At 50.9% G+C, this 72,089-nt stretch overlaps 1 long non-coding RNA gene across 1 annotated transcript; it reads right to left on the reverse strand.

Annotated features, from left to right (window-relative positions):
• Positions 1 to 43,388: 43,388 nt before the first annotated feature.
• Positions 43,389 to 48,217, reverse strand: LOC137839901 (uncharacterized). The gene is made up of 2 exons (XR_011086304.1): positions 47,590 to 48,217; positions 43,389 to 44,527 (listed from the first exon to the last, which is right to left on the reverse strand). It is a non-coding gene; the product is annotated as an uncharacterized lncRNA (long non-coding RNA).
• Between the last annotated feature and the right edge of the window lie 23,872 nt (positions 48,218 to 72,089).

Genomic DNA, 72,089 nt, shown 5'->3' on the forward strand with positions numbered 1-72,089 from the left:
GGGCGACAGCAAGGGCGGTAGCGGCGTCAGATCGTCGATCGATGGCGAGTGGGCGACGTCTATGAGCCCGTCGATCGGCAGCGAGTAGTTGGGAGAATGGCCCGGGGTCATGGGCACCGTGGATATAGGAGGGGACATTGGCACAGGGGATAATGGCGAGGACTCGAGAGACATTGGTCTGGGAGAGCCGCGTGGCGTCAGGGGTGGGGGCACGGGGGATGCGGGCACACAGTCCTGATTTTGCCCCACACTGCCGTGGGCCAGTAGCACTCGCCAGTCTGCACCACAACGCTTATCGTAAGTGTACAGCACATCGTTTATGTATTTCTTGTAGTGTTCGACATGCATGATGCAGGGCACCTGCACACCGTTCTGCGTGTATGGGGCGTAGTACCTATCAGAGAGCTTGAGCTTGGGTGTCACGCTTCTGTAATAGTCCAGCTGCTCGGGGCTCATGGGCTCGTACACAGACAAGAGCTGTTCCTCTTGAGTCGTGGGGGGCCTGATCACATCGTGGACTGCGTCCAAGGCATACTGCTTAACACAGGCACACACGGGCACATAGGGTGTGTATGTCTTCTGAACGTTATCCTCGTTAACACACTGCAGGGGCATATCCTCGATGCTGGTGTAAGCGATGACATTGTCAAAGCCGCCCGGCAAGATGTCCACTGGTAGATTCAGCGGTCTCACCAGGGCCCCGTACAACGGGCGCGCTGTCGTATTCTCGGGCTGCGGGCGGATCTCCTGGCACAGCTCTGGGTACGGGATGGCGCAACTCACTACCGTGTTGTAAGGTCCCACTACGGGTGTGTTGTCACGTAGTGTAGAAAAGATGGGAGATGTGTTGATCATGGGCTGGGGCACTGGTCGTTCCCAAGGGGGAGTCGCGCAGGGCTCCCCCCCGGCGCACAGAGTGTTCGTTGAAGCTATCGATGTTGCACCGGCTCCGCTGCTCGTCGCAAGAGTCGTATAGGGCGCGCCGCTCGGCGCTCGTACAGCACATCACGGGCAATCTCCTGGAGGGGCCGGGATCCACCATCATAGTTGTAGACGAGCGGCAGCTTGTAAACACGCGCCCGCATCTTAATGGTCACGGGGCTCTCGGAGGACATCAACCGTTCTATCTCATCCATGCTGGGCCAAAGCCACGCATCACCCAGGTGTTTAACGTACAAGTCGTTGAGCTTGTCGGCAGAACGATACTCCATGTTACAGTCCCGCAAGGAAATATGTGCGGCTGCGCGCATTCTCTTCAGGTCCTCCAGAGTCTCGGTGCCGTACAGGGGTTCCTCAAATGACCTCTGTGAGACGCGTAGCTCCTCGGCTACCTGTTCGAGCAGCTCGTCACGCAGTTGTGCGACGCTATGGCGCTGCCCCGTCCTGGGATCATTGACCGGCACACCGCCTTCCAAACAACGGTTCAGCAACTCGCGCTCCGACATGATGGCGACCATATCGGTCCACTCCCGGAGGCTGCGTAGAGGAACAGGCGTGTGTGTGGGTTCGAACCGCACACGCTTCGCCAGAGGTGAAGCTTCGTTATCAAGGGGTCGCTTGGTAGACACCGGACTAGTAACGATGGAACATGACGGACCGGTGCCTATGGAGTAGGGACTGCTAGACGGGCTGTTATCTTAGTCCACCAATGGCCTAACGGGCCTCGTTGGACTTTCAGTCAGGGGCCGCTGCACCGGAGAGCCCGCAACGGGGCTGTTAGACCGGGGCCGTGTACTGTAGCTGTAGTCCGCCAGCGGACTGTCAGATGTCATCAGAGTCTCGGTCAGGGGCCTCGTCGGGCTTTGCCTGGCTCGCACCAGAGGGCTGTCTGGGCCGTCGGGTATCATCAGAGTCCTGGTCGGGGATCTCGACGGGCTTTGCCTGGCTCGCACCATAGGACTGTCTGGGCTGACGGGCGTCATTGGACCTTTGGTCAGTGGCCGTCGCACCGGGGAGCTGCCGTCCGTGTTGGGGCTTGCCATTAGAGGGCTGTCTTCATCCAGTGGCCCTCTCGAGCTGCCGTCCATGCTGGGGCTCGCCACCGGAGGGCTGTCGTCATTTAGTGGTCTTCTCGGACTTTCACACAGGGGCTGTTGCACCGGGGCGCTGTTGTCCGTGTTGGATCGTCTTTGGATCTCCATCTCAGCGCTCTCCTCAATCGCCAAGAGACTTTCCTCCAAGGGCCGCTGAGGCGACGGGCTACGCTGTGTGGGACTATGTACAGCCCTCACCAACAGCTGACACAATCTGTTCTTGTTACGCTTCATGCCCGTGGTAGGCGACATGGGGGATATTTCCAATTCATCACACTTGTTGCGAATGTCCTCTATGGGGATCTTCATGCACTTTGTAACGGTTTCGGGTGCCGTGATGGTGGGAGAACTGCCCGTTAGCTTCTTGCACAGCTCTGCGTGGGTGTACGGGCGCCCGGTATCTTCATTTCTCACATCGATGTTACGTTCTTTGCACATGGCGACCACTTGTCTCATAGACACTCACGCATACTTGGAATACTTTGGACGCTGCTGCTGCTGCTGCTGCTGCTGCTGCTGCTGCTTGCTGCTGCTGCTGCTGCTGCTGCTGCTGCTGCTGCTGCTGCTGCTGCTGCTGGCCACCGCGGGCCGATGCGAGGCTGATGTAACGGTACTGGTCTGCGGTGAGCCCGACCCAACCGGTTTGACACCGGACTGTACAAATGCACAATCACACTGATGAACAACCAGACGTACTCAGCCCAGCTGGCTATCCGTATCATAGACAGGGACATTAAGTACATGCTCACTAACGAGTAACGTCTATGTGCACCTCAACAGTACCCAGCTTGTACGTTGCCACGAACTTGATTAGGTCACCTACGTACATTCGCACACCCTCTTGGCCAATTTTAGGATGCGGTCGGAGGATACCTCAGCGTGGTACTCGGGGCGCTTGTGGCCGTACCAAAGCGGTACGTCTTTGTCTTGAAGCCCTCAATACACATGGACATGCTAACCTGCTTCTCCAGCACAGCGTCAATAGTCATAGTGCCCGGCTTGAAACCCCGGCACATGGCGGAAAAGTCGGCAGTGGGTAGAATGAAGCAGCCGTGGTACCGAACGTCACGAGGGCGCTCAAACTCCGGGCATACGTCTCCACGGCCGTGATAAAGGTGACACTGCTACCACCCTGCGCGCCCACCTGCACCTCAAATTGCATGGGCTCCGCTCCATGAAGCTTGAAACAAACGTGTGAACCCTTACGCACTGTCTTAAAGTCACGTGCTGTGTGCTGCCCCAGGCCCACGTAGAGCGCGTCAGTGGGCGCGTCGTACTTGTACGTATCGAAGCCCTCGGCGTGTAGATTGGCCGAGATGTCAAAGTCAAAGTCAAAGTCAGCTTTATTGTCAATTTCTCCACATGCCAAAGACACACAAAGAAACCGAAATTTCGTTCCCCCCTATCCCACGGTGACAAGACATGGCTCACAACAGACAAACAAGTAAACAAGTATAACAAAAGTGTGCTGAATAAATAATGAATAAATAACACAACAATAAATAAATAAATAAATAAGAGGAGCAGAAAAAAAGGAGCAAGTGCGCGTACAGCAGACATTCCCGAAAATAGCGCAACAGTGCCGCACGCTACGCAGAAGGGGGTAGCGAGTGGGGGGGGAGTGGACTTCAGCGGGCAAGTGCTGTTCTGGGCGTCGAAGCGAGCAAAGAAGCGGTTCAGATCGTTCAGCAGACGGACGTCGCCCTCACAGCTCCTCGGCGCGGGCTTGTAGTCCGTGATGGTCTGAATGCCCCGCCAAAGGCTACGTGTGTCCTTGCTGTCCTTGAAGTGGGTGGAGACCTTGCACGAGAACGCCTTCTTCGCTTCTTTGATGCCTCGGGACAGGTCGGCCCTCGCTGTCCTCAAGCCAGCCTCATCCCCCGCGCTGAAAGCCTTGTCCCTGGCCCTCAACAGTCTGAGGACAGCCCCCGTCAGCCACGGCTTCCAGTTCGCACGAGTGACGACGGATTTCGAGCAAGTCACATCATCGATGCACTTCGTGATGTAAGAGGTAACAGAGTCAGTATACTCCTCTATGTCCGTCCAATCGTTGTAGGTGGCTGCCTGCTTAAACAAGTCCCAGTCAGTGGTGTCGAAGCAGTCACGAAGTGCATCGGAGGCACCCTCTGGCCACACTCGAACCTGCCTCCGAATCGGCCTGGATGCCTTTACCAGTTGTCTGTATGCGGGCAAAAGCAAAACGGTGAGATATTCAGAAAGCCCCAGATGGGGAAGGGGGGTGGCTTTGAAAGCTCCCTTTTGCGGCGAGTAGACTAGGTCCAGGAAGCTGTCTCCACGTGTCGGAAAGGGAACATGCTGGTGAAGCCTCGGGAAAACAGACTTCAGGTTGGCATGATTGAAGTCTCCAGCGAAGATGGTGAAACCGTCAGGGTGCGCTGTTTGCTGTTCACTGACAGCCTGGTACAGTTCACCAAGCGCCGCGATCCTGTCTCCTTCGATGTTGGAAGGCGGGATGTATACCGCGACTAGCAGAATCGCGGTAAATTCCCTCGGCAGATAAAAAGGACGGCACTTAATGATCACAAACTCCACAAGCGGCGAGCAGTGCTTACATACCACCACAGAGTCCCGGCACCATTCTTCTCGGATGTAGACGCATATTCCACCTCCACGCAACTTTCCCCCTCGTACAATGGCACGGTCCGCCCGATAGCACGCTAGCCGCTCCAGATGGACTGCAGAGTCCGGAATGTTGTCACTCAACCAGGTCTCGGTGAACACGAGCACACAGCAGTTCCGCACCGTCCGGTTCGTAGACCTCAGCAGGCGAACGTAATCCATTTTGTTGTCCAGCGATCGAACATTCGCCAGAAGAATGGAGGGCACCGCCGGTCGCGCTGGGTTGGCCGCCAGCCTGGCCCGGACGTCGTTCATGACGTGCACAAACCGCATACCCGTTTCCGAGATACGAAAGTACACTGTGTCGGCGTTGGCGTACAACAGTTCGATCAGGGATTTGATTCTGTTGGGGTGAGTGCTCTCTGCATAAAACAGCATTTTTTAAAGGCATGGAGTTGTGCGTTATACCCAAGGCAAGGCACATGTGTGCCAAGTGCCGCAACGTACTCCAGCGGCCCATACAACTGGGATGCGGACATCGCGTGTGTGAAGAGTGCATGGACGAGGCCATGTGTCCTACGTGCGGTTGTGCAGTGGAGGAGCAGTTTCCCAACATAGCTATGGGCATGGAGGTCACAGCCATGCCGGCTAAATGCAAGCACAGCGGGTGTGACTGGGTCGGCACAGTGGACGACTACCACCGGGACCATGAGAACCGGTGCAATCACGAACTCATATCGTGCTCGCACTGCAACGCCGCCGCGGTCAAGAGAGCGCACTGGTGCGTTAACCGGGAGTCTATGGTGGAGGCTCAGAGGCTGACAGGCCTGTTGTTGCCCTTCCTGTCCGAAGAAGTGCAGAAGCTAAAGGGCCTGCTCGAAGACCAGATGGCCGTTAACAGATCCCTGGCCACACACCTGTGCGAACTTCAGGCCACTGTGTACTCAGGCACCATGGTGTGGATCGTGGAAGACCTTGACACGCGCAGGAGGCTGGGGCCTGAGCACATAACGTTGCACCCGTTCTACTCCAGTCGCATGGGCTACAAGATGTGCCTGCGCTTGTACCCGAACGGCGAAGGGCCTGGCAACGGCACGCACATATCCCTCTTTCTCGTCATGCTCCAGGGGCCCTATGACACGCTGCTGATATGGCCATGCCGATTGAGGGTCTGGTTTGAAGTACTGGGCAACGGAGGGGTGCTTCTCGGAGCGACCTCATTTACACCCAGCCCCAATGACCAGGCGGTCCAGAGGCCCACGGGCCACTCCAACACACCCATCGGATGCGCACGTATGTGCCCCCTTAATTCCCGGTACCTCGTCGGAGGCCGCCTGTACATCAGGGTGACCACCGAATAACGTTTGATTCCTAATAAAAGGCACCTGTTTGGTTGGTTATGTGTCATCAAACAATGTCTTTGAGTGTGTTTCTGGCTCCCGATAGACAGCAGTTTGGTGACTCCGGGGGCAGTACCCATGTACTCCTCACCGGTGGGGCATACATAATAGATGACCACAAGGTCTCGGAGCTGTGGCACTTTCTAGAGCGCACTAGCGAACCCATACACTGGGCAGAATGCAGGCCCCACGATACAATGCTCACTATAGATGTGGACCTCAGAGCGTCCGAAACAGAAGAACACCTATACACGCTAGACTCCCATGTTATGCCTGTGCATAGAGAGGTTGTGCACTTGCTCGGGCAATGCGTGATGGGGGGCATCAGGTCCGAGGACTGCTCGTTTGTGCTGCTGGAGAAACTGGACCACGCCGGGGAGGTGGCCCGACCGATCCGGTGTGACTCACAGGGCAACGTGAAGCAGGGGTTCCACATGCAGTACACAAAGATATTTGCCGACACACACGCTCTAACCGAATACATAATAAAGCCCCTGGCTACAAAGTTTCCTGACGTAGACACCCTCAGCTGTAGCAATGCTTGGTTGCTGTACGGTGCGTGCAAGCCCAACGGCACGGCGTACACCGTTACAGGCCAGTATGAGGCCAACGGGCGACCCGTCGAGGGAGCGCCATGGGATGGCTACCGCTTCCCGAGCTCGGGCAACCTGGCCGTCGGCCCTGACGAGGCGCCCGTTACGCTGTTGGGCAAGATGCTGTCGGTCGTGCCGTACGGTCGCTTCAGGTACAAGCGTAGGCTCGTGTGCACCGTGTCCCAAGCCCCGCAGCAGCAACAGCGGCTCTTGCAGCAGCCCATGGAAATAGAGACGCCCGCCCCTCAGGACAGAACGAGGTTTACGGACATCGAGCGTTTGGTGAATATGCTGCCCGAGCGCGCGGCTGAAGACCGTAACGTGTGGCTCAAGGTAGGCTTCTGCCTCCACCAGCTCACTGAGGGCAGCCAGGACGGCCTGCGGCTGTGGATGTCCTTCAGCGCTAGATGTGCTCGAAAGTTTGATGCGGGTACGTGCCATGACATGTGGGAGCGTCAGATGAGGCCCAATATGTACACAATAGGCACACTGCGGTACCTGGCCAAGCAGTACAGTTCCCAGGAGTACGACGAGTGGACGCACCAGAGATGGATGGCCACCGACAGGCTCAAGCTGACACACGTGGGGCTGGCAAATATCATGTACAGTGCTCTGGCCACACACTATGTGTGTGCCAACATCAAAACCGAAGTGTGGTACAAGTTCCAGGGCTCTGTGTGGAACGAAAAGGGTATGAACGTGGTGCGTAGCCTAATATCGTCTGAGACAGGCCCCATACACACGGTGCTTAACAAGTACCTGTCCATGGTGGCGGCTGAGTTGGTGCCGCAGCCCGACGAGGGGTACCTCAAAGCGCTTCACCGCACCACTGCACAGCTGGGTTCGTCACCGTTCAAGTCGAGCGTGATGCGCGAGTGCGCTGAACTGTTTTACGTCGAAGCGCCTCAACACAAATCCCAACATCATAGCCTTCTGTAACGGCGTGTTTGACTTCAAGAACAGGGTGTTCAGGCAGGGTGAACCCGAGGACATGCTGTCGCACACCCTGCCCGTGCCTTACACTCAAGTGGGATACGGTCGGTACGTGGACGAGATCCTGGCCGCGGCCACCCTGGACCCCACCACCAACACGTACAACGTGTGCGAGCTACTGGATGCTATAGTCGATGTGGCCAATACCATGACAGTTAATGTTAGGTTCAAAATCAGCAAAAGGATCAGCAGACAAAACCAGTGAGGCAGAATATTGAGTCTTTTCTCGCGGGGAGTGCATTCAGACTTACAGCAATCCGACTACACTAAAAATCTGTTTTACACTCCTCGCTCTTTTTATTTGGAATGCCCTACCCACAGTGTGAGACGATTAGCCCTTAAGGGGGGGCTTCGTCTCGTAAGAAAAGAAACAAAAAGTAACGCACAAATTGTTGCGTGCAGATATGGCTATATCAGCAAAACAGTTTAAGCGATATTCCGAGAGATAAAAAGAGAAAGTGACATTCTTTAAGGAAGATCAGAAGGTTCATGACGCATTGTTTGACGTGTTGTTTTCACGATCTGTTCTGGTGGACGCTGAGCTGTCAGCAGCATCTTGTTTGACACAACCGTCATCTCGCCCCTGACCCAGCCGTAATCCTTCTGTTCTGTTGTACAAGATAAGAATAAGAAAGGCAAAGCAGCAAGCATACTGAACAGTAATATTGTGAATAAGTACTCATTAGAGAACGCATGATAACATATATATATATACAATTTTTCTAACAATTCCCCCCTGTTTATCATAAGTTCTCGGGGACTAACTTATCACCCATATGGCCACTTCAAAAGATTTTCAGCCAAGAGATCACATTTCGCAAGAACTAACTTACACTTGGGAGGAAATTGAGTCTTAATCATCAAAGCCAGAGTCACGAAACAAATCGGACAGGTTTACCACAATGGATTCGCTGACAGAGTCGTCACTAGAGAAAGAACTCCCGTCGATCGAAAGGTCATCCCTTTGGAGTAACGGAAAAGTCTCAGCTGGTGGAGAGATAGCAGTTGTAATTAGCTTAATAATTAAGGATCGGAGACAAGGAATGCAGCAACATCCACACAGGGTCAAAATGGCAGAGAAAACGGCAATGGAGACCAGGACCGAGGAAACCAGGGTGCGGTACTTTCCGAACACATTCAACCAGTCGGTCCAAACCTCTGTGTTCACCCCACTGTGTTCCTTCATCCTCCCATTCAAGGTCCTCAGACCCTCAAAGGCCCGGGACAGGCTTCCGTCGGCTGCAGTATTATTTGGAATAAATGTGCAACATTGCTCACCAAACATGGCGCAGACACCGCCCTCTTTTGAGAGTAGCATGTCAAGGGCCATTCGATTCTGGAAAGCCATGAGGGAAGTAGCGGCCAGTTGGGAGTGGACCGCCTTGAAACTCGCCTCGGTCCAGTTTCCAAGCCTCTGCACGTTGTAGTGGATGTAGTTAATCCTGTCAACATTTTTGTTAAGAGTACACCACCAACACAGGGCGGATTCAAAACCAGCTGCTATCTGATTCACCAGCTTATACTCATCCGGTACTCCTCTAGGAACACCAATGGCGTCTATGTAAGTTGGATTAACTGCGCCCTGCCATTCGGCGTTTCGCTTCGTTCTCGGCCAGTATTCGGGCACTACAGACTTAGCAAAAGATGTTAGATCATAAGACATTGGTATCAAATGAACAGGAAACAATAGGCCTACCAAAGCGCAAATTCCAGAGCTGTTTAAAGGCAACCTATCATAAAGTTTTTTACTATTACACCAAAACCAAATATCACTACGAGCAATGGGCAAAAAGGGGCAGTGACATTGGTCATGGACCCACACCATGGAGTAGGTAGGGCGCCGAGCTTCTCACCGGTACCAGGTAATCTAATGCATGTAAAATTACCCTTATCTACATCGGACGAAAAAAGGGGTTTATATTTTGTCATAGAGGCAACAGGGTAAACCTTATCCCATTTAAAACAATCATGAGTGGGTGAAATGGATGAGTTTAACATTAAAACAACAGCACACTTAGGAACTATATTTGCAAGTATTTTCAAAAGAGGTCTTGGACCCATACATGCAATGCAACTGGTGTTAGCCATTTTTGCGGCTTGCTCAGCCATAAGAAGCCAGTTGTTGATTTGACCGCTTATTCCTGTGGAAGCTACAAAATAGCCTTTTCATAGGTAAAATAATAGAAGAAGATGTATTAGGAGCCACAGTAAACATTAATGAGTTATTGTAAGTCCAAGACAAAAGCCATGGTGCGCAAGTTGGAACGCGGACGGTTTCTGGTGTACAAACAACATGATCAAAAGGGGATTTTGTGTTGCCCTTATGTCTAGCAATTTTTCCCCATGAGCCATATTGATTAGAATCAGCGTTGGTAGTTGCCCGAGAGAAGAATGTTCGAGGCTCATGGTACTCCATCCCTCCAAATAAAATAACCCCCGAAAAAAAATACAATGGTAACACAAACCAGCAAAAGCAACCAAAAACACATGGCAGACTTTGCACAGGCCACAGCCGGATTAAAGTACTCACCAAATGGCTCTCTAATGCTCATGTTTTTGGATCTCCTCAGAGTCAACACCCTGAGCTTCGGGTTGGTGTCTTGGAAATTGGCTTCTGCTAGCTTTCGTGTCAACCCTGGATCTTGGCACCAGGATCAGGCACTATTACCAGACTTTGCTCACCTTCCGTACTTAGGTTGGGTCTGCGGAGATCACCTTTTTACAATAAGATAAATGCAGAAAACAAATAAATGCAGAAAAAAAACAATATTTTTCCCTTCACATTTATGTAATTGGATATAAACAATATGTATTGTCTGAAGCAGATACAATGCAGTCGGGAACTTTCCTCTCTGAGGTCTTAAATTGCCTCGTGAAAAAGCTGCAAAACCGTATGTCGTATAAATAGCTTCAACTTGTTTCACCATACCCCCCGTCGAGACATGGGTGACCCCATGACTCGAAATAGCAGCCCATTTGATACGAGGCAAGACAGGTTTGCCCAAAGGTCACACAAAAAGACCATCAGTGTTTTTAGTTGCACCCCGTTTTTTCCAAGAGAGTCGTTCCTGGGAGGGGCTCTGAGACTGCATGTCAAGCAACACATCAGGGGAGATGTGTGACATCGAATCATGATCAGTGAGAGACGAGAGGACATGGAGCAGGCCTTCTGCAGCGGCCTTAGCGGATTTGTCAGCAAAAGCATTACCAAGAGAAACAGGATCAGATCTTGCAGTGTGAGCAGCACATTTGCAAACCGCCACCTTTAAAGGTAGCTGGACAGCGTCCAAAAGTTGAGTTAGTAATGTGGAATGGGTGACGGGCTTCCCTGTAGAAGTTATCATGCCACGGTTGCTCCACTGCTGAGCAAAAACGTGCACTGTAGCAAAACCATACTGACTATCAGTCCAGATAGTGACGGACTTGTTTGCAAACAATTTGCAGGCCCCAGTCAAAGCAATGAGCTCAGCGGCCTGTGCTGACATATAGGATGGCAGTTTAGCAGCCTCCAAGACTTCGTCGGCAGTAACAATGGCATACCCAGTAAGGGTCACACCAGATTCATTTGCTTAGAAGACCCATCAACAAAACCCACATGACCATCTGGCAGAGGCGTATCTTCCAAATCAGGCCGAGCCTTTGCAATCTGTTGGGCAGCATCGACACAATCATGGAATCCGCCGTCGTCAGGAAGGGGAATGAGAGTGGCAGGATTGAGAGCAGCTGAGGCAGCAACGTAGCCATGCAAGAAAGATGACATGCAGGCGACAGAAAAGTCACTCACTCACTCACTCACTCACTCACTCACTCACTCACTCACTCACTCACTCACTCACTCACTCACTCACTCACTCACTCACTCACTCACTCACTCACTCACTCACTCACTCACTCACTCACTCACTCACTCACTCACTCACTCACTCACTCACTCAATCTGACAATCAATTAATCAATCAATCAATCACACAGGTGTTAACTAATTTGTAATTATATTGCAAGCAATTCCTAATCCTACTTTACCTTTGTATAAGGCACAGGTGTCAAATTGTGCTTCATATTCATGTCATTACTCAAATTGCAAATTATCTTCCCTCTTAATAATGTTGTAAGTTTAAATATTAGACCAGTTTGTATTTGTCTGATTTGAAAGCGAGTTAATCGTCAGCTTGTTTTGCAACTCCCACAATATGAGGCGCTCACACATCTACTCGGGTATGACAGTCATACCGGCCCTCCAAAAGAAGCCATGACTACACCGCGGCCCTTGAACAAATGAGTTTGACACCCCTGGCACAAGGGATAGCCTTCTCATTGATCAATCGCGTATCTTAAATCATGCTTTTCCTCCTTTGAAGCGACTATGTACTTCAAACCCAAACGGCACCATTTTATAGGGAAAAATTTGTCGAATTTATTCGTTGTCGACATAATACTGGTCGCAAATTTTCATGTACTTCAAACCCAAACGGCACCATTTTATAGGGAAAAATTTGTCGAATTTATTCGTTGTCGACATAATACTGGTCGCAAATTTGCATGTAGAGCATTTTTCAGTTGTTGATCATAGACATCAGTTGAACACTCTTTCTGGTCTGTGTCTAAAGTCTTCAAACAACTTATCTTGTTTTTGTTTAGTTCGGCCAATGTCTGTGTAATTTGCTCTACGTTGGAATTTTATTTTTATCCTGCCCAATAGTTGGTCAATTTGTATTTGTAATGGCACCCTGTTATATTCCAATGGACGGCCCTGGAGATCAAAAGGACTCCAGGCGCCTTTAACGCTTGCCCAATGTTTGGTTAAGGATACCATGAAAACCTGTTGTACTTCATCACCTCTCAAATTATAGGAAGCAATGAGTTGTTTAATTTGGAGTACAAAGACGGAAAGGATGGTTCGCTTTGCCGTGCCACAACATCTGTCTTTGTAATTTGATAATTTTTCTCATCTTCATTCATCACATTCTTAGCTGCGATTCTTAAGCGAGCTCACGCTGACACTGTGTCATCATCTTCCTGTCTGTGCAACAGCAAGTTCTTTTTTATCTTTTCTTCGTCTTCCTTATCTTTCAATTTTCCTCTCATCTGGGAAAATGAGAATGTAATTTTGCTTTTTAATTTTTAATTTTAAGTCTTGCAAAATTGCTATATCCTTACTGCACCGAGATAAACTATTAAACATATCTTTAAACAAAAACAATCTACGCTCCTGCAGAGACTCTTCAAAATGGGACCCAAATGTCAGATTACAAATCAAACCTCCTCCTTCACTCTCACATTTTTTGATAGAACAGTCTAATTAGCTAGACACTGTCATATCGTACTAAATAATGGCCTGCAAATTAAATATAATGTTGTTGCTGTGGTCCCTCAAAACATGTGACTAGAATTTGGACAATTACTAACCCCCATCAATTGATAAATTATCTCCTCACTAAAGTCCTAGCCTGTTAACCTATCTGCATCAAGAAGACATTTGCAATGTAGGGGATTAGAGAATAATAATAACACCATTGATTTCTAATCATTAATCTAATTTTATCCAGTTCTACAATGTATGTTTTCTCTTACTCTCACATTTTTATAAGGGTTGGGCACTCTCCTCGTCGGATGAGTTTCTGCCCACAACCGTCATATTATTCTATAATTTCTAATTTTTACATTTAACAATGCAAATCTGATAAACCATTGTCTAGCACACCGTTTTCGTGCACCAATTTAGCGCAATTCCAACCTTTATAACGAACTGATACACAAAGACAAACATACACAGAAACAAACACACGGGCCCACAACATAGACATGACAATCTTCCCAGCTGATAACAAGGGTGGGGGGAGCAACTGAAGTGCGGAGAGCCTCGCCACCGCCACGTCGCATAATGCAACCACCTCTGTCCAAAATATGCATTTGTCAAGATATTTTATATTTTCGGTGTCGACCCCTTGCATTTTAATTCATGTCGGGGTAGCGGCTTTTGTTTGCTCGTTGATTTTCCCATGGTTTATTTCTCTAAATTTCGGAGTTGGCAATTCGAATGGCACCTACAGTGTCCGAAAGCCAATTTAATTCACAGGACAGTGGTAAAATATTCAGTGGTAAGTCTCCTTTCCTCTGCTTCCACACAAAGCCACTGTCTACAATCCTGTTTTATATAAAGGAGAGCTCAAATGAGATCACTCTCAGTCAAACCATACACACACACACACAATGCACACTCTTATCGTCTCACAGGCAAGCAGGGGAGTCCGCCCTCCCGTGGATTTTAACAAACTCTTTAACCTTCCTATTGTGTAATAAAAAACTTATTTTTGCCTTATTCTTAAAGTAGATATAAAACCTATCTGTCATGGATAAAGAAGCCAAACCAGCTAAACAAGAGTTAAGAAAAACACCACAGATGGCAGCAGAAAGCTAACACATTAGGAAGGTTAAGTTAGGAGGCCCCACGACACCTCAGCGGAATTTAACTGCTCCAAATTACCTGTACTTCTTCAGAAAACAGATGGGTCCGCTCTCCCATGGAATTTAACTGATTTATCAGTCAGGGGACTCCGTCATCCCAGCGGAATTTACTGTTTCTAATTGCATTTGATAGGGTCTAGAATTGTCAAGGTTTTAAGTGACCTCTTGTCACTGCACTTTCATTACTTTCAACAGAATCAAGATTCGTACTCACAGTCTGCTGGGCCTTCTCCTCGGATGATCTCGTCAACCACTCCGGCATCCAGCTGACTGATCGAGTCAGCCCCGTGAAAAGGGTTTCCTCTATATGCCTTGGCCAAGGACTTGTCCTGGGTCGAAAAGTCAGCTGGAATCCCGAAAGAGGTCTATTGAGACCCCGGAACGAGCCCCCAAAAATCTGTTAGGTTCAAAATCAGCAAAAGGATCAGCAGACAAAACCAGTGAGGCAGAATATTGAGTCTTTTCTCGCGAGGAGTGCATTCAGACTTACAGCAATCCGACTACACAAAAAATCTGTTTTACACTCCTCGCTCTTTTTATTTGGAATGCCCTACCCACAGTGTGAGACGATTAGCCCTTAAGGGGGGGGGAAAGAGATTGTGGCTTCGTCTCGTAAGAAAAGAAACAAAAAGTAACGCACAAATTGTTGCGTGCAGATATGGCTATAACAGCAAAACAGTTTAAGCGATATTCCGAGAGATAAAAAGAGAAAGTGACATTCTTTAAGGAAGATCAGAAGGTTCATGACGCATTGTTTGACGTGTTGTTTTCACGATCTGTTCTGGTGGACGCTGAGCTGTCAGCAGCATCTTGTTTGACACAACCGTCATCTCGCCCCTGACCCAGCCGTAATCCTTCTGTTCTGTTGTACAAGATAAGAATAAGCAAGGCAAAGCAGCAAGCATACTGAACAGTAATATTGTGAATAAGTACTCATTAGAGAACGCATGATAACATATATATACAATTTTTCTAACAGTTAAGCAGCCACTGTATGAGGTCATAAGGTTCTACAACACCACGTTCCCTGATATGAAGGTGCGTGAATATTTCCTCAGACAGGTGTGCCAAGTGTTTGTTGGTGGCAACCATGACAAAGTGTGCCTATTCTGGACGGGCAGCGGAAACAACGGCAAAACAGTCACGCAGACGCTATTCGAGAAAATGCTAGGAAGTTTTGCAGTCAAGTTGAGCACCACAGTGCTCACGGGCCGCAAGCCATGCGTCACGAGCACAAGCCCTGAACTGGCGCGACTAAGGAGCGGTGTGCGTTGGGCCGTCATGGAGGAGCCCAACAACGACGAGACCATACACCCGGGCCCCCTCAAGAGCATGACAGGCAATGACACGTTCTTCGCCCGCGACCTGTGGTGCTCAGGCAAAGAGACGACCGAAATCGTGCCCATGTTCAAGCTGCACTGCATCTGCAACACACTGCCTGACATTAAGATGGCCAATATGGCCACATGGAACAGAGTGCGCGTGGTTCCATTTGAGGCCGTGTTTGTGAGTGGCGAACGGCTGGAAGAGGTGCGCCGCGAGGTGCCCATAGAGCAGTGTGACTATGTCCAGGTTATGGACAAGCATTTTGTGGACAAGATCCCCCTGCTGACTGCGCCCATGGCGTGGCTGCTGGTACAGATCTGGGGTGTGCTACAGGGCGAGCCTGTCGATGCGTATAAAACGCCCTGCAAGGTGTTGCAGGTGACAAAGGACTACGAGGAATCCAATAACTACGTACGCACGTTTGCCGACACCATGATAATCAGGGAGCCCGGGGCGTCCGTGACTGACTTAGACCTGTACCGAGAGTTTAAGACCTACATGACCACATACGGCATGGCCATGACTGCGGGCTACTCCATAGTTAAAGTCATCAAAGACATTACCTTGTACCTGAAGTGCCGGTACGATAAAAGGAGTGGTCGGCTCCTGGACGTGACCATACGAGACATGGCCAGAGGCTAAAGATTCGAATTACAATGTTTAACAACATGCCTTGTACAATCATGCGCATTATGGACAAGATCACCTTGCTGACTACACTGATGCTGCTTGTGCCCAGCTCGGTGTGTTACAACCACACAGAGGGGATGCCAATTGTCCACGGCCATGTCGTGTGCATGTGCGTCTACATTGAAATGTGTGGAGCGACTGTGTGGTGGCCTCTGGGCCACCACACATGCATGCAGTCCGGTATCGTTCACTCATATCAGGTGTACGCCATGTGGCCTGTGATGGTGAGCTGTGTTCTAGGAGTGACTGCCTGTGCGGCCGGGATCCTGGCGTACGTCTACTGCTGCCGTCCACCGTTACCGGGTGCGTTGCGTGATTACGAGTTTGATTATGAGTCTGACGAGTCTCTTGGTTAACATCCTTAATGAGAAAAATATGTTGTGTTATCCTGTATGAATAAATATGTAAACCACATGTTTGACACTGTGACATCTTTTCCCACATGCTAGAACAAGGACACAACATAGTCACTGTAATATATTTATTGAACATCCATCCATCCATCCATCTTCTTCCGCTTATCCGGGGTCGGGTCGCGGGGGCAACAGCTTCAGGAGGGACTCCCAGACTTCCCTCTCCTCAGCCACTTCATCCAGCTCATCCCGGGGGATCCCAAGGCGTTCCCAGGCCAGCTGAGAGACATAGTCTCTCCAGCGCGTCCTGGGTCGTCCCCGGGGTCTCCTACCGGTGGGACATGTATTTATTGAACATTGCAACAATATTTGTTACGGTTTTTGGGTGTGAGAACAATCTGGGGCATGCCACACAGGGACTCATCTATGGTGATGTCATGTTTATTCAGCCAGTCAAGCCAAGTGTACATGGCTGGGGTATCCATAAGTCTCACAGTAGAGTCGATGAGCTGTTGACGTTGATCAGGGTAATGCGTGTGATACCACACGATCAGTCCGAGGACCCGTCCAAGTGCGCCAATGTTTGGTTCTTCCTGTAGATGGTCCAGGAGGTGATCAGTTAGGTCCACCAGTATAAAGTTTGGATCACCCGGCACACCCGGGGCAGTCGCATTTACCACAGTCGTCACAAGTTGTCGCCACATGCTGTACGAAAATGGAAACGTCACAATGTCATGTGCAGGGGTTGGGTTCTTGTTGCAATACACCCCATGTTAACAGAGGCACGTAAGATGACATTCTGTCTACCCCTGAGGTATCCTCATAGCCATGGTAGACACGAGATAAAATACAACACCCTCTTGGCAAGGCTACAGCCGCGGGGCTCGGTGCAATCGGGCAATGTTGTTGAGTACTATGAACATGGTAGCGCAGTACCAGCAGATCCGATTCCTCTCTAAGGGAATCATGTGCTGCAGCAGGTCGTTGGCGTGGCCCAGTGACACAAACAACCCAGGCATCTAATTAAAACAACAAGGCTATAGATAAAAAGTCATGTACCGCAACGAGTTGTTCTCATGTACGTACACACCTGTCACAATTAATACTGCGCAGATGCCCGACCACTCACCCACCAGCTACACCGCAGTCAACGCTAACAGGTTCGCAACGCCACACAGTGAGGACCAACGCCTCACAAGTGTTGGCCAGGAGATAATACTGGATGGTATGGATGATTTCCGCATTTATAATCCACTGGAAAAAGGTGACAACGTTCTGAACATGATCAAAGCTGTGATCAAGACCAATTCGGACGATATGAAAATCAAAATTCTGCTCAGGGACAACGACAGGGCCACTGAGGTAATTATAACAGAGTTTGGCACCACACGCATCAGCAACGACTATGTATTTGTCGATGGAACCAACCTGTGGAGGGTTGAGAGCGCCACTACCGACGGCGCCGTGTTCGATGTGATGCTGGTTGGTGGGAATGACACTACCCACACCTACCAGGTCCACTCCCTGGAGCATTCGTACATTGTATCCCGTAACATGATTGTATGATATGGGTAATATTTGAATGTGCACTATGTCGCCTACTCGACTCAATATTAAAAGGATGTCTGTCACAAAGTCTTTCTACACCCTCGGTCTGATGTCAGCTGATGGACACTTGGTGCCTTACCGAGATGGGGCTTTCGGACTACAGCATAGGGAGAGTTACAGTGTCGTTGTAACCAATGGACACCTAACACTCCAAGCAAATGCAGACATATATATAGACGACAAGCACATAGGTTGCTTTCGGATCAAGGCAGCAAACATGATTACGGTTACACGTCCTGTGTATAAGCAACGCATGTTGACCTTCTACCAGACCGGCAGCGCCGAGGCGATGGCGGCTGGGCTCAGCACGACTCACGTGGGAAGGGTGAAGGTGGTGGTGCACCAGGAGCGCAAATACGGCACGTGCCTTGAGAGGGACGACTCTGAGAGCGACGCCCTTGTGAGCGATGGCTGTGGTGGTACGGGCCTGGGCGCCCACTCTAGCCAGAACTTCAGCCAGGTGGGGTCCATCACATGGGATGTGCAACCGCACGTTTTGGAGGCGCGCATGTGCCTCCGTGACGCCCCGGTTCACCGGGCAGTGGTGCCCTTGTAGATACAGGCCCAGCAACTGCCATGTTGGATTGCTGTATCTGCCCGGTTACAGTATTTGCTATTATGTAGTGCTGTGACCATACGGTCTGTATAGTGAGGTCCATCACATGTCGATGGCATATCGTAATAAAAGCATATTCCCTATACTCTTGTCTGTCATTTATTATACCTGGTGCCCCCATGACGTATATGTGAAAAAAAATGCCATTGGTTCGACGAACGATTAACGTGCCCTTGAGCGTATTGTCCCGGCGGTATGGTGACGACCACATGTCCAGGTCTCTGATTACCAAGCACATAATGGTCACGCAGTACAACAAATACTGCGAGGGTGTGCCTCATAGCATAGTGTCAACCATCCGGGACATTAACATAGTCAGTGTCACGGGCTGCGCTATAAATGGCCAGGGTGTCCAGGTGCCGGTCGAGTACACCGTGGACGTCCAGGTGCCCATGGAGGATGGCACGGCTGTCATGCGGTCGCGTCTATTTTTCCGGTTTTCTGTCTCGTCGGTGTCGTAACTTTACTTCCTGTTTTATTTTGTCATCCCTTCCGTTTCAGTTCGTGTTTCCTTCCTCGGTGTTTGGTTGTCTTGTCTTCCCCGATCCCGATTGTGGCACCGGCGTGATTGGCGCTAATTGTCAGCACCTGCCTCCCAGCCCTTTTGTGTGTATTTAGTCCGCGTCTTCCCCTTGTCTTGTGCCAGTGTGTCTTGCCTCGTCCCGACCACCAGCGATTCTTTGACGTCCGAGCTCTCAGTAAGATTCCTCCTTTTTGTCTCGCCACAGAGCGACGTTTTTTGTTAGTGCCTTGATCCCCATAGCCTTTTTGTCTCGCCACAGAGCGACGCCTTTTGTTAGTGCCTTGATCCCCATAGCCTTTTTGTCTCGCCCCAGTGCGACGCTTTTGTTTGAACTTTTTGCCACGTGTTTCCCTCGCAAGAGGCGTTTTGAGTTGTACTTTTGATCAGTGTGTGTGCTGGAATAAATCAGAGAAAGAAACGACTCTGCATCCGAGTCCTCCGCCTTGTTCCCTGCATGACAACGGCCACGGTGGCCTACATCTTTGACACGGGCGTGTACGCCGTGTCCCAGCTCAAGCATATCCTGGTGGTGCACGAGGCGACCGAGGACGGCAAGCTCGGGTGCTGCGGAATCCCGTGCCGTGTCGGCCAGCCCATAGACTACAGTCCGATACACTGGAAACTGGGCCGCGACAACCAGGATTTCGTTTTCCTCATAGTGTCCAAACACAGGTGTATTTAAAAGATGTTACCTCAGGTTGGTTCCTCCTACGCTAACCCAGCTATCGCCGGCCAACCGGCCTATGCCCTGGTCTCTTTCTTGGCCGCGGGTTTTAACGAGAGCATGTCTCTCGAGCTGGACGCCCTGTCTGCTGAGGTCCCGGCCGCGGCGGACAGGCTGGCGGCCATGGCTGCGCGCCTCAGGTCGCAGAGCGTTTTTGCGGTGTGCAAAGTACGGGGTGTGGCTGAGTCAGCAGACGCGGCCGCGGCCATCGCCAGGGATATTGTACGTAACACAGACAACAGTCTGCCCGTGTACACCGTAAGGATGGGACACCCGTTCCCCATCACCACAAAGGCCGGAATGCCCACCGAAGTGGCGAAGGTGTCCATGGACTGGGAGTGTTCCGAGACGTTAGAGGCGGCCCGGCGCCGCGTGGAGGAGACGCAGAGGAGGGAGAAGCGTGAGATCGCTGAGCGCGAGGAAGAGCTCAGGGCCAGCGCAGCGTCTACAGATCCGCCTCCCGAGAAGGTGCCTGGTACCAAAGAACATTACGTGAGCCTCAGGTACTCATATGCTTATTACAGGCAGCAGGAGGACACGTACCAGCGCAAGGCCGATGAAATGAAGGTCATACACACAAACATCCTGGCTGGCATTAAGGCCCTGGGCGATTCGCCTCACAAGTCTGGGTTCATGGCCGAGTTTAATGAGAAACTGGCAGCCCACGTGGACGTGGACCCCATGTTCAGGTATCTGGGCATGGATTTGTAAAAAGATGGACGTGTCCGTAGCCACGCTCAGGGCAAGGAACGACCCCACGCTAAACAGGTTGATCGAAGAGTACCCGGCGTCCTTTACGCTCAAGGTCTTGCAACGCTCCGACGCCACGGACCAGCCTCTGGCCGTGGTGTTCAGGGAGCTGGAAACGGCCAACGCGGAGAAGCTGGCAGCCGCTAAACTAAAGTGGCAGGCACGCGTAACACGCACTGCGGCGGCCGCTCTGGTCACGGCCGTTCCCTGGTACCCGGAGGCTGGCGACATGGGTGTGCTGTCCACGCGCGACCACGAGACATGCGGCGAGCGTAGCGGGCACGCAGGTGGAACGTACTACTTGCTGCAGCCCACAACGCAACGACGCTATGACCCGGAAAATCCCGTGTACTACATCCTGAGAGACAAAAGAGTGGTTTTGGAGACCGAGGCCATGTACAAGGCAGCTGCCAGGTACCTGGGCTACCCAGTGCATCGTCCGCGCGTCTCGGCCCTAGCGGCAGCCAAGCTCATGTTCAACGCCTTGTTTGTTGACGTAGACCTGAGCGCGTACGTATCGCGCCTAGTGGACCAGGGCTGCGGGGTGCGCAACCTGCCCGCGGCCTGGGCCAATCTATATCCTCTACTGGAAGCCGACCACACTCATAGGGCTGGGTTCATACGTCAGGAATACGCTGGACCGCAGGACGCATTTATAACATCGGGGGCTCATGGAGAGTACGCTGCGCTGACCGACGCCTCAGCGCAGGCCCAGTTAGAGCAGAAGTTGGCTAGCCTTCGGGAAATGGCTCGGCAGCTCTACCCGGCCATAGAGGATGATGTAGCCAATGGCCGCATACCCAAGCGAATACCACTCACCATGGCACGTAGTGTGCCATGGCCGGGTCCGCTGCCAAGCGTACCAGGTACAACCAGCCCCATGCCGTACCGCGCCGAGGAGCCCACTGAGCGGCAGATGGACGGTCCCGAGGAGGTTATAGAGTCTCTAAGGAGGATCATATTTACCAGGCTGTACCTCGGTAATGGCGTAGTCTGCGTTGGGTGTCGCGCTGCCATCACAGAGGGGCGGCCCGTGATTTCGGCCGGACGTAGCTACTGTTCGGTGGACTGCTGCGTGAGGCGCACACCGCCCACCTAATTCGAAATGGACAATGACCGACGTAAACAAGACACGCAGTATTGTGTTGTGCTCAGGTTTAGCTAGGCCGTGGCCCTTGTCAACGGCGACCCGGCTATTCCGCCAGGGTCATGGACCGCCGACATCAACGTGGCCGCGTGTGTTTACTCGGGGCCCATGTGCCGCTGCATCACCGTGTGGGAGCGGCCCGCTGTGTGGTGGAACTGAGGAGGCTGTGCTTTAGATGTATAATCTTTGAACGGGGCTCGCATATGTACGCATATGTGAGAGCCGTCACATGAAAACAAGATGATGATATCTGGCGCCCTGCTCGCCACCAAAACGAGCTTCAGGCACGAAACACCCAGGATCCCCAAGGTGACAAGGGGCCCCCGGCCCAGGCCCACCTCAACTCTAAAGACGCAGCGGGTTTTTGTGGATGTGGCCAAAGAAGCCTGGCGCGTAGCCAACAATGATTACGTCTCTCTCAAACACCCCAACTATGCCGCATCGTCGGTGCACACTGTGGCTATGCCCGATGTGACCTTGGCGCTCGTGGCAAGGAGTCCCATAGACCCAGGCGGTGCCCACGCTGTAGTGCTGGGCCGTTCCCCGGTACGCGGCTCCATTAATGTCACGTCCCACGGCAACAAGCCCTTTATCGACGGTGTCAAGTTCACAGACATCTCTCACCAGCAGACGGAAGGACACGAGGCAAGCGACAAGCAGCTGTACTCACGTCAGGCTATCACCGGGGGCATGCCTCTAGTGCCAGAGTCGGTGGGGCCCGGCAGTCGTATTGTACCGTTGGCCGACACTCACGTGTACGGGGTGCCTGACATGGCGAGTCGCAGATTCCACAGGCCCACACTGGGCGTAGGACACTACATACAGGAGCGTGTGTCGGTTGATGGCGCCTATGCGCCCCCGGGCATCGTAGCCAAGAGGCAGTTGTATAGGCCTACCACCGTGCAGAAGGCCATTAGCCAGTTGGAGAGCGTTAGTGTGAGTCGCACTGCCACACCCACCGACGTGGTGGCGCAGAGGGCGTATTCACATGTCATGGCGCACACCTTCACTGTGGAGGCACAGGTCCACGCTTCGGCCAATGCCAACCCCGCTACAGCCGCTGTGCACATTTACAAGGAGCCTCCCATGCTGGCGGCATGCAGAGTCAATAAACAAACGATGACCCATGGCCAGTCGTTCCTTGACAGGGGTGTGATGTCCTAGGCGGTGCAGTCATCGCACCCCTCTATGTCGTCCTCTCTAGCTTTGTTTTTGCTGTTCTCTACGTACCTTATGAGCGTACGCTGGTTGGACCACATGATGTAACACCATACAATCAGCATAATAAAACCCAGTGTAACTAAAACTGTTTTCATGACTGCTATTTTAAAGCGTGTCGGGTCTTTAAAAGATGGCGTCAACTGTAACCCTGTTTCGCACTCAGATAGACCGCGATGGTGCAGCCGTGCCCACCGACGCGCCGTGCGCATGCGGCTGGTGCAGCGCATTTACAGGACGTAGGGAGTGTCCCATGCACAACCGGGTGCGCGACTGGGAATTGGGGCAAGCCTCGTGCTGCAGCGGCTTCTGCACTTCCCAGCCCACGTGCATGGCAGCCAGCACCAGGGACGGCCAGATTGGCCTGAGCTCAAAGGGCATCAACCCTGTGATAGGTGCACAGTTCCATGGAAGGGCCCCCCAGCTTGCACTCACGTACAAGATGGAGTATGTAGACACAGAGAATCAATTGAGTCGCTCCACTGACCTGTTTGGCTCTCGTAGTGACAATGCCACTTCAATGCTCACACTCAACACAAACTACTGTAGCGTGGCCACACGCACCGCTGATGGTACCATCACATCTAAGATAACTGGTCCCGGTTCAAACTGGTGCAGCAAATGGTACAACAACCTACACCCGCCCAACAATGATGCCTTCATCCAGGGCTACTGCGTGCGCAACCCAACCTCGGCGGACTGCAAGTGCGCCATGCGGACACGCGATCCCGCCTACGCAAAAGTCAAAGCCATGAAGGTGTTTAACGACGGTTGTTGGTATGCCCCATGCGCAGACTCCGTCAACCAGCTGCTGCCTAGTGCGGTGCGCAAGCCCACGTGCCCGGCAAATGTATGTGAAGTTGCCCATCAGATGGTGGATACTGGTGCTGTAACCATCGAAGACGTAAAGAACATTATCAACTGCAACTTTGACGGCCACGGGCCCAAGCCGCTGCCCCCACCTCCACCAACACCCCCGTCCCCACCCCCACCTCCACCTCCGGCGCCAGCGCCAGCACCAGTGCCGGCGCCTGTGCCTGCGCCTGCGCCTCCAATTCAGCCCATGTCCATGCTGATACCCTTGATAATTGGGACCGTGACTATTGTGCTGGTACTGGTAGCCTTCTCGTGAGATAGCGATCACATAGGTACTGAGCAAAAGAGAGCAAGGTGTCTGACGCGGGACCCATGTGTATCCACACGGCCATAATGGCGCCAAAGATATCACAGCGGCAGCCCTCGCTCGCGAGAACATACTCCTCGTAGACTGTGAGCGGCCTGGGGCCCACCACCCTGACTAATCACGCGTTGTGTGAGATGTTGTTTCACCCGGCCGAACGCACGCTCCAAGAGACAGTTCAGCCTAATGAAAACGGCTGCACCATGAGTCACCCACTCCACGATGAGGCTGTGGATCGCGTCCTGGTAAAATACAACACTACTCAACTCCAGTTTATGTGCAGCGATCCGGATATTGTGATCATGGACAGGGGCAGAGCCGTTGACAAAGCGGCCATAGTGGCCAGACTCTCGGGCTCACCGCAGACCACTACCGTTACATCAGCCTCGCATCGGCCCGCGGTGGCCAGCAGCAGCAGCAGCAGCAGCAGCAGCAGCAGCAGCAGCAGCAGCAGCAGCAGCAGCAGCAGCAGCAGCAGCAGCAGCAGCAGCAGCAGCAGCAGCAGCAGCAGCAGCAGCAGCAGCAGCAGCGTCCAACGTATTCCAAGTATGCGTGAGTGCATGAGAACGATGTCTATGAGACAAGTGGTCGCCATGTGCAAAGAACGTAACATCGATGTGAGAAATGAAGATACCGGGCGCCCGTACACCCACGCAGAGCTGTGCAAAAAGCTAACGGGCAGTTCTCCCGGTACCCGAAACGGGACTGGTGGTGGACCCGGCGCCCGCAAACAGTCTAGTGTACATTAAGATGCCTATGCTGCATAACACAGTTCGCGCAGCCCACGGTGTCACGTACAGCTTTGTGGCCGTGCAAGACTCTGTTCCGGGCACTTACAAGCCTGTGGATCCGGAGCACTATGTCGTCTGTCACACCCCTCCGAAGGACATTGCAGTGCAGCTGTCGCCCATCGACGGTTGGGGCCCGGACATCAAGTGGACACTGTTTGTGTCGCTGTCCGTGTACAGCACCACAAACACACCGGTGTTTTGCTCATGACGAGAGACTGTATTCGAATCTCCCCGATCGACAGTGCGCATACGAGATGTACAAAGGCCTCGGGGCATCGCCTGTACAAGTTGAGTCTCCCCAATCGACAGTGCGCATATGCGATGTACAAAGGCCTTGGGGCATCGCCTGTACAAGTTGAATCTCCCCAATCGACAGTGCGCATGTGTGATGTACAAAGGCCTCGCTACATCGTATAGGCACTACCATGGCAACAAGAGGAGCCGATCCAACCTCTATAAGACATACACCACGTGCATGCGGAATACGCGGCACGACATAGCGGAGTATGCCCGAAGAAAAGGATTGGAGACCACTATTAACGGTCGGGATATGACAAAGTCCGAGATGTGCGCCATGCTGTTTACGGATCGGGTACCGCAACAACGGGTGAGCATAGACAATGCCGTTAGGACTCGATTGGGGAGACTCAACTTGTACAGGCGATGCCCCGAGGCCTTTGTACATCTCGTATGCGCACTGTCGATCGGGGAGATTCGAATACAGTCTCTCGTCATGAGCAAAACACCGGTGTGTTTGTGGTGCTGTACGCGGACAGCGACACAAACAGTGTCCACTTGATGTCCGGGCCCCAACCGTCGATGGGCGACAGCTGCACTGCAATGTCCTTCGGAGGGGTGTGACAGACGACATAACGCTCCGGATCCACAGGCTTGTAAGTGCCCGGAACAGAGTCTTGCACGGCCACAAAGCTGTACGTGACACCGTGGGCTGCGCAAACTGTGTTATGCAGCATAGTGTGGGGCATCTTAATGTACACTAGACTGTTTGCGGGCGCCGGGTCCACCACCAGTCCCATTTCGGGTACCGTGATGGTGGGAGAACTGCCCGTTAGCTTCTTGCACAGCTCTGCGTGGGTGTACGGGCGCACTTGTCTCATAGACATCGTTCTCATGTGAGAAAAAATGTGTGTTTTGTGTTAAATGTACCGTCCAAATCGTCTCCGAGAATCGCATACGACAGAAGTACACTATTGGGACTTAGAAGCAACAACTGCACAAAGGATATATCCGGAGTTAACTTTGCAATGGATCGCGAAACTCTTCGCGTTCTTGGAATAACGTCCCGAGACAAAGGAACCTCCGAGGCAGCGGGCTCCCCCTCCCCCACCAGCCGACACTGGAAGCAGCTGAAGCGGCGGTGGAGTCTGAGCACACGCCGGAGGAGAAGGCGAGGTTCCCGAGCCGGCATCACACACCGACTGAAGAGAAACCCTCACAAAACAGCACTTCCATCTATTCTCCTTTCAAACGTCCGGTCGTTGGAAAATAAAATGGACTATCTCAAGCTGGACTTAACTACAGAACGAAAGGTGAGAGAATGCAACGCGATCATCCTCACAGAGACGTGGCTTCACAACAACGTTCCGGACAGCGCCATTAAATTGGATGGGTTTACAACTTTCCGCGCGGACAGAAACCACGCCAGCACGGGTAAATCTCGAGGAGGTGGTGTGTGCATTTACATTAACAACAACTGGTGTACAAACGCTGTAGTTACTACAAGTCACTGCTCAGAGAACATTGAGTTTTTAACCCTCAACTGCCGTCCATTCTACCTACCGCGTGAATTCAATACCGTCAACATCACAGCTGTTTACGTCCCCCCCAGCGCTAACACAAAGGACGCACTCTCCATACTGTACAAGTCTGTGAGTACACTACAGAACACACACCCGGATTTGGTCTGCATAATCGCTGGCGATTTCAACCAGGCCAAATTGAAAACAGTAATGCCACACTTCCACAAGTGTGTGAACTTTGCAACAAGGGGAGAAAACACACTTGACCAAGTCTACACAAACATCAGACAGGCCTTCAGAGCGGTTCCCCACCCCCACCTGGGTTCATCAGACCATCTCTCTGTTATGCTAATTCCAGCCTACAGACCTCTGTTGACGAGAAGCAAACCAACTGTGAAGCAGATCAGGGCCTGGCCAGAGGGCTCCACAGCAGCTCTACAGGACTGTTTTGAACGCACAGACTGGTCTGTCTTCAGGGAGGCGGCCACCACCAACCAGGACGTCAACCTCACCGAATACACAGACTCTGTAACTGGATACATAACGAAGTGCATGGAAGATGTAACCGTCACCAAAGACATTACAGTGAGAGCAAATGAAAAACCCTGGTTCACCAGGGAGGTACGTGAGCTCCTGAGGGCACGCAATGCTGCTTTCAAGTCTGGGGACAAGGAGGCCCTCAAGACTGCTAGGGCCAACTTGCACCGGGGTGTGAGAGTAGCCAAGCGTGCATATGGTCAAAAAATCAACTCACACTTCACAGACACAAAAAACCCAAGACGCCTGTGGCAAGGCATCCAGTCAGTCACAGACTACAAACCATCCCCCCCACCGTGTGAGGACAACATAGACTTCCTCAACTCTCTCAACACCTTCTTCAGCCGGTTTGAAGAAAACAACACCACAACACCCACAAAAACCCCAGTACACCCAGACAGCACAACACTTCAACTGGACCCAGCGGACGTGAAGAGGACCCTACTCAAGGTGAACCCCAGGAAAGCTGCAGATCCAGACAACATACCCGGGCGCGTGCTCAGAGACTGTGCAGACTCACTCACTGACGTCCTCACAGACATCTACAAAACCTCTCTGAACCAAGCCATCATACCAGCAATTTTCAAAGCTACCACCATCGTACCACTACCCAAGAAGTCACCAGCATCATCACTGAATGACTACAGACCCATAGCACTCACTTCCATCATGATGAAGTGCTTTGAGAGACTGGTGAAGGCCCACTTAACATCCACACTCCCCACTACTCTGGACCCATACCAATTTGCCTACCGCCCCAAGCGCTCCACTGATGACGCCATAGCAACAGCACTCCACCTCTGCCTGGCTCATCTGGAGAACAAAAACAGTCACGCGCGGATGCTGTTCATTGACTTCAGCTCTGCGTTCAACACAGTCATCCCCCAACATCTGGTGAATAAGCTGAGTACAATAGGCGTCAGCACTTCACTGTGCAACTGGCTGCTGGACTTTCTAACGAACAGACCGCAGACAGTCAGAGTCGGAAACAACTCCTCAGCGACCACCGTCATAAACACTGGGGTGCCGCAAGGATGTGTGCTATCCCCCCTGCTGTTCACGCTGATGACCCACGACTGCTCTGCCAGATTTGAAACGAATCACATCATCAAATTTGCAGATGACACAACAGTGGTGGGCCTCATCAAAGACAACGATGACTCAGCATACAGAGAGGAGGTACAGCAACTCATCACCTGGTGTGATAGGAACAATCTGCTTCTCAACGTAAACAAAACGAAAGAAATCACTGTGGACTTCAGAAAGAAACAACCAACACACATCCCACTCATCATCAACGGCAGTGCAGTAGAGTCTGTGAAAAGCACAAAGTTCCTGGGAGTGCACATCACTGATGACCTCTCATGGACTACCAACATCACTGCGCTGGTCAAGAAGGCACAGACACGACTCCGCTTCCTGAGAAGGATGAGAAGAGCCGACCTCCCCACCTCTGCTCTCACCACCTTCTACAGAGGTGCTATTGAGAGCATCCTGACCAGCAGCGTCTCTCTTTGGCATGGCAGCTGCCTAGCTGCAGACAAAAAGGCGGTGCAGAGGGTGGTGAGGACAGCAGAAAAGATCATCAGGTCACCCCTTCCAGCCATTCAGGAACTGTACACTTCACACTGTACCAAGAGGGCAATGAACATCATCAAAGACACTACTCATCCTGCACACAGACTGTTCTCCCTTCTACCATCAGGGAAGCGGTACCGCAACCTGCGGTCCCGCACAAGCAGACTGAGTAACAGCTTCTTTCCTCAAGCCATCAGACTCATGAACACACTGAGGAAAACCACTTGAACATTCCAAAGTCACCATGCCACTTGGCACTTTACTCTTGCACCTTATATACAGTTATACACTTTTTCACTTTACTTCTATGACCACTGATTGTACTTCTGCTGCTGTGTATGTATGTGTGTGTGTGTGTGGGTCTGTATTGTCAATACTCTTATTACACACCGTGTGTGTGTGTGTGCGTGTGTGTGAATGTGTGAGAGAGTATTTTATTGTATAGTACTGCACATGTTTATCAGCATGTTAGTGTTTGAATGACTGCAATGTGTAAGTGTGCATTGTCTATGTTTATGTTGTGAATGAATATGTCAGAGAAAGAAATTGTAAATTCAGTATGAGTAAGTTAGCTGTGTGTGTGTGTTGTGTGTTGTGTGTATGTGTGTGTGAGAAAGAAAGAGATTTATGTCAATGTCTTATTTAAATGTTTTTAGTTAAACTGCACATTGGAGACTGGTCAAACGCAATTTCAAACTTCTGTGGTAACCCTGTTACATAGGATTTTTGACAATAAAGTAAACTTGAACTTGAACTTGAACTTGAACTCATGCACTCACGCATACTTGGAATACGTTGGACGCTGCTGCTGCTGCTGCTGCTGCTGCTGCTGCTGCTGCTGCTGCTGCTGCTGCTGCTGCTGCTGCTGCTGCTGCTGCTGCTGCTGCTGCTGCTGCTGCTGCTGCTGCTGCTGCTGCTGCTGGTGCTGGCCACCGCGGGCCGATGCGAGGCTGATGTAACGATACTGGTCTGCGGTGAGCCCAAGAGTCTGGCCACTATGGCCGCTTTGTCAACGGCTCTGCCCCTGTCCATGATCACAATATCCGGATCGCTGCACATAAACTGGAGTTGAGTAGTGTTGTATTTTACCAGGACGCGATCCACAGCCTCATCGTGGAGTGGGTGACTCATGGTGCAGTCGTTTTCATTAGGCTGAACTGTCTCTTGGAGCGTGCGTTCGGCCGGGTGAAACAACATCTCACACGACGCGTGCTTAGTCAGGGGCATGCCTCGCTCATTCAGGTAAGGGATGCCCTTTTCCGTGCACATGTTCTGCAATTGCCCCAGACTGTGAGTCCTTACGGCATTGTCTATGCTCACCCGTTGTCGCGGTACCCGATCCGTAAACAGCATGGCGCACATCTCGGACTTTGTCATATCCCGACCGTTAATAGTGGTCTCCAATCCTTTTCTTCGGGCATACTCTGCTATGTTGTGCCGCGTATTCCGCATGCACGTGGTGTATGTCGTATAGAGGTTGGATCGGTTCCTCTTGGGTGTTGCCATGGTAGTGCCTATACGATGTACCGAGGCCTTTGTACATCACACATGCGCACTGTCGATTGGGGAGATTCAACTTGCACAGGCGATGCCCCGAGGCCTTTGTACATCGCATATGCGCACTGTCGATTGGGGAGACTAAACTTGTACAGGCGATGCCCCGAGGCCTTTGTACATCTCGTATGCGCACTGTCGATCGGGGAGATTCGAATACAGTCTCTCGTCATGAGCAAAACACCGGTGTGTTTGTGGTGCTGTACGCGGACAGCGACACAAACAGTGTCCACTTGATGTCCGGGCCCCAACCGTCGATGGGCGACAGCTGCACTGCAATGTCCTTCGGAGGGGTGTGACAGACGACATAGTGCTCCGGATCCACAGGCTTGTAAGTGCCCGGAGCAGAGTCTTGCACGGCCACAAAGCTGTACGTGACACCGTGGGCTGCGCGAACTGTGTTATGCAGCATAGTGTGGGGCATCTTAATGTACACTAGACTGTTTGCGGGCGCCGGGTCCACCACCAGTCCCGTTTCGGGTACCGTGATGGTGGGAGAACTGCCCGTTAGCTTCTTGCACAGCTCTGCGTGGGTGTACGGGCGCCCGGTATCTTCATTTCTCACATCGATGTCACGTTCTTTGCACATGGCGACCACTTGTCTCATAGACATCGTTCTCATGCACTCACGCATACTTGGAATACGTTGGACGCTGCTGCTGCTGCTGCTGCTGCTGCTGCTGGCCACCGCGGGCCGATGCGAGGCTGATGTAACGGTACTGGTCTGCGGTGAGCCCGAGAGTCTGGCCACTATGGCCGCTTTGTCAACGGCTCTGCCCCTGTCCATGATCACAATATCCGGATCGCTGCACATAAACTGGAGTTGAGTAGTGTTGTATTTTACCAGGACGCGATCCACAGCCTCATCGTGGAGTGGGTGACTCATGGTGCAGTCGTTTTCATTAGGCTGAACTGTCTCTTGGAGCGTGCGTTCGGCCGGGTGAAACAACATCTCACACAATGCGTGCTTAGTCAGGGGCATGCCTCGCTCATTCAGGTAAGGGATGCCCTTTTCCGTGCACATGTTCTGCAATTGCCCCAGACTGTGAGTCCTAACGGCATTGTCTATGCTCACCCGTTGTTGCGGTACCCGATCCGTAAACAGCATGGCGCACATCTCGGACTTTGTCATATCCCGACCGTTAATAGTGGTCTCCAATCCTTTTCTTCGGGCATACTCCGCTATGTCGTGCCGCGTATTCCGCATGCACGTGGTGTATGTCGTATAGAGGTTGGATCGGTTCCTCTTGGGTGTTGCCATGGTAGTGCCTATACGATGTACCGAGGCCTTTGTACATCACACATGCGCACTGTCGATTGGGGAGATTCAACTTGTACAGGCGATGCCCCGAGGCCTTTGTACATCGCATATGCGCACTGTCGATTGGGGAGATTCAACTTGTACAGGCGATGCCCCGAGGCCTTTGTACATCTCGTATGCGCACTGTCGATCGGGGAGATTCGAATACAGTCTCTCGTCATGAGCTAAACACCGGTGTGTTTGTGGTGCTGTACGCGGACAGCGACACAAACAGTGTCCACTTGATGTCCGGGCCCCAACCGTCGATGGGCGACAGCTGCACTGCAATGTCCTTCGGAGGGGTGTAACAGACGACATAGTGCTCCGGATCCACAGGCTTGTAAGTGCCCGGAACAGAGTCTTCCACGGCCACAAAGCTGTACGTGACACCGTGGGCTGCGTGAACTGTGTTATGCAGCATAGTGTGGGGCATCTTAATGTACACTAGACTGTTTGCGGGCGCCGGGTCCACCACCAGTCCCTTGAACACAATTGCGATGCAGCTGTGCCCCTGCATCATTTGTGGTAGGTGCATGGTTGCTCTGTCTGATGTGCCGACCAAAGCTAACAGCATGTTGTTTTCTTACTCACACCCTCTGCTTGAAAGAGTGTCCACAGTCAAAATTGGCCTCCATGAGGTTGTTAGCTATCATCCACCGTTTGATGACCGCACACAGTTGCTCTCTGGACATGTCTAGGAAGTGCAGGAACCGTATGGCGTCGTCGCGGGTGGTTGTGACAAAGTTAGCCATGAGGTTCAAAGGGCGCATGCTGCTGACCCACTTGGCGCACTGCCTCATCAGGCTCTCCGTAGTACGTGTGGAATCCGGCACGTGTGGCTTGAGCCGAGTCACCAGCAACTTGATGAGCACCCACTCTTCCATATCCACGCAACGCTGGCCCACCTTGAGCCTCCTCAAGTCCCCGGCCGGGCCCAAACTCACATCCCTGAGACAGAAGTCACCGCGCGCCGGGTTATACATGCCGTAGTAGCCCACCGGCGACGCCATAAACCGCCGCTTACGCTCGGCCCCGCGGTCGGCCGGATCACTGCCCCACTGCAGCATGTGTGTGGCGTTGCTGCGCTGTAGAATCAGGTTGGCGTCGTACAGCCACACCTGGTACGTGTCGCGGTCCCAGAAGCCCTCATAAAGGTCCAGCACCCCAGCCTGGTGATCGCTCAAGGTAGCACCCTCGGCATACATCTGGATAAGACGCTTCAATACCTTCAGCTGCACAGGACGCGGCATGCGCACCATCTCCGTGGCTTCCCGGTGACCCGACAGGATGTCATTCAGTAGCGCTGGCGCGGCCCTAGTATCTCGCCGGGTGCATATGGCGGCCACGCTCAGGTAATGTTCTTTGGCACACACCAAGTTGTTAGAGTAATACTCGTCGTCCACCAGCTTGCCCGTGGCGTGGGGATCCGTGGTTACCAGCATGCTGTTCCCGATATCCGAGGGGACCACGTAGGCAACGTGGTCCGAAAAATTGCGCACGGGCACTCGGTGCGCCCACATGTACCAGAGCTCGGGTACCACGTCGACGCCCCACCCCACCAGGTTGGAGCCCATAAGCGCTTTGGCCTTCACCTTGGCCGACGGTGCTACGTACTGGCGGCGCTGTACCACCGGCCACTCGCCCCTGCACGTGTACTCACAGTCGGTATACTGGCACTTGCGGGAGCCGTCCACCTGGCGGCGATTGCGGGCCTTCATAAATACACAGCGGCCACCTTGAACAGGTACTCCACATGTTTGATCTCCACGTCTTTGTCCATGGCCGTGCGCAGCATGTCCAGGTCCAGAGACTCATCGTCTGTGCGGCCCACGGCCACCACCATGTGCACGTGGACCACAAGCCGTGCCTCACCCAGTATCAGGCGTGTGTAATCATGGGACCGGGCGCGCACGGCCCGGTAGATGGCCTGGAAGGTTTCGGTAAAGTTCCAGTGGGGTGTGAGTATGAACAGGTCCGTGACATCGCGCATGGTGAAGCCCTCGGCCACGGCCCGGCTGCCCAGCACCAGCGCTACGTCAGAGCCGTCCACGTTACGCTTGTGGTTGAACCGATCTAGCATCTTCTGGGCGCGCGCCGAGTCGGCGCCCGTTAGCACCATGAAGCGCGTGGGCCGTTTGACGCCACCGTACGTGGCGCCTGTCACCATAGTCCAACCGCCGTTCCGCAGCAACTGAGAAAACAGCGCCACGCCCGTGCCGCGCACCACGTCACAGTACACAAAGCTCTTCCTAGCAACCCCCAGTTGCGACATCACATAGTCGAACTTGACGCTGTAGTTGGCCAGGTTGCCCTGGGTGGGCAGGGCCGCCAGTGACGCTTTGCGCGTGCTGGTGAAGATGGTGTTGGTGCGCTGGTCTTCGGCCACCGCGCTCAGGTATACGCCCCGCTGGTACGCCGACATCTTCAGCTTGACCACCTTGAAGGGCAGACCGTCTATACGTCGGCCGCGGTAGCGCACCCTGACGCCGCTGCTCTTGCCTAGCACATATGACACACGCCCCTTGGCCGTCCTCATAAAGTCCTTCTCTGCACCCCGGACAAAGTTGCCCGCGCCCGTAAAGAATCGCGACTTGTCCACGGGCTCTGGCAAAATCAGGTTCATGACATCCACGATCTCGTCGGCGCGGTCCGCCATGGGCGTGCCCGACAGAGGCACCTTCTTGGCCCCACGCACCAACCTCATGAACATCAGCAGCGAGCGGTACGCCGCATTGTCCTCCCTCAGGTTGTGCACCTCGTCCACGATGATGAGGTACCGCTCGTACGTGGTGGCCAGTAGGCCCCGCGACACGCGGTTACACCACGCGGCGAAGCGGTCGTATGTGGTGAAGCGGAAGAACTGCTCCACAGACCGCCGCTCCCGACGCCACGAGCTGTTGCACTTATCGAGCAGCTCGGACCGGAAGTTGCGCATTAGGCCCTCGCCGCGCGTGATCACCAGCACCCCTCTGAGGTACTTGGCGGCGCACTGGGCTATGGCCACGGCTGTGCACGTCTTACCGGTGCCCATTTCGTGAAAGAGCAGCAGCTCGTTATAGGGCGTCTCGGGACTCAGGAAGCGCGCCAGGTACTCCTGCTGCACAAAGTCATCCTCGGGGTCCAGGCCGCCCTCTAGCCTAATGTCCCCATGGACCCCAAAGCGCCGCTCCTCGATATCCGGGTACAGCGACAGGAAAACCTCCATTTTGTTTTGATCATTCGCAGATGAGATCCCTGAACCGGCCAAAGTCCACCGGCTCCCGAATGCTGTCGTAGATGCGCAGTGCCGTGAAGTACGTGTTAGTTTGGGTCTTGTCGGAACGCACACGCAGCACACGCCACGCGCCGTCCGCAAAGGCGCACTCGACCACGCAGCCGGCCATGCCCGGGTCCCACGCCAACACCTGAGCAAAAGGCTCCGTGGCTGCGTGCAGGTACAGCCCCGCGCACTGGGCGTCGATGGGCACCAGCTTGAAGTCCACCGTGTTCTTTTCGGGAGGCTTGTACTTTACCACGGACACGTCACGCCCACCGTAGTAGGGCTCCTCGTTGGACTGGAACAGAAAGCCGTCGCAGTCGGACCGGTCGGCATACGCCTCGTAGAGTGCTTCAAACTCCGACAATGGCACAAACACTTTAACCGTGACACGCAGGGGCCCGTGGTGACAACGCGCCACCACACGTGCAGCCTCAAGCCCGCTGTCCAAAGTGTAGTCAGCCACGTGGGTACCGCACACATACACCGCATCAAAGATGTACAGGTCCTGGCCGCAGTGCTCACAATCTACCAGGGTGTCCGTCAGGTGCAGGCCGCAGGGCCTCTCAAACCGCTCCTCGGTCAGTTGCCATATGGTCGCGCAACGGTCCATGACGTACACGTGGTCACGCCCATCTATGTACAGCATATACCGGGTGCCGTCAGCCTTCCATGTGGCGCGCCCGTCAGCGCCCAGCCTCACCACCTCGGAATAATTATGTCTGCTCATCGATACGGGCATGAAACTGGTCACGGTAGCGATAGCCCACGGCTCCTGTGATGACGCGTGTTATCTCAGCGCACAGCTCCACGTCGTGCACGGCCCCTAGGCCCAGCTTGTGTGTGGACGTCTCACAGTGGGCCGGTACGCATGTCACAGGCAGCTCAGGCAGTCATGCCGGCAAGTCGGCCGCCACTAACAGTGTGCGGGCGTTGTACTTGATGCACAGGGTCTTAACATACTCCTCCCTGTAGATGACCGGAGGTCTGGCCTCTGCAAAGAGGCGGATGGCGTCATGCACCGACATCTTGCGGCACTCCACCAGGTAGCAGCACACCAGGTAACCAGTGCGATTGAAGCCGTATGTGCCTTGAGCGGCCTGACACAGGCCCAAGAAAGTGCGCTCCGCTCTGGGGCTGGGGCACTGGTTGTGTCCCTTGCAGCGTATCTTGTGATAGCACGAGCCCAGGGCTTTGCCATTGTAATAGCGTGTGGTGTTGGTTAGGTCTATCACGGCCCCATATGTGTAAGGCCTTGTAGTGGTTCGCGAGGGGAATGTGCTTGTCGTAGCGACTGTCAAGAAATGTTTTACCTGGGGTTATGAACCCGCAGATTGTGAAACCTTGGGCTGGACACTTGGCCCAGCCATGTGGAGGCAACATACCAGACATTGTTCATACCCTAGTAGTTACCACTTTTGTCTTGCACCTCTAAACACAACCCTTCAGACATCCAGTGTTGCATTTCGCTTAATCAAAATATGTGCCCAGACTCAAAGAGGGTGCACATCAGAAGTATCTTTATTTATTGTTCAAATCAGTAGCAAATGTTTCAGCAGTCATTCAAAGTATCGCGGAACAAGGACACATTCCTTTTCATGCGGCAGTCTTTCTCCATTATGTCGGTCATCCGGGCCCGCACATCGGACAAGTCAGCGAAAAAGTGGGTATCGGTCAGATTGTCGCAGAAAGCCGCGGCAGACGTTTTCAGGAGATTGTGTTTTGCCTGTAGCTCGGCAAGCTGGGCCTGGACCCGGCGAAGTTTGGTGGAGCTGTTGTCCGCCGTCCGATGCCGCTTCAGCTTGATACGAAGGCTCTCTTTGGTCAAATGCTCGTATGCCAACTCAACCTGAAGCTCGTCCCGCTGCTTGATGGCTGTTTCGGCCTCAGCGCAAGCCAGGGCATGTCGCCGCTCAAGAACCAGTTTCTCCGCACATACCTTGGCCATCTGGTTACCGGTGCCGTGCAACTGCAACATTAGCTGCTGTTTCCCCTTGTAGTGTTCGGCCTGCAGCCGTTGCTCCAGGTTACACAGGTCCCGACTGTGACGCAGCGCGCATCGCTCCTCGGTTTCACAGATGGCATCGGCTACCCGTCGCTCAGACTCGGCGAGGCACTCCTTCACCATGCGATCCGGATCATACACCTTCTGTACGTCCCCGAGGTACATTGTGGTCCGGCACACCGGACAACGGTAGTCGGTGTTGCAGATAGCAACGTCGGTTTCAATGCACTGCTGGCAAAATAGATGGCTGCACGGAGTAACAACAATAGATGTCATGGTCTCCAAACAAATGCTGCAGGGAAAAGGCGTAGACTCCATGGTGAAAGGAATGTTTCCCCTACCCATGTATTCACTCCACAACCAGCCGATTGGCAATATTCAAATATTGTTACCCCACAATTGGATGTTGATCAACATTCAATTGTTGTTGTGTTATTGTTTACCCTAACGCTCCAGACATTATTTACACCCCGAGTTAATATGTAGTGTTAATCGACATTTGTACTCGCACTCAAAGCAGACGTACATCAGAATCATTTTCCATGTTTATTGTTTAAAGCAGCAGCAGCAGCAAATGTTTCAGTAGTTATTCAAAGTATTGTGAAACAAGGCATGTGCCTGTGCCGGCAGTAGGCTAACACCGCCATGATTAAGAGGAACACCTCGGCCGCTAACATGTAAGGGATCAGGTACTGTAGGGACCTACTTTCCGGGGGGTCCTTACATGTGATGACAGAACGATCCACCTCTTCCTCTTGGTTACGCTGCCCCACGGGTGTAGTGCGACTGACTGGAGGGTCCTTACATGGGATGACAAAAAGGTCCACCTCTTCATCTTGGCCACGATGCCCCACAGGTGCAGTGCGACTGCATGTGTAAGTCCCGTTGTCAGAGCATGTTATGGGATCCCGGAAAAGCAGGCTGTCATCCTCACGTAGTGCAGTAGTGTTGGCCCATCTACCGTAGCAATTCACTCTGCCGGAGCCGCAACGCTTCAGAATAACGGCGGCCCCGTTATGCAGCCCTCTGTACCAGGTTAAGAACAAGTACTTGACATTAGCCACCTTGTCCGCCATGCATGGTATCATCACATTACGTGTGCCCTGCAGGACATGGACCGCGGGGAGAGCACTTGTTCCTGAGAGGATAGTCAGAAATAACACAACCACCTTCATTGTAGCTAGGGTGTTTTATTCCCAAAACAGTCAGTACATTCATGTTATTCAAATAATCAGAGAGAGTATATAGCTGCCCACGCCACACACCAATCCCACGACAAACATACGGGATATTGCGGTCACAGATATAACCGGTCTGCAACTAACGAGAGAGAGTATACAGACACCGCCCACACCAGACACCAATCCCGCGACAAAGACTCGGGCTACCGTGGTCATAGACATGGGTGGTCTACGACCACGCTCCAACTGTGTCCAGTCCAGGTCCGCTGGTAGCTTGTCCACGAGCATGGTTATTATATCAGGGCAACATTCAGGTTGCGCAGACAGACACTGCACATATATCTCCACACTGGCGTAAACCAAAGCCACCACACGTCCTATGTTGGGATCATCGGCCAGCACAAAGTCGATGATGCTGGCTACGACACTGACGTTGCCTGTGTTGAACACTCACTACCCCAGAGAACATGTGTGTCCCGTTGAGCATTTTGGCCACCTCTTCGCAGCTGTGTATCAGAGCGGCCTTAAGTGTAGGGCTGACTAGCGACGGTCTGTAGTCCTCCCGAGTCACCCCGTGGATAAGAGGCGCCAGGCCACGGGTCCTGAGCACATGATCCGCATAGCCATACACTACATCCTTTGTGACAGACATTTTACCTGTAGTCCTACGGTACACCGGTAGTATATATTCATATTTTATTTCAAGCAACATTATGTGGGATAGCTTTCTTGTATCGGTGTATGGCCACCCCACTGTATATCGCCAATACAATAACGGTAGACGTTTCAATAGATACAATATATGGCAGTGGCCCAGGACATGGTCCTGATGTGTGCACACCATATGGTGTGCACACAGACTATGCATAGTGTTCATCACGCCCATACCATATAATAACAGTGTTATGGCCACACCATGGGCAGAATGTCGTCTCTGTGACCGCATATCGGGCATGGGTATCATGTTGTGACTAAGCCTGACAATATAGGTGTAATGACTGTCCTGCTAGTCACACCATGGGCATATTGTATACATCGGTCGCATTATGGATGGGCATACTAGTCGTTCAATAGCTGGGTGTACTCAGGATGTTTGACCACGTGCTCCTGCAGCTCTCTTAGATACTGCCTCATGACAATTTGCTTCAAACTGTTTTCAAAGATCTCGGCTAGCAGTGACTCGGACCGCACCACAGAAAATTACTCAGGACCCGGTCTGACGCCCAGCCCGGCCATAACGTGCAGACACTTCTTGATCTCGTGCTGTGTCTCTGACACGTATGAGAGATAGAGCGAATAGTCCCACGGTAAGGTCCTGACCTCGTGCACGACGTTGGGCAGGTGGGGAGCCCGGGCGTAAAGGGTGGCCAAGATGTCAGACAATCCCTCAAAGTCGTTAGCCCTAAAGTGCGCCTCTAGGTCCTGATCCCGGGCAGGCATGGGCACCCTGAGCGTGTTCACCCTGTACGACAAGTACGTGAGCAGGTACGCCAGATCCACAGCCAGCGATCCTGGTGGCTTATAGTCCGCTGCCATGATTACGTACCACAGGCAGCTTACGCAATTATAGGTGGTGTACAAGCCATCCGTTACGTTGAACCGGGCCACTAGGTTAGCCATGGCCGTAACCATGGATTCCGTGTTCCAGTAGGTCTGCGGGATGTACACCTGGAGCACCTCTAAGGGTACCCAACCAGTGTTTACAAAGTCAGCCATGGACATACTGTCGTAGCTCAAGACAGTGTTCAGTGTCTCCAGACTGTAGTTACCGAGCACGGCGTGGTAGTCCGGTGACCACGACATGATAATGTAATGTAGCAGGTACTGGTTGTCCACTTGGGTGGTTGTCACGTCGTAGTGTCTCGCAAACGCCACTACGGCCAGGCTCATGCCAGCGTGAATCAGAAACATCATGTCCTCTGCGCTGATAAGAGGCATTTCGTGGGATGCCACGTGCACCAGGGCGTGTTCAGGCCACGTGTTAACCATGTGCCGCGACAGGGTGCTGGCGCCCACTTGTGCACCCGTGTCCATGTGCATTAGGAAAAAGTTTACCACCTCAGGATCGTAGCCCCTGGGCGCCAGGGCGAGGTTGGCCAGGGTCATGCCGTTTCCCGTTACCATGTACCAGTCGAACGGCGCCATGTGCGTGAGGGCCTCTAACATGTTGGCTTGTGCTGCGGCCTGCACCACGTTGAATCCGTGAGGGTCAAACGTGGTACTGAGCGATGACGTATCGAGTATGCCGTGCTGCACGCAGTATTGGAACGTGTCGGGTTTAGTCCTCAACAGGGTAAATACGTCCCCGGGCACAGCGCCCATTTCGATGGCCCTAACGGCTGCCATGTCGTCTGGCAGAAGAGGCAGCAGTAGTTGCAGACACTCAACGGTGCTCATACCGTGCTGTGCGCACAGCTGCGGCACCAGGTCCTCGGCCAGGCCGGACATCAGGCTGTCGTAGACCTCCTCTATGTCTATCATCACTTTTAAGAACCACAAAGGTATTTGAATTCCCCCACAGCGAACCTAGATGTGTGAACACACTGAACATGGGGGTGGAAAAGAGCTAGACGTGGTTGTAGAATTATCCGGGTACATGGGTACCAATAGGAAAAGTGTAACAATGAATAGCGGAACTATACTGCAGTGTGTTGTTTTGTGGTCAGTGGCCTGTGGAGTGCAGCCATCGGAGGGAGCCAATATGGGACAAACAAAGGTGGATTATGGCATGGACGCTTTCTGCAAGTGCGAGCTGGACGAGAATGCGGCGATGTCGAATGTGGTGCAGGTGTCATGGCAAAAGCGTATGTGGAAGGAATCATATGTTAATATAGGGTCATACAGCCGGGACCATGGACAGCACATCAACGAGCCTTACCAAGGCAAGGCGATCCTCAGCGACACGTCCCTCAACTCAACATCTCTAACCCTACGAAACGTCACATGGACAGATGCAGGTTGTTATACCTGCATCTTTAACATGTTTCCGATGGCCTCCAAACGCAAAGAGACCTGCTGCATCAATGTGGAAGGTAAGACTAACGCTCTAATGACCTGTGCAGTTTGTTAATGGCTGTTGCATCCCGTAGGAATCTCTGACGTGGACGCAATGACATATCAACCAGCCAGCGGGCCCAATGAAACCACAACGGTTGTGTTCAGCTGCTCCGCCACCGGGAAACCGGCACCCGCCATCACCATGTTATTATACAAGGCCACTTTGCTAAACAGGAGTATGTCCACCACAGTATATAACAAGGACAGCGCTGTCAGCATAGCTAAGAATGTCACCATACTGGTGGAGAGGGGAAAACACAACTATGTAGGGTGTGCGGCGCGAAGCAGCAATCAAAGGAGGACAGTGAGGGTCCCCATCCCCTGGGATGTCAGCAACCAAGAGGAGGAAGACACAGGTATGTACACATTACAGTCACGACGTTTCATTGAAATGGTAATTAAACATTCCACTTTCTTAGTACAGGCATGTCTGCCCATTACACTAAAGTCAAGATATAAGTATGGGTTAAACCAACCCTCTAAATACAGGTTGCCCGGAACAAGAGCCATTTCTATTATAATCATAGCGTGACTGAGCCTTGACGGTATGGTTGTGGTTACTGTCAGCCTAGTCACACTATGGGCATATTATGAACATCAACACAATGGGCATAATGTTATGGCTCACACTGACTTATGAATGCCTGAGTCTGGGTTGTTATGTTTAATTGTAAACATATTACATCTCATGTGTCGATTTGAAGTAGCCTGTGCTGTGTTTGGTAGATGCTTTTCTTTTTTTCCAGGGTAAGGACCGCCCAATACAGGAGTCATTCCTATTTTGATCATTGTGTGACTAGACCATAATAGTATGGTTGTAGTAGCTACTCTGCCTAGTCACACCATGGGCATAGTACGGGCATCCGACTTAGTATAGGCTTCATATCACATCTCATGTTTGAATTTATAGTACACAATGCAGTGTTTGGTAGATGAGTAAACGTTATTGTTCTTCTTCTTCAAAGCAGGAGGAACACCACCCAGAACAGGAAACATTCCTATTGCGATCGTCGTGCTTGGTGTAATGGTCTTTATAGTCTAGGGGTCTGCATACCTATGTCTGAATGTGTTTCTGGCATCGGTGTGAGGCAACAGGTGGTTCAAGAGAGGGGCCCACATCGTGCCCACTATCAACAGCCAGTTATTACTAAGGGCACAGCTGATGAATGGTGATTTAATGTACATGTGTGACAATAACAATAAAGATCTGTATTGTCTTGGGACATAGCCATTGCATCTATCGAAACACCATACTACGGGTATTGCATACATTGGGACATGACAGCCGTCTGTTATATCCATATCCGTGGTGTATGTGGAGACCCGTTTTAGGCCACCAGTTGCATCACGCCAGTGGGCTTAGTTCTGTCATGTATCATTGACACGTATAGGGTTATGTTCCCGCCGAGCATGGTCACGGTGCCATCCCCGTTGGACGTGAGGACAAATTGTATGTTGTAGCTGGCAGGTAGGTCCTGGTTCACTCTGAGGATGTGGAAGCCGTTAAATATGCACACGGGCCCCAAGGTGACGACCGGGGAGAGCAACGTGTTTCTCGACAGGCCATTCTCCAGAGCCATGATAACCAGCTTGTGTTCATTAGCCACATCAGACGTCTTCACAACGAGCATGTACGACACCAAGACCTGGTCCGTGGTGTACATGGGGCCCATCGCAACTGTGCTATGCTCGCCCTCAAGCAGCACCGTGGTAAACATGTTATTGTCTATGGATAGTGTGTCATTGGTGAACGCGGGCGCAAACGTGTGCATGCGCCACTGACTGATCATGATGTTTTATATACCCCAAAGTCAATATGCCGTTTGCCCACCGATGTGGCCACTTCAGGCCTAAGGGCTCCCACAGCTAGGTTGCGTAGTGTGAGCATGTGCTGATACGCCTGCCCCATGCGCCCCTTGTACATGATGGACGGGGTTACATCCGACATCTGTGACACGCCCTGCCGCGGAGTGAAGTGGTAGATAAAGTTTACGACAAAGTCCTCGTTCACGTCTGACAAGGTCGACACCAGCCAGTCCAGGGGAGAGCGCCCGTTCACGGGGCTCACCATGTTCAAGTTGTACTTGCGGACCACTGCCTTGAGGAGCTCCATGTTAGAGATTTGCTCACTCCAACTTATTTTGCAAGAACGAAACAGAAGACAAGCAAGTTCTTTTAGACACCTGCAGGTGGAGAGTCCATTCGTCGCTGTCTGAACAGCGATTATCGAATGAAGTCTAAAAGTCTCCTCCCTGCAAGGGCATATTTATTAGGAGGAACAGAGTGGGGGTGGGAGTGGACAGGTTTGGTGAACCCCCGGCCTCTGATAAGATCAGAGCAGGGGGTGTTTTACACTATTGTGGGAAACAGACTCTGCATTGTGAGGGCCAGACGTGATTGATTTAATTATTACATTGTGAGGGCCAGACGTGATTGATTTAATCATTACATTGTGAGGGCAAGACAGGGTTGATTTAATCATTACAGTCTACATTCCAACATAATCATAGGATCAAACTAACCTGAAAACCCTAACATCTGCCACCCCAAACAACAACGATAAGCAAGAAGAAAAAAAAAAAAAAACATATATACGTATAATGAAGAAAGTAGAATGGTAAAAATAAAAACAACAAACAATGATAGCAACACTTTCCAGTGAAGATGAGGCATTACCTCAACACCCCAGATCAAACTTATTGTGTAAGCGAAAAACCTGCTGGCCAGATGTTATTAGCAGGAAAATTCTTACACGGCCCCGTTGCCACAGGCGGCCAGAATGCTATGAATAACAAAAAATAAAAAGAAAAACACAGAAACAGTACATCTGAGGGAAGAGCGCAAGGACAACTTTGTCTCCGACGGACCATACTTTATGGTCATCTGGAACGTTCGCACCCCAGACAGGGTCATGAGGGTCAAAGGTTGCAACTGCTCTGCGTCGAGTCCAGAAGAGTTGTGTGCTCCTGTCAGCTGATGATGTCATATCCTGTAGGTGTGGTCTGTCACCCACACTGGTGCACACACTCCTGTCCAGTTGGCGGGCAGCATCGGATAAACCACCTTGGATGTAACGTGTAATTCACTCCAGCTGGTCTCTCTGTGTAGGCCACTTGTGGTATTGTTCGTCCTTTAACAGTCACATTGAGATTTGCCCAGAAGTGTTCATCATAGGCACCGCGTTTCGCTTCAGTGACATTCATTGCTCTGGCCTCCAAGCGAACTTGCGTGGAGGAAGGCGGGAGTTTCGAACACACATAGCACGCCTCCTGTGTGTGAGCTCTCACAGTGAACCTGAGGGTTGTCCACCTGTGAGGGGGAGAGATCAGGCGGCAGTAAATTTGCATTGGACATATCTTTCAGTTTGAGCGTCCTGATTAGATAATCTGCCCAGGACTGCTCTTCATCTGTTGCTTGCAACTCTCGTAGTCAATTGTAGTGCCCATTTAACTGGCAAATAGGAGTTTTTTTTTTTTTTTTTTTTGAAACAAGCTCTACAAAAAAAAATGTTTGTTTTGTTTTGAAAATGTTTTGAATATGAATCAAATCCATATGTTGTATAAAGCTGACTGACCTGCCCCACTATCCCTCCTCTTGAGCCATGTGACGCGCACCAGGGCTCAATATTGCAGCCCATTTGCATAGGTTCTTTGGTAGGGTAGGTCATTTATAGATGCCATTCTCTAATCTTGCCCCTGTTTTGACAACTAGCTTAGCAAGTAAATGGATGGCCTCCCCGAATGGGGAGCGACTCAGCTAGCAAATGATTAGACATTTTCACTTTGTTGTAGTTTCTTTAGTTACTTTTCAATCGTTTTCTCATTGTTTATCACAAGAATCTTAGAAATTTGAATACAAATCAAAACGTATGTTTTATTTTACTCAATTGTATGATTTAGAGAATCCATATGTAGTAAAGTTTTGTAGTACTACATATGATTTCATCATCATTTAGTTTGACTTTCTTTCCAAAACGCTTCTTAATTTCTCAGTTCACACATCTTCTACATGTGTTACTGGTTCTCCATTTTTTTTCTAGTTAATTATCAATCCAAAAGCTATGTGTTTCTTTCTAACATTCAACCTGCTCAAAATCACTCTTTCATCAAAGTCGCTCTACTAATTTTCTATAGTAGTCACCAACAACTTCAACCATTCAACCTGTAATTTCTTTTCATTCAGGCTATCATTCATCAATGTTCATTTGCATCTCACACGCAGTCTCCAAAAAGGAGTCTTTCTATCACATTGGTCCCAATTCATCCAAGCTCACCACACAACATTCATATATCATTTTCAACTCAGGTTTCCTGGTAGAACAATCCACCAATTCAAAAAAAACTTAACTAAAACAAACAATTGGCAAATTAATCTGAATTTTTTCTTTGTTTTTAAATTTGAAGAACTCAATCTCTCAGATTTAGCTTGCAATTAGAATTTTGCATAATCTTATAACACAACCAATCAATTATTCCTATTAAATGTAGCATTGCAAAATCTTAAATTCACAATTTAGCTTCTTCCAATTCCTGAAAGCATGTTCTGTCTTTTTTTTTTTTTTTTTTTTTTTTTTTTTTCGAATTTCTCATGTGGGCTCGACACTTTACATGCACTAGTGTGGATTAGTTTCTGCTTGCAAACAGATTTCTTTTTCCTCTCATTTTTATCTTTCAAAATCATTTCTGTTCTGCGGTGCAAATTGGATAGACCACAGTCTAGCAAATTTTTTTTTTATACTAAAACTTTAGCCAATGTTCATCATTTTAACATATACGCACACACATGCACAGCTCTCGCATGCAAAAGGTAGTTCCCAGCAACAATGATTCGTCACAGGCTGGCCATTTCCTGTGGTCGATCATGAGCTGGTCTCTCCCATGCACACGAGGACAGCACATTCTAATTTTATTTATTTATCTCCTAGAAGCAAGTTGCATTTCTTTACCACTTGATTTGCATATTTTAACTTCAGTGTAACACAATTTGAGCTCTAGTCATTTGTAATTTGGGCATACAAACAGCATTGTCATACTTCTTGGATGGACAGGACTTCTAATAATCTAAAAAAAATTCTAATAATCTGACAATGACATGTTTTGCTGTCATATGGGCATCTATTCTTTCTTTCTCTGTATGAGCATAAGCGGTCAAAGAGGAGGAAGCTTGTCATGCTAAAAATTTGGCTTTTTCTCTGCTCCTTCCTCCACCCTTTGATTGATATTGTTTTGCAAAACGACACTCTCGTGCGAAGTGTCCTCGTCTCCCACAGTTCCAACAGTTGTCAGAATCTCGTGGGGGTTTTGAATTATATGGCGGCCTGCGACCTTGTTGGCCTCTACCTCTCCCTCTGCCTAGCTGGGACCCTTGGAAGAAGACTGTTGTATCTTCATCTAGTTCATCATCATCATTATCTAGATGAAATACATCAGAACTTTTGCCTTTTTTGATCACTTTTCCAGCATGTCTGGCCCATTGCATAGTTGTTGTCACACTTGCAACATCCACTTCCACCAAATGTTTCCTCACCAAGTTGCCTATTTCAGGGCGGAAATTAGTGAGGAGCGCATTTTTGAGCTGTTGTTGATAAGCACCCTCAGCTGTATCATTGAATGGGATGCCACTATGCACCCTGAATTCTTTTTCAAATCTCAATTGAATGGCGGCCTCATCACTTTTCAACTTTCTATCTTTTGTCTTTTGGATTTGTTCTCTTCTTTCTTGTGAAGCTTTCAACCACATTTTAGCACAATCCAATTCACTCTTTTCTTTTCTTTTTCAGTCCTATCTTCCTAGCCACACTGTCCTCCAAAACTTCAACCACTATCTTCCACACTTCAACTTTCAACTTCCCTTCTACACCATACTTTTTCTTCCACTTTGGCATGTATTGCATACAATTAAGAAATCTACTTGCCATGAACTTCTCGTTTTAAAGAAGAGCAGAGCAAGAGATTTACCGTTCTTATTTCCCATCTTAATTTTAGTAGCTTAAGGTTTTACAATTTTTTTCAATTTTTTTTTTTTTTTTCTTTGAGGATCCTCAATGCAGGTTTAAATTGACCTTTCAACAAATTACTAGCCTGTTTTATTGCCGTGGATCAACGCTAGAACTGCTTTTTAGTCAATTTATCCTACCAGTCACACACTCAATCACACTAACTCCAGCGCTTTTTTAGGCCTCATGGCTCGGACAAACCAAAGCCGTATCTCATAGCTCGGATAAACCAAAGCCGAATCTCATAGCTCGGACAAACCAAAGCCGAATCTCATAGCTCGGACAAACCAAAGCCGAATCTCATAGCTCGGACAAACCAAAGCCGAATCTCATAGCTCGGACAAACCAAAGCCGTATCTTTAGCGCTTTAACTTACTTGTCCCCTGGTTCGTTGCACCGCCGGATCCCGTCAATCCACCTCTGTCAGACGAAGGCAGACCTAAGATGCTGGCCCAGCGAAGAATTCTCTTCCCAGGACTTTCTTTTCCAGGTCCTCCAAATGGACGCTGGCTTGTCGACAATGCAGCACGTCCTCCTTCGCCGGTCAGATGGTGGGTATGAGGATCCCGGGTTTCGGCACCAAAATGTTAGAGATTTGCTCACTCCAACTTATTTTGCAAGAACGAAACAGAAGACAAGCAAGTTCTTTTAGACACCTGCAGGTGGAGAGTCCATTCGTCGCTGTCTGAACAGCGATTATCGAATGAAGTCTAAAAGTCTCCTCCCTGCAAGGGCATATTTATTAGGAGGAACAGAGTGGGGGTGGGAGTGGACAGGTTTGGTGAACCCCCGGCCTCTGATAAGATCAGAGCAGGGGGTGTTTTACACTATTGTGGGAAACAGACTCTGCATTGTGAGGGCCAGACGTGATTGATTTAATTATTACATTGTGAGGGCCAGACGTGATTGATTTAATCATTACATTGTGAGGGCAAGACAGGGTTGATTTAATCATTACAGTCTACATTCCAACATAATCATAGGATCAAACTAACCTGAAAACCCTAACACTCCATGTCCTGCAGACTCATGAGGGCCATAACCACGGCGCCACGCACACCCCCGGTCAATTCGACATCGCGTACCATAGTCAGGTAGCGTACCGCCGCTCTGTTACCCACGTCGGCCGCTAGCCAGATCAGGTCGACATCAATATCCATGCCATGCTCCTCCACCAAGGCCGTCAGCATGACCGCGTCGTCGGTTGCGACGGCTACACGGGCCAGCCTGTTGACATCATAGTCCATCAGCCTGATGAGATGTGAGGCCAGGGGCAACAGGTTCAGCGCCACCGCCAAGGCCACCGCGTCCAGACCTGTGGTCGGAGAAAAGCCCAGGTCGACTATGTCCAGGGTCGACACCACATGCACCGCGACAGGGTGCCCCACATGCTCCTTAGCCATGAGGGCCTGGAAGGCCTGGCTGGTCATGGACAGAGTGTGCTCGGTGGCCGCCTGAAAGATGGGCATGGCCACAAATTCCTTGTCCTCGGCCGTTAGCACATTGTCAAACACATCTACCATAAATGTGTGGTCCGCGCGGTCGACGTGATTGACGTCCGAGCCGGCCCGCAGCAAGACCCGTGCCATCTCCACATCACGCACGGCCGAGAACAGTGGCGTTCTGCCGGTGCGGTCTTCAGCCGTCACGTCAGCGCCGGCGGCCAATAGGGCGTGCACGGCCTGAACATCACGCGCGCAGTGCAGAGCCGTTTCACCGCTGGTGTTGATGGCATTCACTCTGATGTCTGCGGTCCTGAGAAGATGTTCCAACACGTCCCAGGACTCTTCGGCAGCCGAGAGCAGGGGCAGGTGATGCCCGTGCACATGTCCAGTGTTGGGATCAGCACCCATGTCTAACAGAGCTGCCACTGCTGCGGTATTGCCCGTGTCCACAGCCACCTGCAGGGGCGTTACACCATCGGGCCCAAACTCGTTCACCAGGTCAGTGTACGAACTGTCAGGCACACCACCCTCTTCAATGAGGTCAAGCAGTGAGTCCATCCTTTTTCTAACATTTATCAGGCTTTCTATGTACTGTTTCTCATCGCGGTCTCAGTACAACAGGGCACTATAATCCATTATACAGCCAACATAAAATGCTGGCCATAGATTTGGTGTGGAACGGCACACCACAGCAGGCCCACTTGCACGCTATGCAGACGTACGATGAGTTTGTCCTAGAGACGGCGCGGCGGAACAACACCCACCCCCGTTTTATGGTTATGGAGGGGGTCCGCAACATGCAGGAGCTGCTGGTCAACAGGGGGTCGATAACAGTATATGACGCCCTGCCGTATGCGTGGCGGGTTAACGGCTTCGAACCGCTGCCGGACTTTACGCGCATACAGGCCGAGGATACGCGTCTCCTGCTGAAGGAACTACTCGTTGTAACTAACCAGATGTGGTTAGGCATGCCCAACAGGTTCTATGCCATCACAGTGCCCCAGGGCCTGGTGACTAACGTTGATGACGTGTTAAGGAGGACGGCAGAGATCACGGGCAGGCTCCAGCGGTTGCTGGACATAGCGCCGTGGGTGCCCGTGCCCGAGGCCGTTACCACGGTGCGCTACGGGGACACGGAAGAGCTGCACGTGCAGATGGGTGTGGAGCTAGTAACCCAGCTCCAGGACAAGCGCGTAACCAGACTGTTGGACCTGGCCACAGCGAGCCAACACACCCCTCACCTGCAGTGTAAAGACTTTTTCAAATCTATGCCGGGCTTTAGGCCCAGTGAACAATGGATCACCACGGCGGCCGACAAGTATCCCCCCGACATGCTGGTCAACAAGTACAACCCGGAGCGCGAGGGCCTACGCGGGCTGGCCAACCCGTACAACAGCTATTACGAGGCGGCCATACAGTACGATGGCACCAGGCTTGTGTCTAGCATAGACATACCTAAAGAGAGTCAGAGGCACGTGGACAAGGATGAGTGCATATGGAGGGCGTACGGCTGTCTGAGGGCTTACATGTCGGTTGACATGGCCAGCCCTACTGACCTGATTGCGCGCATCCCGGTGGAGCTCGGACAGCCAGCAGAGGTTAGCACGTTTGTGGACTTTGTGCTCAACGACCGTGTAACCAGGGCTACTTTTGCCGTGGACGAGTCCAACGTGCCTCACAGGGCTAGGCCTATCATCTATATGCACCTAGTGGGCTCGAGTCGGGTCATGAGCCTGTCTCTTATCTCGGGCGACCGGGCCGTGCTCAAGTTCAGGGTGCGGGACAATGCGATCATGATGTTCCTCAGGGACTGTTTTGACATCATGTGGCAGCGCTATGAGAGTTACCGGCACGAGTGCCTGGCCTTCTACACGCTGTATGGGGACGGTACAGTGCAGTGGGGAGCCTTGTCCCAGGCCGCGACGACCGCGGCGCCTAGGCGCGCTACCGGCCGCATCGGATCACTGAGGAGTGCCGAGCCCGAAGTCTTTGTCAACACGTACAGCAGACACTGCGTGAACCTACCGCGTATCGTGGACGACCAGGAAGCCCAGAATATAGTCCAGGACAACACGCCCGCGCATGTTATGGAATGGCCCTGTACGGCGAGACGACAAAGCGTAAGTACGCGTGCACGCACAATGCCAGGAACCCATTCCCGGGCGTTCACGAGAATAAGATCGAAGCCAACAAGGCCAGGTTCCCGTTCGTACCATGTTGCTACGCTGTAGACCAGATGAATAAGACGGGTGGTGGCTGGAAGCGGTACGCCCAGTCCCGCCCTCAGCCCGCAGCGGTGGCCGGGCCGCCCTTCGCCACGGATGTGCCCGACAACGTCAAGAGGCTGCTGGGTGACGACGTCAAACTGGGTGAACACAGGGCCCCGCTGTTCCAGCTACTGAGCCTACCCCTGTCTGATGTGCGGCGGGTGCTGCTGGATGACAGACTGCGCGCTATGTGCTACCAGGAGTTCAGCGCCATATGCCCGGACGATTCGTACATGGAGGAGCCGGCACAATTCCTGCAGAGAACCATCGGCTACGAGGGTGTGTTTAAGGCCGAGGTGTTTTACAGGGTCGTCGAGTACCTCAAGAACACGTTGGTGTACGTGTTAGACAAAGGTGGGTTTGTCGTGCCGCCCAACAAACGTGGGCATCTCAAGTACATGCCCGAAAACGACCGCATCACGCTATTGTTTGCCCACGACAATGACACATACAGTTTGCTAGAGCGCACTTCAGAGATGGCAGCGTCCATCCATGCCATGTTCATGGACACGTGTAACGTGTTTGCAAACGGCAAGCGCGCCGCGCCTATGAAACGGCTTACGGGGCTGATAGGCCAAATTGTGGACCGGTACGGCAAGTGCAGGCACGTGAGGCTGGCGCAGGGGCGCGACCAGTATGTTAAGCCGTGTCCGCCATACGCCGTGTACATCGACGCCACTATGGCCACGGAGCACCGGGTGCGTACCTTTGATAACGAGCACCGTGAGGCCCGCAAGCACCTCAACATCCTTAGGCACATGTACGCTAAAGCAGGTGCGCCGGCCGACCTGAACACATTCATGTCACAGTATACGCGGCGTGGCCCAGAAACCATGATTAGGAACGGTAGGTTCTACAGCCCGCACCTGGACACCTTTATAGCAAAACTCAGGGTGGAGGTGACAAACGGCACGTTTCGGGATCCCGGGCCCGAGCCGCACGTGTACGAACAGCCCAATGATTTTGTCGAGTCCACTGTGTTCTCCACACACACCTTCAAAGGGTCAGATTACGACCACAGCAAACTAGAAATACATAACAGCCTGGACAACACCACCCGGGACACCCCCCCCCTTCATGTTCATGTTGAGCGACGACACCATGTGCCTGGTGCAGAACTGTGGCACCAACATGGCCACGTGCGCCCGTGTGTGTGCAGAGTGGCGGGCAACACACCGCAACGTGGCCGCAACCGACAACCCCGCGGACACCGTGGCCATGCAGGCCCAGCCGGATTACATGTGGAGTAACAGACAGCTGCTGCAGATGGACACGCGCGGCGTGTTCCAGGGTACCTTCTCTACCGGGGTGGCTGTAGTCTCAGATATAGCGGGAAACCAATATCTGGCTCTCCTGGAGGTGTGATATGCCCCCTCCCCCAGTGAGATGTCGCGGAAGCCGCACTCGAGGGCACGGTACCGCACCAACACGATCGTATAGGCTATCACGGTCATTGGAACCTTTATCTCGCCGGGCGACCGGGGCCTTGTAGCTACCGTTAGTCAGCGCCGAGGCCGTGTATTTACAACATTGCTAGGAAAAAAATGGAGAAGGCCTTAGCAGACATAGTGGCGGGCCGCTTCGTACCGCAGCCCTGGATGGAGTCGCACGCCAATGAGCTCCTCAACGCTATAGTGGTGTCACCCTACGGCGAGGAGCAGCTACAGGACTGGTGCGTACGTTTCAACACCACACCGGACCTGGCGCTTGCCGAGATTGATGTGCCCCTGGATGTACCTGATCACTTAGTGGTGCAGGCCGTGCGCCTGGGCTGTCGTGCATCTAACCTGTTTGACATGATTAGGGAGCGTCCGGGCGCTTTCGACACGTGTATTTGCGAGAATAGCATAGACAGCGTTCAATGGTACTGTAGACGAGCAGGGATATAACATCCTGTGGCACCTGGCCACCAGGCAGATGCTGGCTACTCTTGAGACGGTGCATGGGATAGACTGGTACGCTCTGGACCCAGACGACCTCACCCTTATGGATGCCACTCTGCTGGCCGACGGACGCCCTTCCACTGTTGTGCCTTTTTTCCTCAGGTATGTAGACATGTATGCGGTGGTGCCCGGCCTGGGCATCACCACGGTGGAGCAGGCGGCGCGCCGCTGGCCGGACCAAGCCCTGGTATACCTGGCGAGCACAGCCGTCGCCATGTCCGTAGATATGTTTGGCCACATGCTGGAGAGGAAAGACGTGCCGTTGGCCGTGGTTACATGGGTGGGACGGTTCAACCTTCTCAGAGATGTGTACAAGGATCTCTCACTGATGCACGTAATGGCCACACACTGGGACCCTACTTACACGACAATCTTTGATGCGGTCGACCTGCATACGCTCAACACGGTCAATAGCGGCCGGGGTACATACATGGTTAATGTGGTAGCCTCGGGCCAGGTGCCCGTCTTTGTGTTTAAGCGCTATGTGCCAAAGACGTACTGGGAGGTTGTGGATGCGCATGGCCAAAGTCTACTAGTGACACTCATGTACAACCTGATTCAGGCCAGCAGCCTCTATGAAATAGACACCATGACCAACCTGGTCAACGTACTGAATGTCATTTGCCGAGAAGCCTTCGACCTGGTGGAGCAAGAGGCCAGTGGGGTGTACGTGGTGGATGCCGTCACAGGCCTGTTGACGTTTTTGTCCTTCAGAGTCAACACACACGCCGTACCCATGCCTCCTGTGCACCCGGATCCCAACGAAGACGCTGTCGCGTTGGCCGCCCACTTTCAAGAGGTAGACATGCCCGGGGTGTCCACAATCCTGAGCAACTTGGAACAACAGCTTATTGGCAGAGTGGACCAGATCCCTCTTACCTTGCGCAGCCAGCACAGGCTAACCTACCATGCCTTCCTGTCTTCAGTAGCACGATTGCAAAATGCAATGGTAGAATGCCTCAACACACTGGGTGCAGCTGGTGTCGCTATGGACTTTAAGTACCTACATAATGTGAGCCCCATACTGGCAGATACCTTCAGGGACACACTGGCAAAAGAGGTCACTCGGCAGCACAGGGCCCGGGTGTCTCGGTTTGCCATCAGATACCCCGAGTATAGGAGTAGACTGATGTTACGCAGTTGTCAGGCAGGGAACAAGGCGGAGGACTCGGATGCAGAGTCGTTTCTTTCTCTGATTTATTCCAGCACACACTGATCAAAAGTACAACTCAAAACGCCTCTTGCGAGGGGAACACGTGGCAAAAAGTTCAAACAAAAGCGTCGCACTGGGGCGAGACAAAAAGGCTATGGGGATCAAGGCACTAACAAAAAGCGTCGCTCTGTGGCGAGACAAAAAGGCTATGGGGATCAAGGCACTAACAAAAAGCGTCGCTCTGTGGCGAGACAAAAAGGAGGAATCTTACTGAGAGCTCGGACGTCAAAGAATCGCTGGTGGTCGGGACGAGGCAAGACACACTGGCACAAGACAAGGGGAAGACGCGGACTAAATACACACAAAAGGGCTGGGAGGCAGGTGCTGACAATTAGCGCCAATCACGCCGGTGCCACAATCGGGATCAGGGAAGACAAGACAACCAAACACCGAGGAAGGAAACACGAACTGAAACGGAAGGGATGACAAAATAAAACAGGAAGTAAAGTCACGACACCGACGAGACAGAAAACCGGAAAAATAAACGCAACCGCATGACAGCAGTGTCCTTAAAAAGGTTTAGACATAATGTGTTACAGCAACGTCATGTCACAATATATACCCAAATGCATGCAATGCCCAACTGATATCAACATATGGATGGATGCCGATGGGTGTTGAATAAATCTTTATTGTCATAGCCACATGTACATTACATTGCCATTAATCGGTTTATATGCAACAGGTGGCTGTCCTCCGGGACACGGTCCTGAGTTGCAAACGCCGTACAGTGTGCTCATCGTGAGACAGCTAAGAGTCTGAGAACAGGTCCTCTGTGTCCGTCTCGTACACCACTCCGCGTGGCATTGGCCCCCGTCTCCGGCGTCTCGAGGGCCGTCGGGCTTCCAGCCAGTCATCGCAGCACTGTGAACACGTGCACTCTTTTAAGGGCTTCCCGGTGTAATGGCACATGAGCGGGATGATAGCCACTGGCCTGGTGGGTCTCCTGACCCAGGAATCACTTGCTGTAGCCATGGCTACATATGCTGTCTCGCAGCCATACGCTTAGATTCAGATTTTTTTGCACACTTCAAAAACATGTACTCTCAGTTCAACATCACCGTTCTAACACCCCGGGTTGCAACCAAGGATGTGATAGAGGTTGGTGAAGACATCCATCTGAAGTATAGAGGATACAAAGACTGTAGCAAGATCGAGCTGGGCCGGTGTACAGCTGTCGACGCATATATGTTGGACTTTTCAATCTTTCTGCCCGAGGTAAAGCTGGCCGACAAGAGCAAGATCGGGCTGGTAGTCACGGCTACCCACCCAACGCCCCCGGCCGATGTAACGGTGCACAGGCCCGTTTACATCAATGGCAACAAGGTGTGGTTCAAGGGCACCCAGCCTATACGGCCAGGCAACTGCGACAGCACAAACATGCAGCTCGCCTACAGGATCGACGAGGCCGTCAACGCCGGGCTCACCCTGGCTCCCTCCGCCTCCAGCTACGTAACCGTGATACACAGCAAACGGTACGACATGGACCACTATCTGCAGACCCACAGGCCTGTGGTAGTAGCGCCCTAAGCGTCGCCAGTCTACTTTGCCTCTATGATGGTGCGCAGCTGGTCCGCCGACACATGCGGTGTGCCGGCCACTAGATTCACATCAGAAACTGAGTCCGGATACAGTTTGAGGGGTGTGGCCTGCACAAACCTCCACCCCTCGGTGCACAGGGCGCACAGCGCCACGCCGCGCAGACCGGGCGTTACGCCCAGCAGGGGCCCTATTGTCCTAGTGCTGCCTGTGGCATACAGAGTGCCATTGGCACACAGCAGGTGCAGCAGGGGCTTGGGCTCCCACAGCATGACCGGTGCGGTGGTTCGTGAGGGTATGAACACCACGCCACTGCATGTGTTCTGCTCGTTCGACCACATGCCGTGAAAGCTGGCCATCGTGTATATGGGTACGGCAGCGACCGATAGTTGGCATGCGCCGTTAAAGCACAGGGTCTGCAGCTTGAGCTGCAGCACCTTAGTGCGATCAAAATGAGACGTACGTCCATTGAGCCACATGTAGCTGTCGACTATGACACAGTCCGACACTTCGAATCTGTTGTCGTCTAGTAGTTCTCCAAACAGCACCGTGGTGCCCTCAGCGCCGTTGGTAAGGCCAGTCACCACAAACGCACAGCCCACGTTGGTGTTGTGAATGTGCGCCACCTCTTTGCTGATAACCAGCGTGCAGGTGGCACCCCAACGCTTCATGGCTACATTGTAGGTGCTGAAGAGTGTGCCGACATTGTGGAGGCTCAAGCGCATGAGGGGTGCCTGAGCCATGAGTACCGGTGCGTTCCACGCGCATGTGTCCGACGGTAGCCAACCTGCGCCCAGCACCTTGGGTTGGACCGTAGGCCTGTGGCCAAAAGCAGCAAACACAGTCTCAACAGACTTTGCGTCAGTTATTCCAGGCGGATGCTGCAGACGAGCCATGGTTAGGGCACGCCACGGACACAGGTTGACGTTGCCCTTGAGGGCGTACCAGCACATGACAAAGCACAGTAGGTTCACATCACTGCAATACAATTTGACTTTGGTTTTGGGTATCATAGAGACGATAGCGCTTACAAACTCGGGTGTCACCTTGGTCTCTAGGACCAGGTCGGCCGTATTGCGGTCAGTCACTACGGTAAACTTTCCGAACATGGTGTCTGACGGGGCTTCGGTTCTTCGGACGCGGGCCGTTCAAATCTTTCTTTTGCAGAGTGCGAAAAAATGACCGACCAGGATTACCGTTCCGAGTTCGACATCTATGCACGTACCGCCGTTTTCCACGAGCAGCCCAGGACGGGCGCCGAGTCAGTAGCACACATGGCAGCCTTCCACGCAGCCTTTGATGAAATGGTGCTGGCGCTGCCCGATGAGAGTCTTATCAACAAAAACGAGGCCATCCGGGCCATAGACGCAGCCTTCACGCATGTCAGGTACAAGAATATGCTGTGCGCATTATGGGGCTATTACGTCACCAAGGGAGGGCGGTTCGACGCGGCCGCCCTCGGTGACATAGAGCTCCCGCCTGGCTACACGAAGCTGGATGTGCTTCGTTACGCTAGGGCCTTCATCGATTTAGACTGATGTCCAACCAGCCCATGATCTTCTCCAGGCTACGGCTGCGCATCACCACCTTAAGGGAAGCGGCCGTCACCAGCTTAAAGTGGCACTCACTTGTAAAGACAATCTTGTGCTGCGTGCCTGCGGCGCTCATCGTGGTCATCAGATATCCTCGGGTGTTGTAGTCGGACCGGTCCCAAAACACCACGCGTCCGGACGAGGGCCGCGTGGAGCTCCAGTAAACACCCAGGTGCGCTATCGTGTCTTGCACGGCCTCGAGCATGTCGCTGACGCGGTTCCTGGCGTACCTGCCATGACGCGCGCCACGGCGCAAGCGACGCTGTACGAGCCGGCGTCCGGCCGTGAGCTCGGTTACGGCCTGCACGGGATCCTGAAAGACTGTGCCGCCTCTGAAGCAATAGCGGTTTCCCACCACATGAATGTGCATACTGTACAGGGCGTCCCCATCGAGGGTGTGCACGCTAAATACACCCCCATCCATGTGGCCGCAATACTCTCCCACGAGCGCACTCTTTATGGGTCGCGACCTCAAGATGCCTAGGATCCTTTCCCGGTCGGCCAGTCCCCACCAGCGACGGCCCATCCTGTTCACAAGCATGTGCCACGTATCCATTAGAATGCAGTGATCGCCCACTGTGAGGACAGCCACCGTGGGATAGATCAGTGATTTGCCAGTCATGGCGACCAGGTACATAATGAGGGTGTGCAGGTTGGTGTGTTGAAAGTTGCCATCGGCCGTAGTAAAGGCCTGGGATGTGTACAGCACCCTGTACAGCACACCGCTATCCGATGCCACGTCTAGTATGTAGCCGTGATCCTGGCACATGAGGTCGTGCACCATGATACAGCCCTGGCCAACCCCACCAAAGACGGCCAGGGGATCCTTAGTGGGCACAGTAACATCAAGAAGCCCCTTATGTGTGACAACTAGGGACATGGGGGAAAAGGCGTAGCCTGGCCCCGGTGGGCACGGTAGACACACGGACGACATGTCACACACCCCCAGGATGTCCTGCACGCAGTCCAGGGGTGTCCTGTGCATGTCTTTGTCGTTGCAGTAGTGGCCACCGGTGTATAGCACGGGGTGCTCCATCCAGTTACCGGAACTGTCGCCCACTGATACAGAGAACACAATGCCCCGGCCGGTGCAATGGGTGGATGGGGGGGACACCACCGCTCGGCCCACTTGGGAGTGCAGGCCGTATGGCCACTGGCCCCACCAATATCGCTCCATGCATTCTACAAACTGGCACCATGTGGCATTCAAACCCATCCAAGACATAACTGCTATGATGGTCATGAAACTAGGGCAGAGTGGGCCATTCAAAAAGACAAATTTGTTTTTCCTGACTTTACAGCATCCAAACACACAGCAACCATGGATAGCTGCGATTGCAAACAATGTAAGAAATACTCCGGGGTGTTGAACTGTGTGTGTACCACCTCAGAAGAGCACACCCGTTGTGCCACCCACAAGATCATGTGGAGCGAGGATTATGTAACCAAGCGCCTCATGGACCCATCTTCTAAACAACAGCCGACGGCTTGCGAAGAGCCTGTAGCGGAGCCACACAGGATGCGTCCCAGAAACCCACGAGAGCGGGTTAAACACAATTACAATGAGAGAGCGCGTCGCGACCGCATCAAGAGGTCTGTGACCGAGCTGGCCATGCTTGTGAAAAGATACGGCTATCACGTGCACAGGACGGACACAGAGACTGTCTTGAGTATGGCTATACAATGTATCGGTGAGATATTGAATGGGCGCAGTCAATAAAATATGTACACCGTTGTCTCTTACTGAAATACATTGTTTATCACGTGAGCCTATGGGGCCTGCACAGGATGGACACTGTTATGATATGGGTGAGGCTGGATGTGGTTACGATGTTTACACTGTGTGACATGGTGTATTGCTATTAAAATGGATGTCTTTAGCTGGCTAGAGTTGGCCAAATGCATGTACAATACACTATTGCACAAGGAGGTTGTCGGCCGTAGTTCCCGCGGGGAGGAGGAGTGCCATCGGGCTATAGAAGCCATCACAGGCAAAAGATTTGCAAAAAGCAGATGCATTAAAAACCCGGTAACGGGTCACTACTTGGAACTCGACTGCTACAACGGGGCGCTCAAACTGGCCGTAGAGTACAACGGCCGACAGCACTACAGCCACGTGCGGACCCGACAAGCACAAGTTTGTAGAGCAGAGGTACAGAGACGAGCTCAAGACGCGACTGTGTAAGGAGCAGGGCATAAAACTAAGTGTAGTGTAATTGAGCGGCTGGTCATGGAGCACATCAAGTCCGTTCTCCCCCCCACCATTGACCCTTTCCAGTTTGCGTACCGTGCCAAGCGGTCCTCTGAGGATGCCATCTGCTCTGCCCTCCACTCGGCCCTCACCCATCTGGAGAGAAAGGACTCATATGTGAGGTTGCTGTTTGTGGACTTCAGCTCTGCCTTCAACACCATTGTGCCGCAGCGACTCATCTGCAAACTCGACGAGCTGGGCCTCAGTACCTCCCTCTGCAACTGGATACTGGACTTCCTCTGTCAGAGGCCTCAGGTGGTGCGTGTTGGCGACAAAATCTCCGCCAGCATCACGCTGAGCACGGGGGCCCCCCAGGGCTGCGTGCTCAGTCCATTACTCTTCACCCTGCTGACGCAGGACTGCACTGCGACCTACAGCGACAACCGCATAGTGAAGTTTGCTGACGACACGACTCTGGTGGGTCTCATCACAAAGGGCGACGAGACTCGGTACAGGTCGGAGGTTGACCTTCTGACCACGTGGTGCAGGGACAACAACCTACTGCTGAACGTTAATAAGACCAAGGAAATCATTGTTGACTTCCGGAAGGGTCACACAACACACCTGCCGCTGATCATCGACGGTGCTGTGGTGGAGAGGGTGAGCTGCACCAAGTTCCTGGGGGTGCACATCAGTGCGGACCTCTCCTGGTCCGAAAACACCTCGTCACTGGCAAAGAAAGCTCAGCGCCGCCTGTACTTTCTGCGGAAGCTCAGGCGTGCATGTGCTCCTCAGGCAGTCCTGTCTACATTTTACCGTGGCACTATTGAGAGCGTCATCACCAGTTGCATCGCTGTCTGGGGTGGTAACTGCACTGAACAGAACTTGAAGGCCCTGCAGCGCATAGTGAATACGGCTGGTAAGATTATTGGTGCTTCGCTCCCCTCCCTGAAGGACATTTACACCTCCCATCTCGCCCGCAAGGCAACCTCGATTGCCAGAGATGTGAGTCACCCGGCTCACTCTTTGTTTGACCTTCTGCCCTCTGGGAAGAGGTACAGGAGCCTGCGCTCCCGCACCACCAGACTTGCCAACAGCTTCTTTCCCCAAGCTGTTAGGGCCCTGAACTCGCTACCCCCTTCTGCGTAGCGTGTGGCACTGTTGCGCTATTTTCGGGAATGTCTGCTGTACGCGCACTTGCTCCTTTTTTTTCTGCTCCTCTTATTTATTTATTTATTGTTGTGTTATTTATTCATTATTTATTCAGCACGCTTTTGTTATACTTGTTACTTGTTTGTCTGTTGTGAGCCATGTCTTGTCACCGTGGGATAGGGGGGAACGAAATTTCGGTTTCTTTGTGTGTCTTTGGCATGTGGAGAAATTGACAATAAAGCTGACTTTGACTTTGACTTTGACTTTGACTACACGGTAGCAGTGGGTGACATAGAGAGCTACCTCAGGAGACATGTTTAAGGATTTCGTTGTAGACTTTATACTGGTGCACTGTTGCCAGATGGACAAGAGCTTTGCCCTGTCCATGTACAAATCCAATGCCCGGACATTCAAAAGCGCCTTCACCCACTCCAAGGTGGACCCGGTCTACAACTACGAGTGGTACGAGAAACTGGGCGACACCATCATCGCCAGCGTCATGACCCAGTACTACCTTGAGAGGTTCCCCAAGCTGGCACGTGAGCCACCTGTAACTATCGCGCGCATCGTGTCCCACCTAGCCATCACGTATCAATCCGGTACCACCATGAGCACTGTGGCGCACAAGATGGGCTTCCTCAAGTGGATCGTAACTCACACGGGCACGGGCCCGCTCACATATCAGGAGCAGCGTCGTTTGCTTGAAGACACGTTTGAGGCTGTGGTGGGTGCCATTTCGGTGGCCATGGACAGTGTTACGGGCATCAAGTGTTCAGGCCATATAGCCTGCTACCGATTTCTCAAGTATGCGTATGGCTTGGTGCCCATGAGACTGGACGGTCTCATTGACAACAAGAGCATGCTCAAGGAGCTGGTGGACATGCACCGTGACAAGCTGGGCCCCTTTGCCTTTACGTACAGCAACAACACCATGACCCTCACGGTGGGTACCAAGTACAGCCACTCAGAGGTTAACACAAAGGCCGTGTCCAAGAGGGACCTGGAGAAGATTGTGGCTGGCAAGGTGCTGACCCAGTTGGCCGAGGATGGCTTTGTGCACCGGTCTGTCAGGTCCTAGACGACCATGGTCCAGTCGTAAGGCATGCCCAGCTCCTTGCACATCTCCACTGCCCCACGGTCTAGGGGCAGCACCTCCCCATTAGAATACACACCGATCACTATAAGCCTATGAGCAAGCAGCGTCTTGTCTGGGTGCGGGTTTACCATGGTGCACAGACCCGTGGCTGGATCGTAAGTGACTCCGGGCATGCCAGGCACATTGGGTGCGATATCCTGGGCCTGCATCCTCACTGCGGGCCTCACGACCCGAGGCATCAGAGTGTTATTGAGAATGTGCAGTTTGGTCTGATTATGGTTGCCCTTAAGACGCTGCACCAGCGTGTCCTTATTGCCCGATACGGTGAGGTTGCGGGCCCTGCACATCTCCTTAAGTCTCACCACAGGTAGTTTGCCTAAGTCCTCCTCCATGTTACACACCCATGCAATCCCACATTCAACGCCCTCAATCAAAACCTGTGGTGTTACTATGGATGTTCATAATAACATCGTAAACCGGTTCGAAAAAATGGAGGTGGATATATGCGGCCACTTGTTCCCGTGGAACATTCTCAGCATAGCATACGAGACTGCCCGAGTGAGGCCCAGGGCCACAGTGCGCACCGCTCTGGATATCGCCCTGCGCAGCTCTTTTTACACGGCCAAGACCCAGGGTGAGTACATGCAGTACAGTGGCCGGGGGTCTTGCGAAAAGGTGGCGTACTGTCGGACAGTGCGCGCCCGCAAAGATCAGCTGGCCCTGGAACAACGCATTTACATCGTGGCCAAAACGTATCTGGCACAGCACAACCGCACCGGCGTGAGGGTGACATGTGCCCAGTACGGTGAGCTGCTGCGCAAAGCGGCGGCCAGGGTCGGTCAGTGTTCCAGATATGTCACAGACGCCCAGGCGCTTTCGTATTACGCCAGAGCCGCAACAGTCTTTGAACGCGATGAGCTGGCCCTGCCTGTTAGAAAAAATTGTATATATATGTTATCATGCGTTCTCTAATGAGTACTTATTCACAATATTAGTGTTCAGTATGCTTGCTGCTTTGCCTTGCTTATTCTTATCTTGTACAACAGAACAGAAGGATTACGGCTGGGTCAGGGGCGAGATGACGGTTGTGTCAAACAAGATGCTGCTGACAGCTCAGCGTCCACCAGAACAGATCGTGAAAACAACACGTCAAACAATGCGTCATGAACCTTCTGATCTTCCTTAAAGAACGTCACTTTCTCTTTTTATCTCTCGGAATATCGCTTAAACTGTTTTGCTGATATAGCCATATCTGCACGCAACACTTTGTGCGTTACTTTTTGTTTCTTTTCTTACGAGACGAAGCCACAATCTCTTCCCCCCCCCCCCCTTAAGGGCTAATCGTCTCACACTGTGGGTAGGGCATTCCAAATAAAAAGAGCGAGGAGTGTAAAACATATTTTAGTGTAGTCGGATTGCTGTAAGTCTGAATGCACTCCTCGTGAGAAAAGACTCAATATTCTGTGTTAGATAAATTGTATATATATGTTATCATACGTTCCCTAATGAGTTCTTATTAATAAAGTTATTGCGCAGAATGCTTGCTGTTTCTTCTTGCAGACATCACCCAGTCCACAACAAGTCAAACGATGCTGTCTGGAGCTTCCTGACCTTCTACACATCTGGGAATCCAAGAAAGTTGTTGATGTCTGCACATGTCATTTTGTCTATGCACTCTTTTCACATGACTACTTTGTTTCCCATAACATTTTATCCTTGCACACTTTTCGTTTCTCATGGGATCCTGTCTGCGACTTCTAGTTTCACATAGAATCTCGTTTCTTCTCTCATGAGACAAAGCCCACGCTTTCCCTCCACCTATCAGGGGCTAGTCTCACATTGTAGGTAGGGCATTCCTGAATAAAAAGAGAGGAGTGTAAACAAGACCTTTAGTGTAGTTGGATTGATGTAAGTCTGAATGCACTCCTCGCGAGAAAAGACTCAACATTCTGCCTCACTGGTTTTGTCTGCTGATCCTTTTGCTGATTCTGAACCTAACAGATTTTTGGGGGCTCGTCCGGGATCTCAAAAGACCTATTTCGGGGTTCCGGCCGACTTTTCGACGCAGGACAAGTCCTTGGCCAAGGCATATAGATAGAGAAACCCTTTTCACGGGGCTGTCTCGATCAGTCGGTTGGACGCCGGAGTGGTTGACGAGATCATCCGAGGAGAAGGCCCAGCAGACTGTGAGTACGAATCTTGATTCTGTTGAAAGTAATGAAAGTGCAGTGACAAGAGGTCACTTAAAACCTTGACAATTCTAGACCCTATCAAGTGCAATTAGAAACAGTTAAATTCCGCTGGGATGATGGAGTCCCCTGACTGATGAGTCAGTTAAATTCCATGGGAGAGCGGACCCATCTGTTTTCTAAAGAAGTACAGGTAATTTGGAGCAGTTAAATTCCCCTGAGGTGTCGTGGGGCCTCCTAGTTAACCTTCCTAATGTGTTAGCTTTCTGCTGCCATCTAGGGTGTTTTTTTTTTTTTTTTTAACTCTTGTTTAGCTGGTTTGGCTTCTTTATCCATGAAAAGATAGGTTTTATATCTACTTTGAGAAAAAGGCAAAAATAAGTTTTTTCTTACACAATAGGAAGGTTAAAGAGTTTAGATTTTGTAAAGATCCACGGGAGGGCGGACTCCCCTGCTTGCCTGTGAGACGATAAGGATGCGCATTGTGTGTGTGTGTGTGTGTGTATGGTTTGACTGAGAGTGATCTCATTTGAGCTCTCCTTTATGTAAACAGTGGTTTTGTGTAAAAGCAGAGGAAAGGAGACTTACCACTCATTGAATATTTTACCACTGTCCGGTGAATAAAGTTGGCTTTAGGACACTGTAGGTGCCATTCGAATTGCCAACTCCAAAATTTAGAGAAATAAACCATGGGAAAATCAAATAGCAAACAAAAGCCGCTACCCCGACATGAATTGAAATGCAAGGGGTCGGCACCGACAATATAAAATATCTTGACAAATGCATATTTTGGACAGAGGGGATTGCATTATGTGACGTGGCGGTGGCGAGGCTCTCCGCACTTCAGTTGCTCCCCCCACCCTTGTTATCAGCTGGGAAGATTGTCATGTCTATGTTGTGGGCCCGTGTGTTCGTTTCTGTGTATGTTTGTCTTTGTGTAGCAGTTCGTTATAAAGGATGGAATTGCGTTAAATTGGTGCACGAAAGCGGTGTGCTAGACAATGGTTTATCAGATTTGCATTGTTAAATGTAAAAATTAGAAATGATAGAATAATCTGAGGGTTGTGGTCAGAAACTCGTCCAACGAGGAGAGTGCCCAGCCCTCATAAAAATGTGAGAGTAGGAGAGAACATACATTGTAGTATTGGATAAAATTAAATTATTGATTCGTTATGACATAAGACTATACAAGGACACATGTAAGGACAAGTCAAAGATTTGGATCACTTAGAGTGAAAAACAACATTGCAAGGGGGGCACTTTTTATCAAAAGAACACCAAGTATTAAGTAGTGGGCATTCGTGATTGGGATTGAATTAAGGATAAAATTAGGTCAATGATTAGAAATCAATGGTGCTCTACACAAAAAGGCTTAAATTTTAATGGGGAAATATTTGGAGTACTGACCCCCTCTCTGCACGTTGTTGGTCTACATAGGTCATGGGCCTAGTTTATTTGGTTTTGATTGTGGTTTGGGTTTATTTTGTTTATTGTTAAGGTGTTCCTTGTTATTCTCTTATCCCCTGCATTGCAAATGTCTTCTTGATGCAGATAGGTTAACAGGCTGGGACTTTAGTGAGGAGATAATTTGTCGATTGATGGGGGTTAGTAATTGTCCAAATTCTAGTCACATGTTTTGAGGGACCACAGCAACAACATTATATTTAATTTCCAGGCCATTATTTAGTATGATATGACGGTGTCTAGCTAAGTAGACTGTTCTATCAAAAAATGTGAGAGTGAAGGAGGAGGTTTGATTTGTAATCTGACATTTGGGTCCCATTTTGAAGAGCATAGATTGTTTTTGTTTGTTTATTTTTTAAGATATGTTTAACAGTTTATCTCGGTGCAGTAAGGATATAGAAATTTTGCAAGACTTAAAATTAAAAATTAAAAAGCAAAATTACATTCTCATTTTCCCAGATGTGAGGGAAATTGAAAGATAAGGAAGACGAAGAAAAGATAAAAAAGAACTTGCTGTTGCACAGACAGGAAGATGATGACACAGTGTCAGCGCGAGCTCGCTTAAGAACCGCAGCTGAGAATGTGATGAGTGAAGATGAGAAAAATGATCAAATTACAAAGGCAGATGTTGTGGCACGGCAAAGCGAACCATCCTTTCCGTCTTTGTACCCCAAATTAAACAACTCATTGCTTCCTATAATTTGAGAGGTGATGAAGTACAACAGGTTTTCATGGCATCCTTAACCAAACATTGGGCAAGCGTTAAAGGCACCTGGAGTCCTTTTGATCTCCAGGGCCGTCCATTGGAATATAACGGGGTGCCATTACAAATACAAATTGACCAACTATTGCAGGATAAAAATAAAATTTCAACGTAGAGCAAGTTACACAGACATTGGCCGGACTAAACAAAAACAAGATAAGTTGTTTGAAGACTTTAGACACAGACCAGAAAGAGTGTTCAACTGATGTCTATGATCAACAACTCAAAAATGCTCTACATGCAAATTTGCGACCAGTATTATGACGACAACGAATAAATTCGACAATTTTTTTCCCTATAAAATGGTGCCGTTTGGGTTTGAAGTACATAGTCGCTTCAAAGGAGGAAAAGCATGATTTAAGATACGCGATTGATCAATGAGAAGGCTATCCCTTGTGCCAGGGGTGTCAAACTCATTTGTTCGCGGGCCGCGGTTTAGTCATGGCTTCTTTTGGAGGCCCGGTATGACTGTCATACCCGAGTAGATGTGTGAGCGCCTCATATTGTGCGAGCTGCAGAACAAGCTGACGAGTACCTCGCTTTCAAATCAGACAAGTAAAAACGGGTCTAATATTTGAAATGTAACATATTACTAAAAGTGAAGATAATTTGCAATTCGAGTAATGGCACATGAATATGAAGCACAATTTGACACCTGTGCTTTATACGAAAGTAAAGTTGGATTGGAATTTGATGAAACGGATATTGACATCCACATATTCCATTAGAGTTTAAATTGCTTGCAATGCAATTGCGAATTAGTTAACACCTGTGTGGTTGATTGAGTGAGTGAGTGAGTGAGTGAGTGAGTGAGTGAGTGAGTGAGTGAGTGAGTGAGTGAGTGAGTGAGTGAGTGAGTGAGTGAGTGAGTGAGTGAGTGAGTGAGTGACTTTTCTGTCGCCTGCACGTCATCTTTCCTGCATGGCTACGTTGCTGTCTCAGCCGCACCTGACCGTTGAAAGATGCGAGACACTCAATCCTCCCACTCTCATTCCCCTTCCTGACGACGGCGAATTCCATGATTGTGTCGATGCTGCCCAACAAATTGCAAAGGCTCGGCCTGATTTGGAAGATACGCCTCTGCCAGATGGTCATGTGGTTTTTGTTGATGGGTCTTCTAAGAAAAATGAATCTGGTGTGACCAGATGTCGTGTAACATGGGGGTAGAGATGGTCCAAATGGTAGAATATGGATTGTTCACAGGAATAAATTGGCAGAGCTGAAATTCCAAATTTGTCCAAAAGATGGCGCCAGACCAAAACGGGAGACCAATAGAGGGGCCGGAATAAGCTAAACCGGTTAAAATGGATATAAAAAAGGAACACGGTGTCAGAGTGTGAGTCACGCATGGAAGCACAAATGTGATTTTTATTTTTATTTCTTTGCTTGGCTAAAAATGTATTCTGTAACCGCTTTAAGCAATATTATTTGTCAATTCGATCAAGAGACCCGTCACTGAGAATAGTGGCGTGACATAAATTGTTTGGAGAAGCACAAATGTGATTTTTATTTTTATTTCTTTGCTTGGCTAAAAATGTATTCTGTAACCGCTTTAAGCAATATTATTTGTCAATTCGATCAAGAGACCCGTCACTGAGAATAGTGGCGTGACATAAATTGTTTGGAGAAGCACAAATGTGATTTTTATTTTTATTTCTTTGCTTGGCTAAAAATGTATTCTGTAACCGCTTTAAGCAATATTATTTGTCAATTCGATCAAGAAACCCGTCACTATGAGAATAGTGGCGTGACATAAATTGTTTAAGAAAGTAGGTCAAGGGTGAAAAGGGGAAGTGAAAGGTTTTACCACTAGCTGTGCATTTGGTGGAAAGTACTGCGTGGTCAGGGCGGAAACAGCGGCTGAAGGCCACAGATAACAAAGCGTGGGGAGGCTGGCCAGTTCCCTCTATGGGCGTGGGAAAACTGGCCAGTTCCCTCTATAGGCGTGAGAAAGCTGGCCAGTCCCTTCTATAGGCGTGGGAAAACTGGGCAGTCTTACCCTATAGGGAAAGTACCGGAGAAAAGAAAGGGGAGGGGGGGGGACGGAGAGGTCTATAAAAGGTCCTGCAGGAGCAGCTTCAGGGCTTTTCCCCCCAAAAGAGCTCTCATACGTGAAGAGGCCCGGAGGAGTTTCAAGATTTTTTCCAAAGTCCCAAAGATCTTTGTGTGAGACGCAGGATCACTGGACTGAAATTAACTTGGATTTACTCCTAAAAATTGGACTGGACAACTTTAAACGAGAAATTGGTGAGGATGACCGTTTTTATGTATTTTAGCGAGAGGGGGGAATAGTCATCGGGCCGCCGGCTTCCTCGTGGCCAGCCTGTTTCTCTAATTTGGATTTTAGAAGCAAGATCGAACTGATCACTCGACTTTGCTTCCACCAAAAATAGCACGCAACTGGTATTTACCTCTTCCCTTTTTTATGAACTGTGTTTTGCAATCGAATTGTTCTGGGATTGAATGATTTTATTAACACGGGTATCAGTGAGTGAAGTTGTTCAGTTTCTGGAGTAATTGAGATTTGTAATTCTATTCCATGTTTCTTCAATAGATGTGTTTTGTATATTACTTACTTCGTTGTGCGCGGATTTGTACTGAATATGCAACCGAAGGCTCAGGCCCGCTTCCCCTTTTAGACGGGCCGCGTAAAAAGGAACTCCGAACAAGTTAGAGACTTAAATAACTTCCGTAGTTATTTGAGCCACGAGTGAATTTCGATCCGTTCGAAAGTTGTTTCATTTGAATAAATTAAAGGAAGTGTTTAAATCAGATTATTGGTTTGTGTAGAACGGAAAGTTATTTAACTATTTGAAAGGCTCAGGCCCGCTTCCCCTTTTTGACGGGTCGCGGAAAAAGTAACTCCGAGGAAGTTGGAGAATTAAATAACTTTCGTAAATATTTAAAGGAGGAGTGGATTTCGTTAAAAGTGAATTGTTGGAAATTTACTTCTTCTAAATAAAATAACGACGACGGTTAAAATAAATCATTGGAGTTGGAGGAGAATAAAAGTATTTCGATTGTCCGTCGGGCGCGGCCCAGTTCCTAAAATTGTCGGGCCGCGTCAAAAGTTGAACGGGACACGATCAAAAAATAGACTTGCCTTCCAAATTAATTATTGGGCAAATCTAAACAGAACACGACATTTTTATCCGGTTTAGAATAAGTTGTTATTTTTTTTTTAAAGCAATTAAGAGGGGTGAAGAACTCCGACGGTTAAGAGCTAGATCCGCGTATACGAAGTTAGAATTAATCATATAGGGTGCATTAATTTTCTTCTTAAATGCTATTATTGTCACACTTTTATTAATTCGATTCTCTTTCGAATAAAAAAGTTGGTCGGCTCGCTGCATGAGCGACCAAGTGGAACGGACCCATATTAACATTTACTTCGGCAAAACTAGTGCTTGGGTGCGCTATACAAACGAATCCCTGAGGTCTTAACAAAGACATCTAAAAAATATCCGTAACGAATAAGAACTTCAAACATTAGCGGGGAGCCATCAATACGATGCGGTCACTTCGAAGTCCTGCCTCGAATTGAGTTACTCGGCACGCGCTTCGGGTGACTTGAGAGGGATTGGCGTCGTACAGAAATTAGATTGATTCCGGAGGAGTTAATTTAACTCGGGTGGTTAGATTACGGACGAATCTCCGAACCCGGCTAAAACAAACCCGTTACTGGGAAGCCGGGGGCACCTTAATCCGAGAGGTGCGTTTGACATTTTGGCGCCCAACGAGTAGGAGGGGGGTTGTGAGTAAAAGTCCATCCATCCATTTTCTGAACCGCTTAGTCCCCACGGGGGTCGCGGGCGTGCTGGAGCCTATCCCAGCCGTCATCGGGCAGTAGGTGGGGGACACCCTGAACTGGTTGCCAGCCAATCGCAGGGCACACAGAGACAGACAACCAATCGCACTCACACTCACACGTAGGGACAATTTGGAGTCTTCAATCGGCCTACCAAGCATGTTTTTGGAATGTGGGAGGAAACCGGAGTGCCCGGAGAAAACCCACGCGGGCCCGGGGAGAACATGCAAACTCCACACAGGGAGGGCCGGAGGTGGAATCGAACCCGCACCCTCCTAGCTGTGAGGCGGACGTGCTACCCAGTGCGCCACCGAGCCGCCTGTGAGTAAAAGTTTAGAAAAAAATAAAAATGAGACAATAGAAGAACATTTGTTTTTTTTGTTTTGCTCACAGCTCCAAAACGAACCTGTGTGGAGTTTTTCAGTTTTTTCTTCCCAGAAACTGTCTTAATTCCGCTCACTGATACAAATAAATGTCAGAACGGCCTTGAGTGACATAAGTACAGTCTCTTTAAGGAATAGAGTTTCCTAGAAAAGAACCTTGATAGCACGGGAGGATTAGAACTGTATTGTGTCATGGTAAACGGTGACCGTGACCCCTCAGCACATTACTTTAAGCATGAGTAAGGAGGAGATCCTTCACAGCTTGTACTTGTATGGGGTGCTGAAAGTAATGTTTGTAGTGTACGCAGAGTATGCGGCAGAACTTGCAAGAGAAAGAGGGGCCGGTACATGGGCACGGATATTGGGTATAAATACAGAAGATGAACCAGTCGATGAGGAGCCTGCAAATGTTTTAGATTTCATGCCAAAACCAAGGCCAAAGAGAAGGCAACCAATTAGGAGACCGACTGAAGAGAGGCCTTTTTATTTTGAAAGATAAAAAGAGAAGACTTGTCTCCCCTCTTCCTTTTCCTTTTTCTTGCTCAATTTAACTTTATAATAAACCTTCATTTCTCCCTTACAAATTTTTGTTCCCGGACACCTGTGTGGATTACAAATTTTCTTGTTTCCGGACACTTGTGTGGATTACAAATTTTTTTGTTCCCGGACACCTGTGTGGATTACAAGATTTTTGTTCCCGGACACCTGTGTGGATTACAATTTTTTTTGTTCCCGGACACCTGTGTGGATTACAATTTTTTTGTTCCCGGACACCTGTGTGGATTACAATTTTTTTGTTCCCGGACACCTGTGTGGATTACAATTTTTTTTTTTTTTTTTTGTTCCCGGACACCTGTGTGGATTACAAATTTTCTTGTTTCCGGACACTCGTGTGGATTACAATTTTTTTTTGTTCCCGGACACCTGTGTGGATTACAAAATTTTTGTTCCCGGACACCTGTGTGGATTACAAGGATTTTTGTTCCCGGACGCATCAGAGGATTACAGATTTTTGTCCGCTGAACTCACAAAAGGATTTTTCTTCTTTCCGCCCTTTTCTCTTTTTTTTCCTGCTGTTGAAGACTACACTTCTAAGGCTTGTATGGTTCATGATTCTTAACTGTTGGCGACCCTCTGTGACTTACAGGTTCCCAAGAATTGAAAGGCTGAGTGGCTTCGGGCTGATGATTAGTCGTCATTTCCTGTTCGCTACAATAACGTTTGAATTAGAATTTGCAATTGAATGTACCCTTGTTAGAATTTCCTGTCAGTAGAAAACCTGGTGGGGAAAAAAGAAAAAGAGAAAGAAGTGCATCCCGCCGTTGAGAGCATCAATAAGCGAGGCAAAAGTTCTCATATTGGTGTTCTGAGTAGAGGCGACGCAAAGGGCGCCGCTGAGTAACTAAGAGCTGAATCGACCCTGTTCCGAATGCGCACGGAAAGGCTTCGAAAGGAGACAGCTCGACCCTACAACTAGAGAAACTGCTATTCATTGAAAAGATGGCTAGCGGTGGAAGGAGATCGGATCCCGAACCTGGAAATCCTATGAAAGGAACCGGAAAGGAGGGGTCTAATCCAGACTCTCCAAGACGACATGACCAGCATGTGTAATATTGTATGGAGGAGGCATAGAGAAGTGGCCTCAGAAATGGACTGAGTACATAGTGGGATCAAACCCGTCGATAGAGGCGGGATGCCTCTCGACGCGGATGAAAGAAGCCATCGAAAGGGATGGAAGATTTTTTGCCGAGCAACCAGGAGAAGATTGACTATGGATGAAGAGAAGCCCTATGAATGGACTCTTTACACCGATGGGTCAAAAAAGGAAGGA

Source organism: Syngnathus scovelli, unplaced genomic scaffold, assembly GCF_024217435.2.
Source record: "Syngnathus scovelli strain Florida unplaced genomic scaffold, RoL_Ssco_1.2 HiC_scaffold_24, whole genome shotgun sequence".
NCBI classification, from domain to species: Eukaryota; Metazoa; Chordata; class Actinopteri; order Syngnathiformes; family Syngnathidae; genus Syngnathus; species Syngnathus scovelli.